This window comes from Solanum lycopersicum, chromosome 8 (genome assembly GCF_036512215.1).
Source record: "Solanum lycopersicum chromosome 8, SLM_r2.1".
Taxonomy (NCBI): Eukaryota; Viridiplantae; Streptophyta; class Magnoliopsida; order Solanales; family Solanaceae; genus Solanum; species Solanum lycopersicum.
The window spans coordinates 36,119,803-36,191,891 of NC_090807.1; the positions used below are offsets into that span (position 1 = coordinate 36,119,803).

Sequence of the window (72,089 nt, forward strand, 5' to 3'; positions counted from 1 at the left end):
GATACAAGTAATGAACCGTCGTCTTCACGACGGTCCGTCCTGCACAACCCTTCTAGTTGTAAGAGACCCTGTTCCTGAGGGTCTCTCATTTTTTTCTAAGTGTCCTCCAACATACACATGTGACGGACCGTCGTCTTCATGATAGTCCGTCCTGCACAACCGTTCTGGTTGTCAGAGACCTTGTTTCTTAGGGTCTCTCTCCATTTTTTTTAGTATCCGCAAACGGACAAGTACGATGGACTGTCATACCCACGACGGTCCATCCTGCATGATCGTTATGACGGTCAGAGACCCCTCTCCTAAGGGTCTCCTTTTTTTTTCATGTGTCCTCCGACGGACATCTACGACGGACCGTCGTACCTGTGATGGTCCATTCTGCACATATCGTCATACTTGTCAGAGACTCTCCTTCAGGGTTCTCCATATATACATAGTCTAAGAAAGACACGATGGACCCCATGACGGTCCGTCATAGTCACGATGAGCCGTCACCAGGCCCGTCGATTGTCACTATTACTATAGAAATGTCATATTATTTTAATTTTTGTGTGTGATTTTGCTTGTCTTGTTTTCCACTACTCATACTAATATTTATTCTTTACAGGTACTATCTACTATGGCACCCAAGAAAGATCGAATCTATGCATGCGGGCGATCGAAGTCTATCGCCCCGTCTATACGCATAGTCATTGGCTCTTATGATGAGCGTGACCCTGAGTACGTACCCCAAGGAACTTCCACCCCTTCCCGTGCTTCACGTGCCACCAGAGCCACACCCACAAAGGTGGAGTCCGGCGTAGTCACTGCCTCCCAGTCTGATGAGGAGCGCACACTGACCAGCACACCTTCTGGGTCAGCCACCAACGAAGAAGAAACGTCTTGTTCCTTAGAAAATTCATGGTCAGAGGAAGCCTCCGGCTCTGCTGAGGTTCCCTCCACCGCTGCAGCGTCGGCCTCGTCTCATAAGGCTGACTGTTCAGACTCCACAACAGGATCACCAGCTCATGCCCTAACCCTGGCTACTGACCAGCCCAACCGGTGGTCTGTCAATGGGCAATTTCAAGTCTACTCCTACACCATGTTCCTGAACGACAAAGGAGTTATGACTCGAACACTCACACTGGAGCGGCGGTTCCTTACAAGGAGTCTCCCAACGATGCCTGAGATCCACAATCTCTTCACCAGGCATCGACTGGATTGGAAAGCACGTCCATTGGGACGTTACAGTGAACAAATGGTCCGAGAGTTCTACGGATCCTACGTAGCGACTCTCCGATCACAGATTGATATGCGGGCTGCCCCGCCAAACATGCCCCACTGGAGCAGGTCCGATTAAAAGGCTTTAAGGTCGACATTTCCCTGCCTGTCATCCGCTGGTTTCTATACGGCGAGGGTATTGATGCTACTCAAACCCCTCTCACTGCTGAGTTTGACTACCGATGGAAGCTTGTTAAGGATGGCCAGTTCCTCGCGATCCATCGATGAGAGAGACCACCAAGACGTGGATGTCCCTGCACTTGTCAGTTGATGGAGAGGGTGCCGACTGGGTGATCGGTCCAAAGGGGGCCATCAAGAAGGCCAACCTAACTTTCACGGCAAAGTTCTTGCGGCTGATTGTCCGCCATTGCCTTTCCCCCACAGCCGCTGATTATATTGTTACCTGGGATCAAGAAGTATTGATGGCGGCGATGATAGCCGGGTTTGAGGTGGATTTTGTGTCGCTTCTACAGACAGTCGTGCACTAGAGGGCTTTCAAGGTCACAAGTACTTACCCTTTTCCGTGCATAATCTTTTCTCTTTGTAGGTCCGCAGGTGTGCCTATATGGCACGTTGATTAGCTCAAGACCCCTATGGGCACTGTTGATGTCGGCCTCATCAGAGATGAGGCCAATGAGTTGGCGCCACGCAGAGGGCCCCGTCAAAGCTGCCCCAACTTGCTGATGATCTTGCTGATATGGTAGCCCAGGCCCGCATGGCTACACAGGCGGCGTCCACTAACACTACCTTGGTCGAGTCTATCCCGGGTAGTAGAACTGCCCCGAGCTCCTCTTGCACAGCCCCTTTACCTGGGCTGGTCCCGCTTGCTAGGGTCCAAAAATTAGAGGCGCAAATGGCTACACTTCTGCATCATATCCAGCCGTGGATACAGAGGTCTATTACCGAGGAAGAAGAGCGCCTGGAGCGGAAAATGGTCTAGTATACAGAGTGGAAGATCACTGAGGTTCACCAGTGCTTGGATGCCTTTGAGTTGCGGGTGCTAGCCTGGCCAGCCCCTCTTGTTGATGTGTAGACTCTTCAAGCTGCAGTCGACAGTCTTCACGCAGATATCGACCCTATCTTAGAGGATAGGGTGCCGGATTCAGAGGCCCCTTCTGTCGAGCCTACTGAAGACACAGTGTTGGCAGCCCTATTTGCCACCTCAAAGATTCCACCACCTCCCCCTCGGGAGCATGCAAAGAGGTGTAGGGGTCGAGCAGAGAACAAGGCACTAGCACGGATAAAGGAGCACCGTGAGATGAAGGCTGCAAAGAGAGCCTCACTTGCTGAGGAGGCGGCGCACCAGATGAAAGTAGGAGAGTTAGCGGCTGGGGTGTCTAGCTCCAAAACTGTGAAGATAGCAGGAGGCACTGTTGATAGTGCGATTGTTGCTGAGGACACCACTGAGGGTGTCCAGATTGCAGAGGACGTGGGTTCCGGGGAACCAGACCCACCAGCTTGCATATCGAGGGTACTTTGCGCCACAGGTTTGCTTCACCTACCACTCTAGTATTTAAATTTTTTATGCATTGGAGACAATTGCATTTTTTTTGTTGGGGTGGGGTAAATGGAAAGTGAGTGCTTGGGTGAAGTCTGAGTAGCCCAATTAACTATCCTTTTTTGTGGTTTGTCTTGCTTGTGTTCTTTTTCCCCAAAAGACTGATTACTTTTTCAGTTGAACCAGCATGTTTATATCTTTTGCACATAGTTTAATTCTGGAGCATGATGGCTAAAATGATATCCTGATAAACTAGAAAATGATGCACGACAAGACATAGTAACTGAGAAATGTGTGGCTCTAAGCATGACATAGAGGTACACCATTGCATTACCCTGAGTCTAAAATTGGAACTAGTTTTCTGATAATCTGGTAGAGTGATGAGATGTCAAATAAGTGTGAGGAAGATTTGAATAGTCCACTATTTGTACTGAGCTAGAACTTGCCTTGTTAGTCCTGCTAAAAGTAAGTTGTAATAGACAATTAGGAAAGTATCATAGGCCCTTATTCAATATAGCCCATTTTAGCCTAAATAAAAGAAAACAAAATGAAATTTGTCCTTCTTTGATCCAAATGATCTTAGCTTAAAATAGACCTTTCTTTTTAACCCCAATTGATCTTTTCTGGGAACAATGTGTTTGCCCTGGTCCCTCCTTGGACATGTGCACCTCAGCTTATGCCAAAAGCATAAGTTCAGGGTGGCTAATGCAGTAAACAACCTTCGTTATGGCCCTGACCCAACTTTGGGTATTGTATACCTTGACTCATGGCAAAGTCATGAGTTAAGGGTGGCTATTATGAGGAATGCTCTGGAAAGTGGGGTTGAAAGAACAAAGAGAAAGAAAGAATAAAAGTAAAGTTATTCAAGAATTAGTTGAAAGATAAGTAAATAAAAAGAAAAATATAAAATAAATACAAGCAAGAAAACAAGAGAGTCACGTACACAAATGAAGAAAGAAGAGAAAATAGCAAGGTGAAAGAATATGAGAAACTGGGCGAGATAAAATGATAGAAAATGGAATGTTTAGCTGATATGTCAAGGAGGGCAAAAAGTCACTAAAGTATACCCAAATATACCCCACCTGACCCTGAGCATATGTTACAAGCTAAGAAAGTCCTATCGTGATTCTAAGGGTTTTATAGAGAACTTAAGGCAGTGAAAATAAGGGCAAGCTTAAGGCAATAGGTATGAATGAGTGTGACTTTGTTCTAAGAGTGAGTGTTGAAAAGTAATCCTTATTACTCAAACTAAAATCATTGTGTGAAAAATGGGATTTTGTTTCAAAGTGAGGACACTGGTTTCAATACTAGAAATATTATCATCTCGGTGAGAAATTGAAGTTGATAGATGTTAGTGCATGGTGAGTCTATGTTATGTTTCGATCCCACATAATTCAAGCCTAATAGTGATAGCATGCATAGATATGATAAGATTAATCGGGATTGATAGCCAAATGATTGCAAAGGATAAAACATGGATATTATTGTACAAAGATTTTGTATTGAGTCAGAGTGCGTCGCTTGAGGACGAACAATGAATTTAAGTTGAGGGTGTTGATATACCGTGGTCTCACGGTATTATTAATATTTTTTCCCTAAAATTTAGTGTGTCCAAAAGCCTTTTTGTGCTAATTTTTATATAAGTTTCTCTTTATTTGCAGGAAATCTGTTTAAAGATGAATGCGGAGATTTTGAGCAAAGAAATGCAGAAGAGACCACCTACAGAGCTTGTGACGGTCCGTCGTGCTTGTGACGGTCCGTAGGTGGCAGCGTAGTGTAGCTGTTGAAGGAAGATAGGGAAGTCTTACCAAGTGTGGGGTTATGGAGTCCATGACGGTCCGCCGTGTCTATAACGGTCCGTCCTGCAGGTTCGTCATGAAGTTCAGAGAAGTAATCTGAGTACCCATATTCCAAGAGTTTAAGTGTTTTGGAACGAAGACCCTCGACGGACCGTTGTGCCTATGACCGTTGTCCCATACTTGCTATCACACTTGCACAAGTATAGGACGACGGAGTCCATGACGGTCCATCGTGACCACGACGATCCGTCGCGAGGTCTGTTGACCCAGCCACGTATTGACAGATTTCCAGAAAATAGAGTCCTTGTTTAATTAAATTTTTATTTTCTATAAATTGTTCGAAAAACCTCATTTTTGAGGTTAGACTCCGTATTATTAGACACCTTATTAGTACACACTGTATTGTGAGACTTTGGATTTTCATTAGACTTTTTGTGAGATTTTTTGTTACTTTGAGATTCTTGCAAGTGATTTTATGTGATTAGTCAAGCAAACTTTCGGATTTTACTCTTTCTCATTGAAGTAAGTACATGAATTCGTAGATAATATATTTGAATATTGTGATTATGACTACGGGTAACTAAACTCCATAATTAGGGTTGTGGGAACCATTGGCAAATAATGAGGTTAAACTTAACTAAAATAATAAATCTAGAATAGTGTCTTGCAAGTGTTAATAATTCTTTCGCTTAGAAGTCTTTTTAACGGATGGCCAACGTTAGAACTCGCCCTAATTCTACTTGTCGTACCAAGGAGGTAGATAATTGGAAAAGAATTACCAACATAGATTTAGTGTATACTATCTAATAGGCTAGTATTGATTGGTACGAGGTAATAACTTAGTCAAATATCGAATACTATGCTTAATATGAGGTAAAGATAAGGGTTAGGATAGCAACACACATAGCCGGACCAAGGTGCGGAGTGAGATTTTCTAGTTGCCGGACCAAGGATTTAGAAATACATAACTTATCACTTTGCAAGCAAGATACTAGGAAAGAATTGTTATAGTTAGAATTATCAAATTATGAACCTGTGGGGAACACGTAAACCCTAGTTACTTTGATTAATTGATTAAACTCCAACATTCAAAGCTGTTAAGTTTCTCTTTCAATTTTGTTAGTTATTTTCATTCATTTAGAAATAGAAACCCCCCTTTATTGTTTTTGCTTTCCAAGGAAGTAATTGACCGAACAATAGTAATAATAGGTTGAAGTTAAGTCTAAACTATTTTCCTCGTGGGAAAGATCCCAACCTCACTAGTTGGGTTATTCACTTGACACGACCTCTTTACTTCTTATTTGAGAAGTAATTTTGAGCGTATCAGACATCTTAATGACCAGTAAATTGTTTAATGAACTAATGCATTATATACATATAGTATATATAATGAATAGAGTCGCATGAAAGGGAGGGTCTTGGATACTACACATAATTTTAGTATCTCCTTATAAATAAAGTTTTGAAATATAGAAATAGGTAATTAAATATTACGTGCATCAAATAATTTAAGTACCATTAAGATTAGGTCAATTGAAAGAACTAATACTTAACCCTAGCTTTAAATTTAATAAATGAGAAACTCAGAATATTAATTAATCTTAAGATTAGGAACTTGAATATAAATTTGTGCTTGATGACTTGTGGGATCTAAGCTAGAAATTTAGCAATCTAAATGTCTATGAACTCGTATTTAAAAATATGGTATATTTGATAGATTGGAAAGTCTTAGAAACTTTAAGGAAAGGAAATGTATTGGAGAAGTATCTCGCTTGGCTTTGTTTCTTCGCTGGAGGTAGGTTATGATTTATGCTATTTCATAGTAAACTATTAATAGTGACTAATATGCATTTGATGATATTGTGAAGTTTTCTATCTACTTGATTGTGTGATTGTGTGGCTTGGTCGTGTGTTTTGTGATTGATCTGAAATCCCGAGGCCTTTGAACTGATAATCATAAACCATCTGTATTTGAAGTAATGCCTTGTATAAAGAAGGCTCAATAAAATATTATTAACGCATGAAAAAGTGGTGATATTAAATAATAAATTAATGATATTATTGGATCGGAGTGTCATGTTCCGACACGCTATTCTTGGATCGGAGTGTCACGTTCCGACACGATATTTTTGGATCGGAGTGTCACGTTTCGACACGGTATTCTTCAATCGGAGTGTCATGTTCCGACACGATAATATTAAAGGAAAAATATGTTGAATTAATGGAAGATACTCAATCTCAAAGAACTCAACTCCCAAAATGGTTTGGTTTGGAGGAATGAGTTCTCATGTGTGATCTTGATACTATTAACTTAATACGTGCTTACTTTATTGTTATTGAAACTTGTTCATGTTGTTTGTTTCTTATCACATGTTAAGTACTATAGTAGAGTTCATACTATTATTATTTTTATATTAGTAACTATTTTGGGTTGACCGATGATACTTACTTAGTACATGTTGCCTCGTACTGAGCCCTACTTGTTTTCTTCTTTGTTTCCTTTTACGAAATGCAGCGAGTGTACATATGTCTTTTGATTTCCATCAGCTCTAGTCAGCCTCCCGTATATCAAGTTCCAGGGTGAGCTATCCATTAAAGATCGTGTTGGATTCTCTCGGTCATGACATGATGTTCTATACTTTCGGACAAATACAATTTTATTCTTTTATTTTGGTGTATTTCATATTCTTAGACTTAGTGTTGGAAATTAGATGTCCTTGATGTGATGACTTTCAAATTTTGGGATATGATATTTAGTAACATTTGAGTTCCCGCGTTATGCTTGTATTTTGTAACTAAGGTTAAATTGGTTGGTCTGCCCATTTATGAGGTTAAGTGTGGATGTCACTCAGGACTCGTTTTGGGTCGTGACACTTTCTAAGTTTAAAAAGATTACTTTAACATAATTCCAGCATAAAAGTCTGCTCTAATCTAACGACCATTTTTGCTCGTTTTGAGCACTAGACTTTTTATGTAAGAAAATACTTTTTGATAGATTCAAATGGGTGTTTTGAACTATTCATAATTATAATTATTAAATTAGTTGGGTAATTTTTAGTAATTTATTTAGTTGGTGGTTAAAGAGGTTGATAGTGAAATAAATAGTGGGTCACTATCTCAACTCTTGTAATTAGTTATATAATAATTATGAGGAAATATTCTAAAAAGGGAAAATGAGGGCTTATCGGTGAAAACCTTACTTGTAGTAGTCAAAAAGCAATTATCTCATCAAGTAATAAAAATTTTACTTGTATATAGGGTATATCGCACGGTCATGAAGGAATATTGGATGGGCGGGATCAGGTGAAATCGTCCTCCAATCTTTCTAGTAATAATAATTGTATTAAATTCTTTTTTTTTATTGAATGGTTATAGGCGTTAGGTATTTACTGCTAGTTGAAAATATTTTTTGGATAAGTAAGTGAGGAAGAATATGGTATTAATTATGAAGTGTATTATATATATTATATTATGCATACATGAGCAGTTTTCCTTCACATTGAAATTGATATTCTTAATTTAGAAGTATTGTCACTAGTAGTGGCTTTAACTTTGATCATTCACTATTATTATATTTATTATTATATCATCATTATTAGAGTGCATGGTGACCTTGTAGTTGAATTTAGTTTACTGATTGGATGGACTTTTAGGTGAGACTTAGGAAATTAATAATTTAAGATAGTGGTTAAGGATATTAAGAATTGGAATATAAAAGGGTGGGTATATTGTTGAAGTATTCACTGCCACTACCAATGGCTTTAACTTTTAAAAATTGCAATGTTTTTATTATATTATAAACTATATTTTGATATATTGAGATAGGTAATTAAATATAAGGTGTAGTATATTATATGAATTACATTAAAGTTATGCTAATTAGAGGAAATAGAACTTACCCTTAAGTTTAATCTTTAGGAAATTGATTATAGAATTAGGTGAATTGATGGGTATAGGCTAGACACAAAATAATCGGAGTGTGTATGGTCTTGTTAACTTACACCTTATGTATATATATACTTAATATATTGGAAGGGTTCGGAGGCAATAAGGAAAGGAAAGACATTGGAGAAGTAGTTGCTTGACTTCTGTTCTTCGGTTGAGGTAGGTTATGGTTTATTTCTATTTGATAGATAAACTCGAAGTAGCGATTGATATGTATTGAGTAATATTGTAAAGTCTCCTATATAGTTGATGGTGTGGTTGTATGTTTTGATTGTGTGGTTTGTGATTGGCCTAATATTATGAGACTGTTGAATATCTAATCTTGAACCCTCTCTATTAAAATGACGCCTTGAATAAAGAAGGCTTGATGAAATGAAATAATAAGACAATTGGATCGGAGTGTCACGTTCCGACACGGTATTATGGGATCAGAGTGTAATGTTTCGACACAATAGTATGGGATCGGAGTTTCATGTTCCGACACGGTATATGGGATCAGAGTGTCACATCTCGACACAATAACATTAAAGGAATGGAATCTTGAAGTAACATAATATATTTAATCTCAAGTAACCAATTTTCCAAATGAGTATGGTGTGGATGCATGGTTAAAGATCCAAAAAAAATAAGAATAAATAGTTACTTAAGGTGATTTAATTATTAATTAAAAATTTGAAATTTTAAGGGCATAATGGTATTTTCACGTATTAATTGATATAAAACCATATTTATATTAATTCAATTTAAATTATATATGACTAATTCTTTAATTTAGTCTCCTAACCCTATTAGTTCTCTCTCTCTCTGACGTTCTCCATCTTTGTCGTGTTATTCTGCCAAATATCAACAATTCTTCATGCTTGAAGAACTAACATGAAATTTTAAGAAAAACAAAGCTACAAAAAACATTAAGGCGAATAGAAGTTGTTCGTTTAGGGGTGTGGACGTTGAGGTAACTTTGCCTGATTTATGGAGAGTTTTGGGTAGCAAATTCTTCATTTGAGCATCAATAAAGGTATGGGTTTCTCTCATGGAATTCTTTCTCCAAGAGTACTTTCTTTCGAACGTTTCTTAAATTCTTGAAATTAAGGTTGTTCCCCTTTGTATGTCCCTGTCCTTAGCTCCCTAACGAATTTGTAGGATGGGTATGTTGTGCTGCTAGATTTTTGCATGAATGATGTGTTCAAATTAAATATGAATGTGTTTATGTGTGGGAAAGCATGATAATGATCATCAAAATATGACCGGAATAGTTGATGTATGGGTGTGCATAGGGCAGCGTTTAAGGCACTATTTTTGGGTGTATAAGTTGTGTATTTATCATGTATTTTATGTGTGTAATAGGTGTACAATGTTATGTTCATTTTGATGAAGTATAGTGAATTGAATGAACCATGACATATCCCTAAGATCTAATGTAAAATTTGATGAAAAAGTGCAGAAAAATCGTGTAATAAATTTTCAGAACTTAGAAATAGGCTTTTAAAGAATCTGGAAATTTTTGGACGTCAAAGAAAAAAAAAGAGGCCTGCAGGGATCGAACCCAGGACTTCCCTGCAGCATTCCTTAACAAAAAAAAGGATGCTGGGCGCGGGGATCGAACCCATGACGCCCGTTTGAAAAAAAATTGAATAAAAAGGATGCGGGGGGCGGTGATCGAACCCACGACCCCAGTTCGCGAAAAAAAAAGGAATAAAAAGGGATGCTGGGGGCGGGTATCGATCCTACGACCCCAGTACGCTAGAAAAAGAAGGATGCGAGGCGTGGGGATCGAACCTACGACCTCTAAGCTAAAGGGGGGGGGTAAAATATTAAGGTAATAATGGTGAGGATGTGGGGGTTCGAACTCACAACGTCCATATTCAAGCGAATTTAATTTAAAAAAAAAATTAAAATAAAATTATAATTAAAGTAGAAAATTAATTCTTTCATGTAAATATTGAGATTTAAATCAAAATAGAAAATTATTCTTTCATGTAAATGATTGAAATTTAATTTTGAATTCTAATTAAATTAGAAATTTTAATATGTCATAAAAATGTTGAGATTTAATTTAGAGTTCTAAAGTTATGAATATTACAAATAAAATCAATATAAATGATATCCAAATAATTCAAGATTTGGGTTCCCGTGCCCAAACCTCTATATTGATACATAAGTCATATGTGAGTAAAATATTCAATAATAATGCCATCTACTTAGATCAAAAATCAAGATCTTGGTATATATACAAGTTACATAAGTCTTGTAATACATAATCTTAGGAAAATAAGAATCACTTAACAAATGAAGCGCCATGGCTTGTATGTATAGACACATAAGGTTAACATACGTTCATAAATAAGTGAACCTAAGATATACGTAATGAAAGGAAGAAATGAACATTCACATAATCAGAGCTGTGTAACTACGAAATATAAAGGTGTTAATTATGAAGAATGTGGTGACAATCATGATGTGTGGCTAATCTATATGATGAGAGCAATCTCAAATGAGCCTAAGTAAATGTTACCAATACGTACTCACCAATGAGAGTATAAGATAATGAAGAGACCAGTTTCTATGAACACTCTAATGAAAATATTGAGTTTAAAAGACTTAATACTAATGATGAGATGAGAAATTATCTATTGAGATATTATGTCCTCATACTAGAAGCCAACTTCCATGATGTATGATTTGAATGTAATGGAACTTTATACTGAGCACCAATAGGCTAGCTATGAGAGGTGATGCCTTCTTTCGGGAAGGGCAGAGGTTCATGTAACTCTCATGAGATGAGATTGTCCAGCTTTCCGGGTATGGGTCTCCATACATTTCCTAGTCTTTCAACCTATATTGCCACTATAGGGATCTGGCAGGGTTAAATTCCCATATACGCTAGCATGTTATTGTGTCACTTGCCGGTGATTCCATCTCTTTTTGGTGTGGGGGAGACACTTGATTTCATGATGCTTAAATGATCTATGTCGGTTAAAGTTAAAGTTCCCAATGAATGAATGAGGTTAGCCTCAAAAGAATCATATAAAGAAATGAATGATACCGAAGGTGTTAGGATAGGATAATCAAGAGTCGAGCTAGACTCTGTGTAGTTGGTGTACACACTTTCCTATGAATGAACTGAATTGAGGTGCGTATGAATGAATGAAGCAGACTGTGTGTTTTCTAAAGATGGCTCCCTAGTTGAGGTCCCATATGTTGAGCCCTCATTTTGGAAAGTCTTAAGGCCAAGTCCATGATAACAAGGTCTCATGGCATATGCATGAATAATATGAAAGAAACTACGTGTTATATGTTATATGTTATATGTTATATGAAGATGTTATGTGTTGTGTGTAGTACGATAATAATAATGATTCATGTCACTCTCATGGCATAACTTTTCCAATATAAAATTGGCAAGTTCACTAACATGACTTCAAAAAAATCATGTCGTTAGGAATGAGCTATTCTCTCTCATGCATGTCACTGGTGTGTGCTTGCATATACCCATACTTAGTACAAGTGTGAACTAATTCCATACAAACATCTACTTTTAGGTGCAGGCACAGGTGGATGGTAGATCTACAGGTTCGTTGTTGCAGCTATCCGGACTTCAGCATTCATCCGGAGTTCGGTAGGTCCTCATGCTTTTGAGGATGCTACTGTTTTACATTCTAGCGTAGTTTAGAATTGATCTAGTGGAGCATGTTCCACGAGCGTTTCTTTCGTAATTTTGTTTAGACGTTGTATTGGTGTTATTTTTGCCGATATACAATTAATACTTAATGAATGATTTCTTTCAATTGCTTATGTCTTAATTGTTAGATGGTTGATTATGAACGATTACGAAATATAAAGAATGTTTGGTAAGTATGATCAAAGAATTAAAAAATTCAAATTTTCCGTTAAAATTAATCTATGTAAAGTAAGAATGATGTAAGTAGGCGTGTTTGCGACCTCTGAGAGGTCAATGACGCCGGTCTCATCTAGGTTCTAGATTCCAGTCATGACAAAGTTGGTATCAGAGCAATAGGTTTAATTCCGAGCATAATGAGTTCACATCAACCATATTGAGTAGTTTCTAAGTCATGGTAGTGAAGTGCACCACTATCCTAGATTAGACACTGCATGATGCGTAAGAAAAATTTCCCTTCTTCTGATCTTATCGTGCTTTTCCTAATGTTTGAATTGTTGGTGTTATGAGCATGTCTAACATCAATCCTTGTTTTTTTGAGAGAATGAACATTTGGAGAACTAAGGGTCTTAGGACGGGAGCAGCAGCAGCTAGGGGTAATCAAAATCCACCCCAGGCTCCTGCTGAAGGAGTGGCCAAGCCAGTTAACACAGCTAGAATGACTGATACTGAGGTGAGGGCATCTGTAGCCCTGATGGCACAAGCCATCACGATGCAGGCTTAGGCTATAACTGCCCAAGTCAAAAAAAAGAATGTTCAGAGGGAGAACCCACCGATTCGCAGCATGACAGACAGACTGCGAGATTTCACGAGGATGAATCATCCTCTGTTCACAGGGGCTAAGACTTCAGAGGATCCTCACGAGTTTATAGACGAGGTGCATAAGATCCCGGTGACCATGGGGGACACTGATATTGAGAAGGCTGAGCTGGCTTCCTACCAACTCAAGGATGTTGTACAGACTTGGTGGAAGATGTGGCAAGATAGCCGTGTCCGAGGTGGAGAGCATTCTCATGAGAGCTGCTCAAGACAGCATTTATGGAAAGATTTTTCCCCAAAGAGATGAGGAGGACAAGGTTGAGGAGTTCATCAACCTTAAACAAGGATCTATGACGGTCAGGGAGTATTCCCTGAAGTTTGTGATACTATCAAGGAATGCCAGTTCTCTTGTGTCTAATAGCAGAGAGGAGATGAGTAGATTCTTGACAGGAATTGTTGAGGATCACGAAGAGGAGTGTAGGGAAGCTATGTTGCATGACAATATGGACCTTTCCAGACTTATGGTCCATGTCCAGCAAGTGGAGGAAAGCAAAAAGAGAAACAAACTATGGTAGGGAACAAGTCAAGGCAAGCTGATGCTAATTTTTGAAGGAAGAGTGTTACTGAAGTCAGGGATAAGCCCAGGTTTAAGAAGGGAATCTTCCACCAAGGGGAGTCAAGTTCATCAAAGGATCGCGATGATAGAAATTCTGAGTGTAGAGTTGAGACAAACAATGAAGTAGATACACCTCAGGAGAGACCACCTTGCAGGAAGTGTGGCTAACTACATGGAGGAGAGTGTATGAGGGGCACTAATGCTTGTTATAGTTGTGGCAAACCGAGTCACATGGTGAAGGGTTGTCCGATTAGGAGAATTAAAGAACAAAGGAAGAGGAGAGTTCAGTCTAATGGTCCAAGAAAGAGGCTCCAAGGAGGCAACGATTCTTCGCACTCAAGTCTAGGGGTGCAGAGGAAGACAGTTCTGGTGAAGTAACGGGTGAGTAGCCTTAATTAGTCTTTAATGTATTATACTGTGTGTGGTGTGTATGCACTAGTATGAGGTTAGAATTCATACTCGTAAGGCTATAGTTCCTTATCTCTTTGTGTTTTGTTGCTATTGGGTAAGTGTTCATAGCGATTAAGTTATGACCTGATTGGCATTACGATGTGTAATGGTAGTGTCATTCGGGGACATATGTTCCTAAGGGGGGATTATGTAACGATGCAAAAAATTAAGAATAAATAGGTACTAAAGGTCATTTAATTATTAATTAAAAATTTGAAATTTTAAGGGCATAATGGTCTTTTCGCGTATTAATTGAAATAAAACCAGATTTGTATTAATTCAATTTTAAATTATAATTGAGTAATTCTTGAATTTAGTCTCCTAAGCCTATTAGTTGTCTCGATCTCACACACATTCTCCATCTTTCTCATGTTATTCTGCCAAATATCAACAGTTCTTCATGCTTGAAGGACTCACATGAAATTTTAAGAAAAACAAAGCAACCAAAAACATTAAAGCGAAGAGAAGTTGTTCGTTGAGTGGTGTGGATGTTGAGGTAACTTGGACTGATTTTTGGAGAGTTTTGGGTAGAGAATTCTTCGGTTGAGCATCAATAAAGGTATGGGTTTCTCTCATGGAATTCTTTCTCCAAGAGTACTTTCTTTTGAACGTTTCTTACACCCTTGAAACTAAGGTTGTTCCCCTTTGTATGTCCTTGTCCTTAGCTCCCTAACGAATTTCTAGGATGGGTATGTTGTGCTGCTAGATTTTTTCATGAATGATCTGTTTAAATTAAAAAACAATTTGTTTATGTGCGGGAAATCACGATAATGATCATCAAAATATGACCGGAAAAGATGATGTATGGGTGTGTATAGGGCAGTTTTTTAGGCACTGTTTTGGGGTGTATAAGTTGTGTATTTATCATGTATTTTGTGTGTGTAATGGGTGTACAATGTAATGTTCATTTTGACGAAGTATAGTGAATTGAATGAACCATGAAATCTTCCTAAGAACTAATGTGAAATTTGATTAAAATGTGCAGAAAAATCGTGAAATAAGTTTCCAGAACATAGAAATAGGCTTTAAAAGAATATGGAAATTTTTGGACGTAATAGAAAAAAAAAAGGTTTTGAGGCCTGCAGGGATCGAACCCAGGACCTTTCTGCAGCATGCCTTAACAAAAAAAAAGGGATGCTGGGGCGGGAATCGAACCAATGACTCCCGTTCGCAAAAAAGGGAATAAAAAGGATGTTGGGGGCGCGGATCGAAACCACGACCCCAGCTCGCGAAAAAGACAAAAAAGTAATAAAAGGAGATGCTAGGGGCGGGAATCGATTCCACGACCCCAGTACACAGGAAAAAAAAGAAGGATGTGAGGCGTTGGGATCGAACCCACGACCTCAGAGCTGAAGTGGGTGTAAAATATTAAGGGAATATAGGTGAGGTTGTGGGGGTTTGAACCCACCACCTCACAACCTCCATCTCAAGCGAAAATAACTGAAAAATAAGGGGGGCTGTGGCGGTTCGAACCCACAACCTCCCTATTCAAGTGAATTTAATTAAAAATAAATAAATTAAAATTCTAATAAAAGTGGTAAATTAATTTTTTCATGTAAATATTGATATTTAAACCAAAATTGAAAATATTTCTTTCATGTAAATGATTGAAATTGAATTTAAATTCTAATTAAAATAGAAAATGTACTATGTCATGAAAATGTTGAGATTTAATTTAGAGTTCTAAAGTTATGAATATTTGAAATAAAATCAATGAAAAATATAAATGATATCCAAATAGTTCAAGATTTGGGTTCCCGTGCCCAAACCTCCATATTGATACAGAAGTCATACGTGAGTAAAATATTCAAGAATAATGCCATCTACTTAGATCAAAAATCAAGATCTTGGTATATATACAAGATACATAAGTCTTGTAATACATAATATTAGGAAAATTAGAATCACTTAACGAACTATAAATGAAGCCACATGTCTTGTATGTATATACACATAAGGTTAACATATGTTCAAAAATAAGTGAACCTAAGATATACGTAATGAAATGAAGAAATGAACATTCACATAATCAGAGCTGAGTAACTACGAAAAATAAAGGTGCTAATAATGAAGAATGCGGTGACAATCATGATGTGAGGCTAATGTATATGATGAGAGAAATCTCAAATTAGCCTAAGTAAATGTTACCAATACGTACTCACAAATGAGAGTGTAAGATAATGAAGAGACCAGTCTCTATGAACACTCTAATGAAAATATTGAGTTTAAAACACTTAATACTAATGATGAGATGAGAAATCATCTATGGAGCTATGATGTCCTCATACTAGAAGCCAACTTCCATGATGTATGAGTTGAATGTAATGAAACTTTATACAGAGCACCGATAGGCTAGCTATGAGCGGTAATTCCTTCTTTCGGGATAGGCTAAGGTTCAGGTAACTCTCATGAGATGAGACTGTCCTGGTTGCCGGGTATGAGTCTCTATACATATCCTGGTCTTTTAACCTATATTGTCTCTATAAGGGTCTGGCGGGGTTAAATTCCAATATACGCTAGCATGTTATTGAGTCACTTTGGCCGGTGATTCCACCTCTTTTCGGTGTGGGGGAGACACTAGATTTCATGATGCTCACATGATCTATGTCGGTTAAAGTTAAAGTTCCCAATGAATGAATGAGGTAAACCTCAAATGAATCATAAAAAGAAATGAATGATACCCAAGGTGTTAGGATAAGATAATCAAGATGCGAGCTAGATTAAGGTAATGACATTAGGTTATTCCTGATCATTGCACAGCAAACCCAATGAAAGTCTTAAACTACCTCCTAGGTATAGCTGGTGTTCATACTGGCCTATGAATTAACTAAAATGAGGTGCGTATGAATGAATGAAGAAGACTCTGTGTTTGCTAAAGAAGGCTCCCTAGTTGAGGTCCCATATGTTGAGCCCTCATTTTGGGAAGTCTTAAGGTCAAGTCCATGATAACAAGGTCTTATGACATATGCATGAATAATATGAAAGAAACTGCGTGTTATATGTAATGTGCTATATGAAGATGTTATGTGTTGTGTGTAGTACGATAATGATAATGATGCATGTCACTCTCATGGAATAACTTTTCCAATATCAAATTGGCAAGTTCACTGACTTGACTTCCAAAAATCGTGTCTTAAGGAAAGAGCTATTCTCTCTCATGCATGTCCCTGGTGTGTGCTTGCATATACCCATACTTAGTACAAGTGTGTTCTTATTCCATACAAACATGTACTTTTAGGTGCAGGCACAGGTGGATGGCAGAGCTACAGGTTCGTTGTTGCAGCTTCTGACGTCAGCAGTCATCCGGGGTTTAGTAGGTCCTCATGCTTTCGAGGATGCTATAGTTTTACATTCTAGCTTAGTTTAGAGTTGAGCTAGTGGGGCATGTTCCACTAGCGTTTCATTCCTATTTTGGTTCAGACGTTGTATTGGTGTTAGTTTTGCTGATATACAATTAATACTTAATGAATTATTTCTTTTAGTTGCTTATCCCTTAATTGTTAGATGGTTGATGATAAAAGATTACGAAATATAAAGAATGTTTTGCAAGTATAATTAAAGAATCAAAAATTTCAAATTTTCTGCTAAAAGTAATATATATAAAGTAAGAATGACGTAAGTAGGCTTGTTTGAGACCTCTGGGGGTTAACGACGCCGGTCTCGTCTGGGGTCTAGATTCAAGTCGTGACAGCATGAGTCCTCATAGGAGTGCTTGATGTTGTGATTGATGGTGTACCTATTATGGTGTTGTTGTCAATGGTTCATGTGTTTGTTGCTTACCACCTGTTAAGTATTGTAGTTGATTTTATATTATTACTCAATATATATTGGTCTATATTTTGAGTTGGCCGATGATACCTACCAGTACATGTTCATTGTATTGACCCCTACTTGTATTTTCTTCTTTGTTTTTTTTTGTGGAGTGCATCAAGTGTACCATTGACTTCGACTCGCCCTCAGCTCTAGCCAGTCTCCAGCACATCAGAGTTCAGTTTGAGCTATTAATTCAAGCTTGTGCTAGATTCTCTCATTCACGTCTTGATATCTTTGGATTTCAGACATGGACCATCTTTTTGCTTATTTTGGTTTCTTAAACACTCTTAGACTTGGTAATTTGAAAATAGGTGTCCTTGACGTGATGACTATCATGTTTTGGGATGGAAAATATTAAACTTTAGAAACGTATTTAAATTGGTTGCTTAGTATCTTTTGGAGCATCCGCATTATTTATATTATTTATAGTTGAACTATTTATATTTTTTGGGTTTAGATTTGTTGGTTCGCTCAACTAAGAGGTTAAGTATGGGTGCCACTCACGACTCGTTTTGGGTCGTGACAAAATTGGTATCAGAGCATTAGGTTCGTTGGTCTCATCACACAAGGAAAATTCTAGTAGAGTCTTGAGGAACGGTATGGGGACGCCTTTACTTTTCTTCTAGAGCCATAAGACTTTAGGAAAACTCCATTCTTCTTTCTTTCGTGCTATTACTTGGATCCAATTTTTATCTGGGTGATACAAATTGGATATGACCTTCTCACTCTATTCAAAAATTGTTAGAAATAGAGAAACAACTGGGCCAACACCTACATCGGCAAGACAAGGTGCATTTGAGCCAATCATTGGGTTGTAACTCGAGGAGGAGCAATGGCAAAAGTCCGTGGTAGGGATCGCAGGAGGACGCCCACTACAGGTAGTAGACAAACCCCTGGTCCATCTACGAATAGAGCAGTGACTCCTCCACTGAATGATGAAGTAGTGAGAGAGGGTGAAGAAGGGAAAAATGAACAGGTTCAGGATAAGGAAGTACCACCCCATCCTACCCCAAAGATGATTAGTCAGGTTCTTACTTATCTTAGAGGGTTACCTTATCAGGGCCAAACACCTCCTGTGTTTTTTGCACCAACACCTCAGGTTCAAGGAGTACAACATGCAGCTGTTGTGGCTCCCCACATGGATGAATCATTAGTAGTAGGCATGTTTACTAGATTGACTACAGGGTCTATAATGACAAGTGATCAACATGAACTTTTCATTATGTTATTAAAGTTGAAACCTCCAGTCTTTTAGGGTGCTGAATCTGAAGATGCATATGATTTTCTGGTTGATTGTCATGAGCGGCTACATAAGATGGACATAGTAGAACGATTCGGTGTTGAGTTTGTGACCTACCTGTTTCATGGGGATACCAAATTGTGGTGGTGGTCGTATGTTGAGTATCAACCAACAAGGGCATCCCTATGACTTGGGCATCATTTTCTAAATTATTTATGGAGAAGTATATACCTCAGACTTTGAGGGATAGGAGGAGAGATGAGTTACTGAGCCTAGAGACGGAAGGATGTATGTTGCTGCTTATGAAAAAAATTGTGCACTATCCAGGTATGCCACTCAGCTTTGCTTTAGTCCACAAAAGCGGATTTGCCACTTTGTGAAAGGATTGAGGTCAGATTTGTAGATTCTAGCCTTACAGGTAGCTGCTGCAGCAAAATCCTTTCAGGAAGTGGTTGATTTTGTGATAGAGGTAGAGGGGGTGAAGCCAGACAACTTCACCACAACATCGACACTTAAGAAGTTTCGTAAGGGAGGTGATTTTAGTAGTTTTTACTCTAGAGGGAAGAGTTCAGGAGGGCTTGTCCTATTCAGTCTTCATTGCAGGCTTCACCTGGGGGTCCGTCGTAGACCATTCAAGTTTTTTTGAGTTTAGAGGTTATCACCATACTTCGTCATTTTCATAGACACCTATACTTGACTCCACGACTTGTTATGGATGTGGAGAGGCTGGACATCTAAGGAAATATTGTCCAAAATAGAGTTACAGATCCCTAGTAGTTAGAGGTATAGGTGGTCATGGTAGAGGCCGCCATTCAAGAGGACGTGGTGGACAAGGTAATGGTGGTCACCAGTTAAGTCGGGGTGAAGGGAAAGTTGGAAGCGCTGCAGCGCAGCTTGGTATGGACAATGCACAGACAGTTGATAGGGCCCATTATTATGCTTTCCAAGGGAGGTCTGAAGCAGAGACATCTCATGTTGTTATCACAGGTACTTTTTTGGTCTGTTATTGCATGGCTTTTGTATTGTTTGATCCTGGATCCACATTTTCATATGTATGTTCCTCATTTTCTACTAGTCTTGATTTATATTGTGATTTTCTTGACATGCCTATTTGTGTCTCTACTCTTGTGAGTGAGTTTGTGATAGTTGAGAAAGTGTATAGTTATTGCCTTGTGACTTTTGTGGGGAGCAATACTTATGTAGATTTGATTATTCTAGAAATGGTTGATTTTGATGTAAATCTGGGTATGACTTGGCTTTCTCCATATTTTGCAATCTTAGATTGTAATGCTAAAACTGTGACATTGGCCAAGCCTAGGACATATCCGCTAGTGTGTGAGGGTGACTATATTTCAACTCCAGTCCTTATTTTCTCTTGTCTTCGTGCTAAGAAGATGGATAGTAAAGGTTGTTTAGCTTTCTTGGCACATCTCTTGTCTTCGATTGAGTCGTTTTCAACAGTCTGTGAGTTTCAGGATATGTTTCCTGCAGACCTTCCTGGTATGCCACTGGATAGGGATATTGATTTTTGTATTGATCTAGAACCATCTACTCGCCCATTTCCATTCCCCCTTATAGAATGGCTCCAGCTGAGTTAAGGGAGTTAAAGACCCAACTTCAGGAGTTGTTAGGTAAAGGTTATATTAGACCGAGTGCATTCCCTTGGGGTGCTCCTGTTTTATTTGTGAAGAAGAAAGATGGAAATTTTCGGATGTGCATAGACTACAAGCAGCTCAACAAGTAACTATTAAGAACATGTATCCCATTATTCGCATTGATGATATGTTCGATCAGTTACAAGGTGCTTGTATCTTCTCTAAAATTGATTAGAGATCCGCTTATCATCAATTGAAAATATGAGCAGCAGATGTGTCAAAGACTGCTTTTTGAACCACGTATGGGCATTATGAATTCTTAGTAATGTCTTTTGGGCTTAAGAATGCCCCTGTTGTTTTTATGGGCCTGATGAACGGGATTTTTAAGCCATATCTGGACCTCTTTGTTATTGAATTTATTGATGATATACTGATATACTGAAAGAGCAGGAAAGAACATAAGAAGCATTTGAGAACTGTATTGGAGTTGTTAAGGGAGAAAAAGATTTATGCCAAATTCTCCAAGTGTGAGTTTTGGCTCAATTTAGTGTCGTTCTTGGCGCACGTGGTTTCAAAGGATAGAGTGATGGTGGATCCTTCTAAGATTGAAGTAGTGAAGAGTTGGGTAAGACCTACTAATGTTTCAGAGGTAAGGATATTTGTTGGTTTAGCTATCTACTACCATCGATTCGTCAAGGAATTTTCTTCTGTTGCTTCGCAGTTGACAAATTTGACTAAGCAGAATGTTCCATTTGTATGGTGGGATGAATGTGAAGAAAGTTTCCTGAAACTCAAGACCTTGTTGACTATTGCACCAATTCATACCTTGCCAGTGGAAGGTAAGAATTTTATTGTTTATTGTGATGCATCTTATTCTGGATTGGGTACAGTGCTAATGCAGGAGAGGAATGTAATTTCTTATGCTTCGAGGTAATTGAAAGTGCATGAATGTAACTATTCGACCCGTGATTTGGAGTTGGCTGCAGTTGTATTTGCATTAAAGCAATGGAGACATATCTATATGAGGTCAAGTGTGAAGTCTATATAGATCATTGTAGTTTACAATATGTCTTCACTCAGAAAGATTTGAATTTAAGGAAGAGGAAGTGGATGGAACTATTGAAAGACTATGATATTACTATTTTGTGTCACCCTGGAAAAGCTAATGTTGTGGCAGATGCTTTCAATAGAAAAGCAAGGAGCATGGGTAGTTTAGCCACTTACAGGTTTCTAGACGCCCATTGGCTAGAGAAGTTCAAACTCTGGCTAATGACTTTATGAGGCTGGAAGTACTAGACCAAAGGAGGATTTTTGGCCTGTGTAGAGGCAAGAATATCGTTTCTTGACAAGATTAAAGGAAATCAGTTTGCTGATGAGAAGCTGAGCCGAGTTTGAGACATGGTATTGCGAGGATAGGCTAAAGAGGCAGTAATTGATGAACAAGGCATCTTGAGGATTAAGGTAAGGGTATGTGTGCCCCGTGTGGATGATTTGATTCACACTATTCTTACACAGGCTCATAGTTCAAGGTATTCCATACATCCTGGTGCTACCAAGATGTATTGTGATCTAAAGCAACATTTTTGGTGGAGTTGAATGAAGCGTACCCAATGCCCGAGTTGTCACTAGGTAAAATATGACCACCAGAGGCCTGGAGGGACACTTCAGAGAATGCCCATTCTTGAATGGAAGTGGGAGAGAATTGCAATGGATTTCGTAGTTAGTCTTCTAAAGACATTGGGTAAGTATGATTCTATTTGGGTAATTGTTGAAAGGTTAACTAAGTCTCCTCACTTCATTCCGGTCAAGATGATTTACAATGAAGAGAAGTTAGCCAAACTATTTATCTCAGAAATTATTCGATTACATGGAGTTCCACTTTCCATTATATCAGATAGAGGTACACAATTTACTTCTAAGTTTTGGAGGACCCTAGATTTTGAATTAGGTACTAGATTGGATCTTAGTACTGCATTTCACACGCAGATCGATGGGCATTCTGAGCGAACAATTTAAGTGCTGGAGGATATGCTTGGTGCGTACGTGATTGATTTTGGTGGTCATTGGGATAAATTCTTACCTTTAGCAGAGTTTTCGTACAACATTAGCTATAACTCAAGTATTGATATGGCCCCATTTGAGGCATTGTACGGGAGGAGATGCAGGTCTCCCAATTGTTGGTTTGATGCATTTGAGGTTAGACCTTGGGGTACTGATCTTCTAGGGGAATCATTAGAGAAAGTGAAATTTATTCAAGAAAAGCTTTTACCAGCTTAGAGTAGGAAGAAGAAATATGCAGATCGAAAGATTATGGACTTTGATTTTATGGAGGGTGAACTAGTCTTGTTGGAGGTTTCACCTATGAAGGGTGTAATGCAGTTCGGTAAGCAAGGTAAGCTTAGTACGAGGTATCGGTCCATTTGAAGTTCTGAAGCGCGTAAGCGAGGTGGCCTATGAATTTGCAGTGCCTCCAGGGTTGTCAGGAGTTCATCCGGTATTTAATGTGTCTATGCTGAAAAATTACCATGCTGATGAAAATAATATTATTCGTTGGGATTCAGTTCTTCTTGATAAGAATCTGTCTTATGAGGAGGACCCTATTGCTATTCTAGATAGGGGGGGTCTGCAAATTGAGATCAAAAGAGATTGTTTCTATCAAAGTTCAGTGGAAGAGTCGGCCAGTAGAAGAGTCCATTTCGAGAGTGAGGCTAATATGAATGAAAGATATCCAAATCTTTTTACCGATTCAGGTACTCTTTCTCCCCCTCACCTTTCTTTTGATCATTCGAGGACGAACGATGGGTAAATTGGTATCTATTGTAATGACCATTTTTGGTCGTTTTGAGCACTAGAACTTTTTATGTTAGAAAATACTTCCCGATAGATTTAAATGGGTGTTTTGAACTATTCATGATCATAATTATGAAATTAGTTGTGTAATTTTAATAATTTATTTTGTTGGTGGTTAAAGAGGTTGATAGTGAAATAAATAGTGGGTCACTTTCACCACTATTATAATTAGTTATATAATAATATGGAGGAAATATTCTAAAAAGGGGAAATAAGGGTTTAGTGGTTAAAACCTTACCTGCAATAGTCAAGAAGCAATTATCTCATCAGGTAATCAAAATTTTACTTGGATATTGGGTATATCGCATGGTAGTAAAGGAATATTGGAGGGAGGCATCAAGTGAAATTGTCCTTCAATCTTTCTAGTACTAATAATTGTAATAATTTCTATTTGTTTGAATGGTTATAGTCGTTAGGTATTAACTGCTAGTTGAAAATTTTTATGTATAAGAAAGTGAGGAAGAATATGGTATTAATTATGAAGTGTATTATATATATTATATTATGTATACGTGAGCAGTTTTCCTCCACATTGGAATTGATATTCTTAATTTAGAAGTATCGTCACTAGTAATGGCTCTAACTTTGATCATTCACTATTATTATATTTTTTATTATATCATTATTATGATAGGACATGTTGACCTTGTAGATGAATTTAATTTACTGATTGGATGGAATTTTAGGTGAAACTGAGGAAATTAATAATTTAAGATAGTGGTTAAGGATATTAAGAATTGGAATATAAAAGGGTGAGTATATTGTTGAAGTGTTCGCTGCCACTGGTTCCTTCACCAGTGGCTCTAACTTTTAAAAACTGCAATGTTGTTATTATATTATAAACTTTATTTTGATATATTGAGATAGGTAATTAAATATAAGATTATTATATTATATGAATTACATTAAAGTTATGCTAATGTGAGGAAATGAAACTTACCGTTAAGTTTAAACTTTAGGAAATTGATTATAGATTCTGGTAAATTGATGGGTATAGGCTAGACACAGAATAATCGGAGTGTTTAGGTCTTGTTAACTTACACCTTATGTATACATATACTTGATAGATTGGAAGGGTTCGGAGGCAATAAGGAAAGAAAAGGCATTGGAGAAGTAGTTGCTTGACTTCGGTTCTTCGGTGGAGGTAGGTTATGGTTTATTTCTATTTGATAGATAAACTCTAAAATAGCGATTGATATGTATTGAGTGATATTGTAAAATCTCCTATGTACTTGATGGTGTGGTTGTATATTTTGATTGTGTGGTTTGTTTCACGACCCAAATTTGCGAGTCGTGATGGCACCTATATTCCCACCCAATAGGTTAGCCAACCCAACATATTAACAAAACTCAACCAACAAATGGGTAAAAAAAATACATCACCCCAAGAATTTGTGTCTTAAGTACAAAAGTTTCTAAAATCTGATTCAAGTCTGAAACTAAATGTCAAATCTAACATAAGGTATATTCTGTCTGAATACTAATAAATACAATAAATAAAACATAGAGGGAGGTGTGGGCCACAGAACAACCACGCAGCTCACCATAACTCCAAGAACTTCAAGCTCGGACTCAATTTGCTCCTACTCGGAATCGAATCGGCACCACAAAGAGTGCAACAAGTGTAGTATGAGTACGAAACCACCTGTACCCAGTATGTCTCATTGACCGACAACGAAGAAGTAGTGACAGGCGTTTATATAAAAAAAATTCTTAAATTATATATATATATATATATATATTACACTCACTATTTAAGTTTCATCAATAAAGGTAATCAAACATCAAGTACTTTCCAAACAACAAAGAAAACACATAATCATCAAAATGAATGATATGATGAAATGCAATGCAATGTGATACCATGTAATGAATTGTCTCAGAATACCTAGTACTCACTCAATCGTATATACATGATACTCCTTGGAAATACATCGAGAGCTCATGACCCATCGGGGACTCGCGAGGTCCATATACCCACACGAACAATCTCCACGAGTCTATGCGGCCGATCTCAACGCACTATCATAATATCAAACATTTTTCGCACGGACGGTCTCCACGTGCCCAAATTACAATCTTAACATCTCACCATCCCCAACACGAACGATCTCCACGTGCCCAACTTATACTCAATCTCAAGTCAATGCATGTACACAATATTATATCAATAAAGGGGATGATGATGCACATGAATCAGTCAAATATCAACATACTATATAACCACCTCGATTATCACAACTATACGGGTGTAATAAATAAAACACAATCACACATGGATTTCAAGTCAATTATATATAACTTAATGCCCTTTGCTTTGGCATTCTCAAATTACATTCCACATTATATAGTAGTAAAATTCCTTTTTACAACCCCTGTAATTGTACCAATGCCCGTAACACCATTGATACTAGACCCCCATCTTTCGCCCTTACCCCTTTGTCTATTTCATTTTTTTTATCTTTACTTAGGAAAACTTCCTTCAACGAGACTAAAAGTCTTAACATACCTTAAGAGCCGAACCTCGTGCCACGAATCTTCGAGATAGTTCCTTCCCTTTTAGCAAAGTTTGTGAATGCTCACGATCTACCAATCATGCAATATTCGTAGGTGAGCGAGTTTGTGGGCATTCAAATTATTATAAGTATATCATAGACCCTAAAACTCACTCATATCTCGAATCAAACCCCAAATTTTGATATAATTTATATGCCAAAATTTTTCATATTTGTCGAATATCAAGCCAAGAATTTAACCTTAATCACAAATACTCTAGAATTTAATATTAAACCATATAATATATAACCAATAATTAATTACCTATCAAAATAAATTAAAAATAGCATTTTAATATATGAATAAAACATGAACCAAATTCCACCCATTGGCAGAACATTGGAACGTTCCTCCCCCCCCCCCTTTTTTTTTACATTCTGCACATTGCCAATTCAAACATCTTTATCCCAATGCCAATCATTGGCATATGATTGCCCAATGATTGGCATCCACTCTTATCTCCCACCACTCTAATAATTCAAACATAAAAAAAAACTTCCGCTGTTAAATTTCCAAATTAATATTCTATTATTATTAAACAATTTTTTTGAAGAAATCCATCAGTAAACAAGTGCCAATTTCCTAAAATATTTATCAAATTCCAATCATTGACAATCATTGACAATGATTGTCCAATGATTGGCTCAATCTTATTCCTACCATTCTGAAACTAACAAAATATATAATAAATATTTTTTGACAAAATCCCAGAAAACATTAATCATCAGTTATTCAACTATTCGACTTCGATCGATTTTCCCTTTTATTTTTTTTAACAAATACTAACCCAATTGGTAACAATATTATATAATTTAGTAACCCTCACTAACTTACCCATTATTTAATATCACCCATTATCAATATAACACAAAATAATAACACAATCACAAGCATTCCGACAGTATATTACTATATACAGAATTGAAGAGAACGAATATCTCATATCTTTACCTGAATAATGGCTATGATTTTTCTCCCTCTCGCTGACCGCCTGTGGTAAGGTTTCGCCTCCACCACTTTTCATTTTCTTTTTCTTCTAAATAAGAAATTATTAACCGTGAAACTCCACTAACCTATTATCTATATTAATTTTTAATAAAACTTTTATCAACTAAATATTCTTAGTTTCGAATAGTTTAAATATACCCCTTTAAATTTTCAAAAGGAGTAAAACTAGTCCTAGTTATCAAAATGACCTAGCAGGTCGTTACATCACCTACCACTTAAACAAAAGTTCGTCCTCCAACGGAAAAAGAAAAGAGCTAACCTGAACGCTCAAATAGATGAGGATATTTACTCCTCATGTCTGACTCTGTCTCCCATGTAGCCTCCTCTACTGGATGATGCTTCCACTGAACCTTTACCGAAGCAATCTCCTTGGACCTTAGCTTCCGAATTTGCCTATCAGAAATGGTGAACGGATCTTCCTCAAAAGTCAAATTCTGATCAAGTAACACAGAATCCCATTGAATCACATGATCACCACCCTGATGATACTTCTTAAGCATTGGAATATGAAATACAGGATGGACACTTGACAAATCAGGTGGCAAAGCCAACTGATACGCCACCTCACCAATACGCTCAACAATCTCGTAAGGACCAATATACCTTGGGCTCAACTTTCCCTTCTTTCCGAACCTCATCATACCCTTCATGGGTGAAACCTTAAATGAAATCCTCTCTCCAACCATAAACTCTAAATCACGAATCTTTCGATCTGCATAACTCTTTTGGCTACTCTGAGTCATGATAAGTCTATCTTGGATCAACTTTACCTTGTCCAAGGAATTCCACAACAAATTTGTACTACATAGTCTAACCTTAAATGCATCAAACAAGCCAATTGGAGATCGACATCTCCTACCATACATAGCCTCAAATGATGCCATCTCAATGCTCAAGTGATAACTATTATTGTAAGCAAAGTCCGCTAAAGGCAAGAACTGATCCAACTGACCACCAAAGTCAATCACACACGCCCGCAACATGTCCTCAAGAACCTGAATAGTCCGCTCAGACTGACCATCAGTCTGAGGGTGAAAGGCTGTACTAAGATCCACCCGAGTGCCCAATCCTTTCTACATAGACCGCCATAAATGAGATGTGAATTTGATGCCACGATCTGATATAATAGATATAGGACTCCACGCAATCGAACTACCTCCCGAATATAAATCTTGGCTAACCTTTCTGAGTTATAGGTAGTTTGAACGGGTACAAAGTGTGCAGACTTAGTTAGTCGATCCACAATGACCCATATAACATCGAACTTACCCAAGGTGCATGGCAATCCTACCACAAAGTGCATAGCAATACGCTCCCACTTCCACTTAGGAATAGGCATCCTTTGTGCCACACGTCCACGCTTTTGGTGTTCATACTTCACTTGCTGACAATTTAAACAACGGGATACAAAATCTACTATGTCCCTCTTCATACGATGCAACCAATAATGTTGTTTCAAGTCATGATACATCTTAGTAGCCCCCGGATGAATCGAGTACCTCAAACTATGGGCCTCTTCCATGATTAATCTAGTCAAATCACCTGTACGAGGAACACAGATACGACCTTTAATCCTCAAAACTCCCTCACTATCAAGAATTGCAGCCTTGGCTTCTCCTTTTAACACCTTGTCTCTAATCTTACCTAAATCAGCATCATCAAACTGTTGAGCTCGAATCTGTTCCAACAAGGATGATCTAGCCTCCATATAAGCCAACACCTTACGAGGTTCTGAAATATCAAGTCTCACAAAGCTATTGGCCAAGGATTGTACATCCCTAGATAAAGGACGCTCGTCGACCTATAACATGGCTATACTACCCATACTTACCGCCTTTCGACTCAAGGCATCTGCTACAACATTTGTGTTGCCTAGATGATAAAGAATAGTCATGTCGTAGTCCTTGAGCAACTCCAACCATCTCCGTTGTCTCAAATTCAGATCTCTCTGATTGAATATATATTGGAGGCTACGATGATCTGTGAAAACCTCACAATGCACAACATAAAGATAATACCTCCAAATTTTCTATGAAAACACAACAACCGCCAACTCTAAATCATGAATAGGATAATTCTTCTCATGAACCTTCAACTGTCTCGAAGCATAAGCTATCACTTTTCCCTTCTACATTAATACACAAGCAAGACCAATCCAAGAAGCATCACAATATACAACAAAACCCTCTCCCTCCACAGGTAGGGTCAAAATCAGAGCAGTAGTTAATAAAGTCTTGAGCTTTTGGAAACTAACCTCACACTCGTCAGACCACTGAAAAGTCACCTCCTTTAGTGTCAATCTAGTTAATGGAGATTCAATGGATAAGAAACCTTCAACAAATCATCGATAATAACATGCAAGGCCTAAGAAACTCCAAATCTCAGTAACTGAAGCAGGTCTGACCCAATCTCTAACTACCTCAATCTTCTTAGGATCTACCATGATACCCTCCTAGGACAATACATGTCCTAAGAATGCTACCGAACTAAGCTAAAACTCATACTTTGAAAACCATGCATAGAGATTCTTCTCCTTTAAAATCCGAAGAACAATCCTCAAATGATTCTCATGTTCCTCCTTAGTGCGTGAGTATATCAATATCTCATCTACGAAGACAATAACAAAAGGAATATAAATACGGTCTGAACACTCCATTCATTAACTCCATAAAAGTTGTTGGGGCATTAGTCAATCCGAAAGACATCACCAAGAACTCTTAATGGACATAACATGTTCGAAAATCCATCTTAGGGATATCCTCTATCCTAACCTTCAGCTGATGATAGCCAGATCTCAAGTCAATTTTGGAGAAAACTGAAGCACCCTGCAACTGATCAAATAAATCATCAATATGAGGTATCAGATACTTATTTCTGATGGTTACCTTGTTCAACTGCCGATAGTCAATGCACATACGCATAGATCCATCTTTATTCTTCACAAATAATATTGGAGCACCCTAAGGAGATACACTTGGTCGAATAAAACATTTGCTCAACAAATCCTGCAACTTCTCTTTCAACTCTTTCAATTCAGCAGGTGAGATACAATAAGGAGGAATGGAAATAGGCCGAGTGACTGGATCCACATCAATACAAATATCAATATCACGATCTGGTGGAAGACCTGACAAATTGGTTGGAAATACTTCTGAAAATTCACTCACTACTGGAATAGACTCAAGCATAGGAGTCTCAATACTAGTATCTCAAATGTGGGCCTAGTAAGCTAAACATCCTCTCTGTACCAACTGACGAGCCTTAAGGAATGATATCACACCCTTAGAAGGATGACTAAGAGAACCTCTCCATTCTACTATAGGAATTCCAGGCATAGGTAGAGTTATAGTCTTGGCATTGCATTTTAAGATTGCGTGGTAAGAGGATAACAAATCCATACCAAGAATTACATCGTAATCTATCATATCTAAGACCTTTAACGCTGCATGAGTGTGAAACCGCATCAAGGTAACAATACATAATCGATACACCCGATCTACAACTACAGAATCCCCAACAGGAGTAGAAACATGTATCGGCAAATCAAGAGACACACATAATATATCCTGCCTAGGAGCAAAATATGTGGAAACATAAGAATAAGTAGAGCCTGGATCAAATAATACAGTAGCAGGTCGATCACAAACCGGCATAATACCTGTGATAACAGCATCTGAAGCCTCAACCTCTGGCCTACCGAAAAAAGCATAACAGTGAAAACGACCTCCATCAGATTGTGAACTTCCACGACCACCACCTCGACCAGAAGGAGAACCACCTTTACCTGAATGAGAACCACCTCAACCATTCTGTGCACCACCTCTAGGTGGAGGTTGTGCAGCCCTGGAAGTCGAAGCCTGAGGACCCTGAGGTAAGCCACCACGTCTGGTCCTAGGGCAGTCTCTCACAAAGTGTCCCATATCACCACACTCAGGAGAGGAACCTGAATGACCAGAATGCACTCCACGAACTACAGGTCTAGAAGATAAACTCTGCGAAGTATGCACCGAGCTCGAATAGTTATGCCCAGCGTAACCAGCCTCAGTTGGTGGTATAGCATCCTGAATGGGTCTGTTGGGCTGAGGGTGAAAACCTCTTCCAATGTAACCCCGACTCCTAGGCGGAGCACCACCATAATCACCTGAATAACGAGTCCTCTTGCCCTCTTGTTGCTCAAATCCCTCACGCCAAATCATCTCCAACTCCTTAGCAGCATCTACCACTTTTTGGAATGGATCACCAGAAGCAGCAACCTGACAAACTCCTAGGCGGATCGGAATAATCAGCCCTTTAACAAACCTTCTCACTCTCTCAGTCTCTGTGGGAATTATCATCGAAGCATGCGTAGCCAAGGCATGAAATTTACCCTCATACTCTGCAACTGACATACAATTTTCCTGCAAACCCTCAAACTCGGCCCTCTTGCGCTCCCTCTCACTGTGTGGAACAAATTTGGATAGAAATACCTGAGTAAACTAAGTCCAGGATAGTGGATGGGATCCAGCTGGCCTACTAATATAATCCTTCCACCACTACTTAGTAGAGCCACTCATCTGAAACACTGTGTAGTCAACTTTATAAGACTCCACTAATCCAAGATTATGCAACCTCTCATGACAACTAACTATAAATTCATATGCATTCTTAGCTAAGTCACCAGAATAAGTAAGAGGATTCATTAGTATGAACCTCCCAAAAATCTTTTGCTCATCAATAGTCATGGAAGGCATGTTCACCATATGTGATGTCATATCTTGAAACTCCATACTATCCAAACGAGGAGCTACATCGACAGCTGGCTGAGTCCTGGGAGTCTGAGAATCAGGAGCAACTATCAGATCTGGAGTTTGTCCTCCAACACGGGTCTGTGAACAATCAGAAGTGACAGGCAAAGCTCCTGCCTGGGCCATCCCCTCTAGGATTCCTAACCTACGAGCCAAGGTATGTATAAGCACTGGGGGACAATAGTACTGGGTGGAGCCTAAGCTCGCCCATCCCCCTCGACACGATCTTGCACATCCCCATGAATAACCTCTGCATTAGGAGGTATAGTCCTATTACGACCCTGAGTAGCTACTGGTACTTCACCATCCACATGTGCTGCAATACGGTCCCTACCCCGACCTCGAGCTCGTCCCCTACCTCTACCTCGGATAGTGTTCCCAGAAGTAGGTGCAGGAATAGGATCCTGACCACCACTTGCCGATGTACGATTCCTCGCCATCAGAGAGAGAATGAGATATCAAGATTAGAATTTCTACAAGGTCAAGTGTGCACGATAATGAATAAAAGAACAGAATATTTCCTAAATGTCCTATAGCCTCTTGAAGAAGGGTATGGACGTCTTCATACCGATCCGCAAGACTCTACTAGACATTGCTCTTGTACTCTTGAGAACGCTAAACCTAGGGCTCTGATACCAAATTTGTCACGAACCAAATTTGCGAGTCATGATGGCACCTATGTTCCCACCCAATAGGTAAGACAACCCAACATATTAACAAACACAACCAATAGGTGTGCCACATGATGAGAATAGGCAATAACCGACATAGACCATGATATCAAGACATGGCATCCAGAGTTCTATGCTACTCCAATGAGGTTGTTCTACTTGCCAATGGTAGAACTTGGACACATCCCATATAGGCCCACGGTTAGGGAATATGAAGGGATTCTTTGTATTCTATTCTCATACTTTAACTATAACTACTTCCTTTACAATACTCACTCGGGTCTAGCTTTCTTTCTCATAAAGTAATTCATACATTAGGTTCACATAAAAGGGTTCCATAACAAGTTCATAACCCAATCACATTTACCCTACCAAGGAAAGGTGCACTAGGGATACCTCATAATGGCAACAAAAAGCTCATTATGACTTTCCTAAGGATTAATATAATGTCGTTCCAGCCAACTAACATTATCTCCATCATTCCTTTACTGTGAAGAATACCATTACGGCTTACAACTTCAACAATTTTAACCTTACCCTTAAGTCAAGGTTTTCACATAAAAGACTTTCATAACATCATATAAGGTCACATGTCATCCATAAATTCAAGACTAAGAGTTCTAGAACCCTAAATCAAGACCTCACATATTCATAAACATATATACATCAAGCAAGAGATACAAGTCAACCAAGATAAGGCATTACATACTTCACTCTTAACTCATAATGCAAGTCTTTCTAGAAGCACCTAGAAATAACCCTAACAACTTCAAGTCATCTTATATACTATCATAACATCATCAATGTAATAAACATATACTCATATAGCCAAGTAAGAATAAGACTTAACCCTAACGCTATACTCATAATGTCAAGTCATAGTCTAACATGATCACTAGGACACGAAGAATACATAAATGAATACATATAGAACTTCACATGTAGATAGATATTGTCATGCTTCACATAATCAAACTACACAAAATGTCATAATATATCAAGTAGTTGCAAACAAGGACAAGATCATCATATTGTATAAAGTAATGCCAATAATGCCACATCAATCGCAAGTCAAACTCATAACACAGCCACCATCAGTGGACAATACCAATCACAATAGAATTCAAGTATAAACAACATCAAAAATAAGTGAAATAGGGAAGCATACCACCACATCATCCTCAACACTTCAATTCAAAGTCAACTTACTCAATTTGGTAACACAAGACCCTTACCCAAGGCCATAACCAACAATTCAATATGAAAGCTACAATAATCAATGAACTAGGTCAATTTAATGTAACTTCACAAATCTAACACAACATATACATCAATATCAAGTAACCCAAAAATTAGTCAAAATCTAGAGATCATCCAATTCATGGTTTTCATAGGTAATTTAGATTTAAATCATCAATACAATATCAATTCGATCATAATTCAATTTTAAGAAATCATTTATGTAAGAACCCACAGTAGAATCATGAAATTAGTCAATTCAACTTTACAAAACATCTTGAGAGTTGGGCTCCTTGATGAAACAAGTTTCAAGGATCAAAAGAATACCCCAAGGATGATAGTTCTTCACTTTAATGAAGAATTTCCACTGAAAATATCAGCTCCAACTTGTTCGTTTATTTTCACTACAATGGAGACTTTAAGAGAATTCTAAGGGATTTTGGTGTTTTGATTTGGATCAATGAAATATTTTAAATGTTAAACACTTATATACTTGTTAAAATACCCAATATACCCTTAATAAACCGCCAATATATCCATTTGAAGTGGGGCTAATTTACAATACACCATTTGACTTGGCAGCAGACCTGCGCGCAGAGACAACTCTCACTGATGACCTCATTGAGGGGGCCCACTGACGGGACGTGTTGGCAACCGTCGATGGGTCCTGATACTTTTCAAGGCTCCCTCACTTCCCTAATTCTAAGTAACTACACACGAAACCCATCAACGGGGCGTCGATAGGCCCAATCCATCGATTGCTCCGGTTTGGGGCCTGTCTAGGACAGCCTTGCCACCAAGTTGGGTCCTTCGTCAAGGACCCTTGGATGGTCCTTCAGGATATTTTCTCGGATGTATAGAGTATTTTCTTCCTTATATGATTCCGAACTTTGTCCTAAGAGTTGATTCGTTCAAAGACAGGAAAGAAAGTTTCGAAAGTAGAGACATAAACTGGGACATGATTACTACTGGCTTGAAAGCGGCGTGACTCACTATGATTTGAATCCGACTTCGTTGTGACCCTCTTTTCCAACACAAATACAATCGTATATGATTTTAAAACCTCCCACATAAATTTCATCAAAAACGAACACGTAAAACTCAACGAAACGTGCGTAGACACACAAGGTCATTTCAAGGCATATTTTTCGAACGTCATGGACATTTGACCTTTTTAACTTATCAAAACTCAAAAAGCTACTTATACATGCTATAATAACTCAATTAATGACCTTAAAACAACTTGAAACACAATAAACACAGAGAGAATCACATATGAGGCACATAGGTGACTTATTCGTCGAACGTCTTAGTCGTCCCTTGACGTTTGACTTCCAACACACCTAATACTTTATATACTGCCTTTATACAATATATAAGACATATTTAGGACCTGAGACCATTAAGACCAATGTGTTAGTCTCTAGTTAACCTAGGTTATTTTCAGGGTCTTACAATCTCCCCCACTTGGACAACATTCGCCCTCAAATGATACTTGCCACTCTTTGAACACTTTCAAGATTAGAGACTCAACTAATAGTACATAACAAAACCATACCACACATAAACAAGAATAAAACATCAACTTAACATATCCAAGAGATTCACAACACAACAAGGAACTAGAAAACAATTCTATGACACATTATGCTACAAAACTCACATGCTTCGTTCCAAATAATAAAAACTCATTTTATATTCAATATCTTACTTATATATATCAGTTATAACCACATTATAACAATTTTAGACCAAATAATCAAATAGTCATTTTTCTCAAAATATTTAAAATTGTTTCCATATGGTACAATGATTATATGCAATTTCAAAAATCCAAATTTTAGGCAATTCATGATAGAAACATGGTAATGCACAAGATAACATCATATAAACACATCTTAATACCTAATCAACGCTTCATAAGACACACAATGTAAGAATCTAATGAAACTCAATTTAAACCAAACTCCTAAAAACCATGCACAAGCAACAATTTCTAGGACTTGTATCCCATCTACAAACCATACTCCCCCACTTAGAAGGATCTCATATCAAAACAAAAGAGAAAGAACTTACCAACATCATCATCACTCTCCTTCTCATCCGGCTTCTCGAATATAGAAAGGAGTGTATAAAAATGCCTCTTTATTGAAGCATCATCCTTTGGAACACTAGGAGCAACTTGTTTACCCTTTCTTCCTCTGGAAGCAATCATAGGACAATCTCTCACCTTGTGCCCATCATTACCAAAACTAAATCAACTCTCGGTACCAAAAAGTCACTCACCATAATGTTTCTTACCAAAATTTTCGTAAGTAGGCTTGCCATTCTTGGAACCACCTCCTTTCTCAACCTTGAACTTAGCACTCCTAAATTCTCCTTAGAGATCGAACCTTCTTCTTAAACCTAGTTTGCTCTTTATCATTAGCAACACTCCTTTTCAAATTTCTAGTCATCCTCCTATGTTTAGACTCTTCAATAGATTGTGCATACACCATAAGTCTAGCTAGGGTCATGTCATCATGCAACATAGCGGTAGGACATTCTCCCACCACTAAGTCGCCTACCCCCGTCATAAAATGACTCATTTTAGCTCTTGGATTTGACACAAGATAAGGGGGATACCTAGACAATGTTGAGATTTTCAGAGAGTACTCCTCAACACTCATAGTGCCTTGTTTGAGATTGATAAACTCCTGCACCTTAACTTCTCTCCTCTCTAGGGAAAAGTAATTACCAAGAAAAGATTCCTTAAAAGTCTTTTCATTCAGTAGGACCCACCTCCTTTATCCTATTATCCTTTGATTGAGTGTACCAAATTTGAGAAACATCCCTCAAGTGGTACGAAACAAACTTCACCTTCTCTCTTTATGTAACCCCCATAGCACTCAACACCTTGTACACTGAATAAAGAAACTCTTGGGGATCCTCATTTACCTTACAACCAATAAGGATAGGAGGATTCATCTTCACAAAATCACTCAATCTAGAGGTCATAGTGCTCTACACAACCCTAGGCATCATATTCAAATTAGCTTGCATATTCACGTCTCAGGCTATAACAATAAAAGCCTCTCTAATCTCCCTATTAGACATCTCTGGAACCTCAATACCTCCTTCCACATTAGGAACATGATCACCTTGCGGAGGCACTTGAGCACCTTGGGCTCCTTCCTAACTTTTAGGAACATGGTTAATTTGCTCAACTTGAGGAGGAATCTCCTCATTCACCCTCTCGTCTTCCAACCTTCTAGAGGCCATCCTTATAGTATTCATCTCCTAGAAAACACAAGGTAACACATTAAGAAGGATACACATAACATTTACTCTACCACACAACACAGGAGTAGAAAAGAAGGGAAACTCTACCGTCCTATAGCCTCTCGCCAATAGATGTATCGCAACTCACACCGATGGTCAAGACTCTACTAGACGTGACTTGATGAGACTTTTTGATTCCTAATACTACTTTCACCAACCTGGCTCTTGTATGAAGCTTGTAATATCCCAAGACCACACCCTAGAATTTAGGGTACAATGTAGGATTGTAACCGGCGTACTCGACCTCTCGGAGGTCTTATTCATGCCTTTTCATATCATTCATCGCATAAACATAGTGAAAAGTACTACGAAATTAAAACTTTTCAAAAAAGATTATATAGTCTTCAAAATCATGTCACGACAAAAAAATAACGAGTCATGATGGCAACTATGTTCCAACAAAAAGGTAGGACAACTAACATATTCAAAAAAACTTAACTAATTAATGAGTGAAAAAAATAATTAGATAAATCTCCAACACAAAGTTCCTTATAAGTACGAAGGCGAAAAACTGAAAATAAAATGTACTATCCAAGATATTCTGTCTGAATACTGAATAACAGAATAAGCAAAAGATAGAGGGAGGTGTGGGCCACGGAAAAACCAAACAGCTTACCACAACTCCAATACACTCCAAACTCAAACTCAAACTTCTCCTCGAGATGTGCTCCTACTCGGAATCGAATCTGCACCACAAAGAGTGCAACAAGTGTAGTATGAGTTGAAACCACGTGTACCTTGTATGTCCCATTGAACAACAACGAAGAAGTGGTGACGGAAATTTATTTAAAAAAATAAATTCTCAAATTATAAAAGTGTATATATTACACTGACTATTCATATTTCATCAATAAAGGTAATCAAACATCAAGTACTTTCCAACCACCAAAAAGAACACATAATCATCAAGAAAGAATGATGTGATGAAATGCAATACAATATGATACCATGAAATGATATGTCTTATAATATCCAGTACTCTCTCAACCGTATATACATGATACTCCTCGAATATACATCGAGAGTTCATGACCCATGAGGGACTCGCGAGGTCCATATACCGACATAGACTATCTCCACGTGTCTATGCGGACGATCTCAACGAATATCATTATATCAAACTATTTCCCCACGGACAGTCTCCACATGCCCAAATTACAATCTTAACATCTCATATTCCCCAGCATGGACGATGTCCACTTGCCCAACTTGTACTAAATTTCATGTCAATGCATGTACACAATATTATTTCATATAAGGGGATGATTATTCATCTCAATCAATCAATATAACTTTAATACATAACAACCTCAATTATCCCAACTATACAGGTGAAGTAAAGAAAACACAATCACACAAGGATTTCAAGTCAATAACATATTAGCTAATGCCCATATACTTTGGCATTCTCAATTTAAAAATCATATTCTATAGTAGTAACTTTCCCTTTTATAACACTTGTACTCGTACCAATGCCCGTCACACCATTGATATGTGACCCCCATCTTTCACCCTTACTCCTTTGTATAATTTTTTTTTCTTAATTAAGAAAACATCCTTCAACAAGTCTAAAAAGTCTAAAGATACCTCAAGTGCCAAACTTGTGCCACAAATCCTCAAGATAGTTCCTTCCCTTTTCGCAAAGTTTTGAAACACTCATAATCTACCATGATTCAATATTCGTATGTAAGTTAGTTTGTAGATATTCAAATTTATTGTCAGTACATCATAAACCTCAAAAATCACCCATATCTCTAATCAAATCTTGAATCTTGATATAATTTATATGCAAAAATTATTAAAATTGTCGAATTTCAAGTTCAGAAATGAATCTTAATCTCTCAAAATTTATTGTAATTCAATATTAGATAATATATTATGCGCCTAATAGTTAATTTCCTATCTTAATATATCGAAAACTAGTAGCTTAGTTTGATAAATAAATAAATTAACAACCCACTCACAATTCTACGGATACAGAGAGCAACTGCAACTTCCCTTTCTTTTTAATTCATTTTTGAAATGCCTGTAAGTTAAAGTATACCTATCAAATGCCAATCATTGGCATGATTGCCCAATGATTGGCTAAATCATTCTAAAACCCAAAATAAAAAATGAAGTTGCAGACCAAAATCCCAGAACCTCATTAATTTCTCCTATTGGCTCTATTCCAAATGAAGATTCCAAATCACGAAGGAACAAAATCACATAAATTCCTCCTACCGTCTCTATTCCAATTTAATAAATATTTTATACCGTTTCTAGTGATAACGAATTACTGTAGCCTTAAAGTTTTTTATATATCAAACGATGATTTCTAAATTGGAGATATCATTTTTTATACCGAAGAACAAACATCAATTACATTCACACCTTATAAAGAAATCTATAGTTTTTTTATCCCATAATCTATCCACAAAAAATAATAATACAGAAAGATCTTCCAACAAATAAAACTATAATTACCTGAACGAGTTTGGCTAGTCTTTATTGTAACACTCGTCTTCAAATCACAAATTCTTTTTTTTATTGATCTTATTTTGTTTTCCCCTCAATGTTATAATACGAACAATACTACTCCTGTTCTTTTTTATTATTTTACCCTAACTACATGGATTATAAGAGAGTAGTGGGTATAACCCACTTCTGATAATTCCCCTTTTATTAAAATTAATATATAATTTATTTATACTCCGATTAATAATCAATTTTTTCTTAAGCAAAGATAAACTTTTACGAGAAAAGTCAAAATAGTCCTAGTTTTTAAAATGATCTAGCGGATCGTTACATCACCTATCACATAAATTAATGATCGTCCTTGAACGGAAAAATATTAAGATCTAACCTGAACAATCAAAAATCTGAGGATATTTAGTCCTCATTTATGACTCGGTCTCCCATGTAGCCTCCTCCACTAGACGATGCTTTTATTGAACCTTCACTTAAGCAATCTCTTTTGCTCAAATTTCGAATTTGGCTATCCAAAATTGTAACCGGCTCCTCCTTAAAAGATAAATTCTTATCAAGTAACATTGAATCCCACTGAATGACATAAGCACCACCCATGATGATACTTCTTCAGCATCGAAATATGAAATACCGAATGCACACCTAACAAACCAGGTGGCAAAGCAAACTGATACGCTACCTCACGATACGCTCCACAATCTCGAAAGGACCAATATACATTGGGCTCAACTTGCCTTTCCTTCAAAATTTCATCACACCCTTCATGGGTGAAACCTTCAATAGAACCCTCTCTCCAATCATAAACTCCAAATCACGAACCTTTCTATCTGCTTAACTCTTTTTCCTGCTCTGAGCCATGAAATGTCTATATTGGATCAACTTGACCTTGTCCATGGACTTCCTCGACAAATCTGTACCCCACGGTCTTACCTGAATTGCGTTAAACAAACAAATTGGAGATTGATATCTCCTACCATACAAAGCCTCAAATAGTGCCATGTCAAAGCTCGAATTATAATTATTATTGTAAGTAAACTCCGCTAATGGAAAGAACTGATCCCAGTGACCACCAAAGTCAATCACACACGCCCGCAACATGTCCTCAATAACTTTGGTAGTCTGTTCAGACTGACCATCAGTCAGAGGGTGAAAAGTTGTACTGAGATCCACAAGAATGCCCAACTCCTTCTATATAGACCGCTAGAAATGAGATGTAAATTGGGTGCCACGATCTAAAATAATAGATATAGGAACCCCGTGCAAATGAACTATATCCGAATATAGATCTTGGCTAACTTCTATGAGTTATAGGTAGTTTGAACTGGTACAAAGTGTGGAGACTTAGTTAGTCAATCCACAATGACTCATATCACATCGAACTTAGCCAAAGTGTGTGGCAATCCTACCATAAAGTTCATAGAAATACGCTCCATCTTCGACTCAGGTATAGTCATCCTTTGTGTCACACCTACATGCTTTTGGTGTTCATGTTTCACATGCTGACAATTCAAACAACGGAATACCATATCTACTATGTCCCTCTTCATATGAGACCACTAATAATGTTGCTTCAAATCACGATACATCTTAGTATCCCCCAGATGAATAGAGTACCTCGAGCTATGGGACTCATCCATGATTAATCTAGTCAAATTACCTTTCATCTTCAAAACTCCCTCACTATCAATAATTGAAACCTTGGCTTCTCCTTTTAACAGCTTGTCCCTAATCTTACATAAGTCACCATCATCAAACTGTTGAGCTCGAATCTGCTCTAACAAGGATGACCTAGCCTCCATATAAGCCAACACCTTATAATATTCGGTAATATCAAGTCTCACAAAGCTATTCGCAGAGGATTTGAAATCCCTAGCTGAAGGACGTTCGCCAACTTGTAACATGGCTAAACTACTCAGACTTACCGCCTTTTGACTCATTGCATATGCTACAACATTTGCCCTGCCTTGATTATAAAGAATAGTCATGTCGTAGTCGTTGAGCAATTCCAAGGATCTCCGCTGCCTCAAATTGAGATCCCTTGATTATAAAGAATATATATTGGACACTACGATGAGCCGTGAACACCTCATAATGCACACCATAAAAGTAATGCCTCCAAATCATCAATTCAAACACAACAACTACCAACTCTAATTCATGAATAGGGTAGTTTTTCTCATGAACCTTTAACTTCTTCAAAGCATAAGCTATCACCTTTCCCTTTTGCATCAATACTCAACCAAGACCAATTCGAGAAGTATCACAATATAAAAAAAACCCTCTCCCTCCACGGGTAAGGTCAAAATCAAAGCACTAGTCAATAAAGTCTTGAATTTTGGAAACTAATCTCACACTCGTCATACCACTTAAAAGTCACCTCCTTCTGTGTCAATCTACTTAATGGAGATGCAATGGAAGAGAAACCCTCTACAAATCGTCGATAAGAACCTGCAAGGCCTAAGAAACTCTGAATCTCAGTAACTGAATCAGGTCTGACCCAATCCTGAACTTCCTCAATCTTCTTAGGATCCACCATAATACCCTCCTTGGATACTACATTTCCTAAGAATACTACCGATCTAAGCCAAAATTCACACTTTGAAAATAGTTCATAAAGCTTCTTTTCCTTTGGAATCCCAAGCACAATCCTCAAATGATGATCATGTTCCTTCTTAGTGCGTGAGTATATAAAGATATCATCTATGAAGACAATAACAAAGAAATCCAAATGCTGTCTGAAAATTCCATTCATCAAGTCCGTAAAAGCTGCAGGGACATTAGTCAATCCAAAAGACATCACCAAAAACTCGTAATGGCCATAACATGTTCGAAAGCTGTCTTAGGGATATCCTCCACCCTAACTTTCAATTGATTATAGCCAGACCTCAAATAAATCTTGGAAAAAGCTGAAGCACCCTGCAACTGATCAAAAAAGTCACTCATACGAGGCATCAGGTACTTATTTTAATGGTTACCTTGTTCAACTGTCGATAGTAAATACACATATACATAGATCCATCTTTCTTCTTCACAAATAACATTGGAGCACCACAAAGACATATACTTTGTCTAATAAAATGCTTGCTCAACAAACTTGCAACTGCTCCTTGAACTCCTTCAATTCAGCCGATGCCATACGATAAGGAGGAATGGAAAAGGTTGAGTGTCTGGATCCACATCAATACAAAAATCAATATCACAATCTAGTGGGAGACCTGGAAAATCAGTCGGGAATACCTCTAAAAATTCACTCACCACTGTAATATACTCAAACATAGGAGTCTCAACACTAGTATCTAGAATGTGTGCCAAGCAAGCAGAACATCCTCTCTGTACCCAACTGACAAGCCTTAAGAAATTATATCACACCCTTAGGAGGGTGACTAAGAGAACCTCTCCACTCTACTATAGGAATATTAGGCATATATAAAGTGATTGTCTTGGCATGGCAATTTAATATTACGTGGTAAGAAGATAACCAATCCATACCAAGAATCATATCAAAATCCCTATAACAATGTAACAATACATAATCGATACACTCGATCTACAATTACAAAATCTCCAACAGGAGTAGAAACATGTATCGACAAATCAAGAGACTCACATAATATATCCAGACTAGGAGCAAAATATGTGGACACATAAGAATAATAGAGCGTGGATCAAATAATATAGTAGCTGATCGATGACAAACTTGAATACTACCTGTGATAACAGCATCTGAAGCCTCAGCCTCTGGCCTACCCGGAAAAGCATAACAGTGAGAACGACCTTACTCAATTTTGAACCTCCACGACCACCACCTCAACTAGAATAAGAACCACCTTTACCTGAGTAAGAACTAACTCTACCACTCTGTGCACCACCCCTAGCTGGAGGTTGTGTAGCCCTAAAAGTCGAAGCCTGAGAAACTTGATGTAAGTCACCATGTCTGGTCCTAGGGAAGTCTATTATATAATATCACCACACTCAAAACAACCCCTACGAGATGTAAGGTGATGAGAGGAACCTGAATGACCAGAGTGCCCTCCACGAACTACAGGTCTAAAAGATTAACCTTCTGAAGTATGCACTGAGCTTGAAGAGTTTGCCCAGCGTAACCAACCTCAGACTCTAGTATAGCAGTATGAATGGGTTTGATGGACTGAGGGTGATAACCTCTGCTCATGTAACCTCGACTCTTAGGAGGAGCACCACCATAATTACCTGAATAACGAGTCCTCTTGCCCTCACACTTCTCAAATCCTTCACGCCAAATCATCTCCAACTCCTTAGCAACATCTACCGCTTTCTGAAATGGAACACCAGAAGCAGCAAACTGAGAAACTCCTAGACGAATAATAATAATTAGCCCCTTAAGAAACTTTCTCACTCTCTAAGCCTCTGTTGGATGTATCTTCAAATCATGCCTAGCCAAGGCATGGATATATGCTCATACTCTTTAACTGACATACCACCTTGATACAAACCCTCAAAGTCGACATTCTGGTGCTCCCTCTCACTACCTGAAACAAAATTGGATAGAAATACTTGAGTGAACTAAGTCCAGGATAGTGGAGAGGATCCAGGTGGACTTTTACTAATATAATCCTTCCACCACTACTTGGTAGAGCCAGTAATCTGAAACGTTGTGTAGTCAACTCCATGACACTCCACTAATTCAAGATTATGCAACTGCTCATGACACATAACTATAAATTCATATGCATCCTAAGTTAAATCACCAGTATAAGTAGGAGGATTCATTTGTGTGAACCTCCCAAACATCTTTTGCTCATCAATGGTCATAGAAGGTCTGTTCTCTAAATGTGAGGAAATATTTGGAAACTCCATAATATCTAAACGAGGATCTATTGCAGTAGTTGGTTGAGTCCTAGGAGTGTGAGAATCTGGAGCAACTATCAAATCTGGAGTCTGACCTCCAACACGGGTCTGTAAGCTATCAGCAGTGGAAGGCAAAATTCCTTCCTGATCCATCTCCTCTAGGAGTCCTAACGTACGATCCAAGGTATCTTGATGCACTAGGGTGGCAATAGTACTGGTGGATCCTGAGCTGGCCCATCCCCCTCGACACGATCTTGCACATTTCCATGAATAACATCTGCATGAGGAGGTATGGTCCTATCACGGCCCTGGGTAGCTATTTGTACTTGACCTTCCACAGGTGTTGCAATACGGCCCCTACCCCAACCTTGATCTCGTCCCCTGTCTCTATCTCAGATAGTGTTTCCAGAAGCAGGCGCAGTAATAGGATTTTGACCACCAATTTTCGGTGTACGAGTCCTCCCCATCTAAAAGAATGAGATATTATGATTAGAATTTCAACAAGGTCAAGTGTGCACGATAGTCACGAAAGAATAAAATATTTCCTAAATGTCCTATAGCCTCTCGAAGATTGGTATGGACGTCTTCATACCTATCCACAAGACTCTACTTGACATTGCACTTGTACTCATGAGATCGATGAACCTACGACTCAAATACCAAATCGTCACGACCCAAAAATCATGAGTCGTGATGACACATATGTTCCAAACCAATAGGTAAGCAAACCAACATATTTTCACAAACATAACAAACTAATAAGTGAAAACACAACAATTAGCAAAATCTCCATTACTAAGTTCCTTATAAGTACGAATGTGGAAAACTAAAAAAAATGTACCACGCAACAATTGGTATCATAAGTACAAGAGCTTCTAAAATACGATGCAAGTCTGAAACTAAAATGACAAATATAGCATAAGGGATATCCTGTCTGAATACTGAATAATAAAATAAGTAAAAGATACAGGGAGGTATAGGCCACGGAACATCCAAGCAGCTCACCACAACTCCAAGACACTCAAAACTCGGACAGAAACTGCTCCTCGAGATATGCTCCTACGCGTAACCGAATCTGCACCACCTCAATTATCACAACTATACGGGTGAAGTAAGGAAAAATAGCAATAAAGATGTCAATGGACTAGTATTTACAAATATGGTATACTTGATTGATTGGTAAAGCTCAGAGGCTTTGTGGAAAGAAAAAATATTGAAAAAATAACTTGCATGACTTTGGTTCTTCGGTGGAGGTAGTCTATGGTTTATGCCATTTGATTGTAAACTCTTAATAGTGATTGATATGTATTGAATTATATTGTGAAGTTCTCTATGTACTTGATTGTGTGATGGTGAGATTGTGTGATTTGGTTGTGTGGTTTGTGATTGGTCTTAAATCTTGAGACCGTGAAATTTATAATCTTGAACATTTTATCAAAATGATGTCTTGAATAAAGAAGGCTCGATGAAATATTATCAATGAATTGAAAGTGGTGATAATAAATGATAAATTAACGGGGCAATAGTGTTGCGATTGTCAATAAAAATAGGCATCACTACCTTAAGCTAACTCAGAAGGACCTGCTCCACTAGACCCTTTCATGGTGGTGTCTCTTAGAAAAATTTGTCATGCTTTCTCAACCATGGCATCCTCCAGAGCAGCCAAATCAACAAAGACCTCATCATCATCATGAACCCCAATCTGCTCCTCATCGGTCTCTACCTCCAAACCTCACCTATTGCGACATCCCTATGTACTTCTCCAGTAGTAGTCAGAGAAAACTGTAAATTCACAAGATTATCTATATAGTCCACAACGTCGAATGGGGAAGTAATATTTTTAGACTTTAGATAGTCTACATCCTTCCAAAGATCAGCTATATCAACTTTTAAATTTGTCAACTCAAAGGAATATCCATGTAGAATCTCACACGTTGCGAATCTCGTAGCTAAATCATCCACCGGATCCTATGGAGGGGTAAATGCAGCAACGATGGCACTCAAAATCATCCATGATATGGATCTCTCCAGTGTAGTCGCATTCATGTAAGATGAGTGGGTCAGTTTCCCCATATTCTATAGCATTACCTGTGTAATCTAGACTGGATAGAAGGAAGTAGTGGGGGTATATGTACTTGATGGTCCCGGGGATAGAATAGGCACAGATTCCTCAATAGGTATAAATTTTACATCCAGCTTCAAGGATGTGTCCACCAGATATACCCTCCGCCTATCATTCTCCTATCTGGTTTACTCAGCCTCAATGTGCCAAATGTTAGTGTAGGAAGAGGGAGTAACTTTATGTCACTAGTCAGCTCCTTAAGGACACCTTCACAGTAACACCACTCAATAATTAGGATCGGGAATGACAGGGAGGCCAATCTTTACTTGGCCCTATTGGCCATCTCCTGCTCTATAATAAGGATCAAGTTGAGCCTCCTCCTTCATAAATTTACACCAAGAAAGTTGCCTTCGTATGTCGGAGGATATATTTGTTCTATGAAGGAATAAGTGAGTTTTTTATGAACCAAACTAATAACGGGCAACTATATTCAAATCCTTTTTTTGATATCGACTTCTGTAAATCCCTTAAATGAGTTGAGGTGCATAGATCCTAACATGTAACTATAAGCTTGTTAACATTTTAATTAATTTTTTTGAAGTATGCATGAGTGATTTGAACTCATTTGGAAGTAAAGCATCAAGGGACAACCAAGACGTTTGACGACTAGTCACCAAAGAGGTCTTATGTGTTTTCATGTGCTTATGTGTGTTTCATTGTCTTATGAATTCCTATTAGGAGTAATAATGATGTTTATTGGCATTATGTTGAGTCTCATGAAGTTTGGAGGTCAAACGTCAAAGACGTTCGAAAGTTATCCCTTGAGACGTTCATGTATGTCTTTAGTGTGCCTTGAATGTTATGATGTGTTTTACGTTTTTGTTTTGGGTTAAACTCATTTGTAATGTCCTTTAATTGATAAAGTTTATATTTACATAGGGAACATGCTGGTACAACTCCCCAAGGGACCCGCAAGAAACCCTGAAGAAGGACCCAAAAGCTGTCAAGATACCACCAATCGACGAAGCCAAGGGACAGTCTGTCAGTCAACCAATGCTCTGTTGATGGTGAGGATTCGATGGACACTTAGCCTGGTGAAGTCTTAAAACAGTTTCCAAGCTCCAAACCCAAACGATGGCTGCAGTAGTGTCCGTCGATCGACTTATTGGGCGTCGTTGTGCCTGTTGATTGGTTCCTTGAACTGCAGCCTGTACACTATTTCATAAAAAAGTGAATGGGAAATTCACCCCACATGCTAGACTCACCCTATAAGGTTTATTTTTTTATTTTTAGATTTATTTAAGTTATTAAAATGTGATAGTCCGATTCCTAATTAAATTCACACAAATTGGACTTCCCTCCCAAAAATATTCTCTCTAGAACTTCCAATGAAGGTGACGCTCAAGAACAGCTTGGAGCTTGGATTTCCATGGGTTCTTCACCAAGTTTAAGACGTACTCTTCTACATTATGGTATGGTTATCCTTCATCTCTAGTTAATCTTTAATCTAGAGAGTTCTTCTCATTTATTTTAAAGAGAAAATATGATCAAACTTCTCCTTCTTCAATCTAGCCATGGGTTTTTTATTAAAAAAAATTTAAAGTCTTCCTAATGATGAATTGAATTTAACATTTTTATTGTAACGTAAATTTCAATCGAATTGTATGATGAACCTATGTACCCTTCAACTCTCAAATTACCCTATGTAAGGCATTGTGATCGTGACATTGTATTGATTGAATTATGATTATAGCATGTTGAGTTTCTTATATATACTTCCTAGTACATGTACTTATGATGATTTATGTGTTATTGGTCTAATGAGGATTGATGGATGAAGACATGATCCCTACTTCCCATTGAATTTTAATGCATTGCCCTCAATGTAATCTTTATTTTATGGTACGTGTAGTAGGATATCGTTTAAGATATGATTTATTTAACTATTGCCTTACGCTGATATTCTTGATGAATTGTGGGGGTGAGTTATTCATGATCAGATTAAAGGAGACTTGATAAGGATTGATCTAGATTCTCTAACCTATAGATTGATAATGCTATATACATGATGTAATCTCAATTATAGGGTAGATGAAGAATGAGATAGACTTGATTGTTTGTCTTTAGTTACTTCCCTAGATTGATATTCTTGATGAAATATGATTTATGATTTATGCAAGTAAAATTGGTTAATGATCTATGTCCGTCTACTTTCTAGTATATTTTTTCTAGTATATATTGGTGATGTATTGTCCTAGTTTGTAGCATGGTCTTGTAGTGGCTTATGTGTGGTTTCCCTTATGATTAAATAAGATTTATATACTTCCCTTTATATCAATTGTTGATGAAAAAGGAGTATTTACCAAGGATTCTCAAAGGGTGAGAAATTGGTAAGAATGCCTATTCTTTTACTTTCGTATAGTATTAGTAATTTATGAAGCCTTGTGTGGCATTGTGTGGTATGGTCAACTTATGATGGTGGTGTTTACCTAATTGTAAATATATATGTGATGTGATCATGTCCTTGAAGGCAATTATACTGTGAATGTCTGTTGGTGATGATTACCCTATGTGAAACCTATGCCTATTTTCATATTCTAGTTATGATCTAGGTTGTATATATAATGTTATGAGCATGTAATGGTTATGTTAACTTTATGTATATGTACTGCCTATGTTGAAGTCCTATAATTTCCTATGGGAAGTAAAGTTAATAGATGTTCATAAAGAGTAGAGCTTAATGTAGGAATGTTGTAAGTCTTGAATAAATAAATCTTATGCTATGCTATATATTCTATAATGTTATGTAATGTATCATTTACTAGGATGACTTGATAGGTGTACTAGTATGGACAACGGTATCGGACTTCGTCTAGGCATTGTGCATGTGTACCTTGATAGGATAGTTTCCTGGTTAGTCTTCTAAGTACATAAATCTGAATGCATGAGTATGTTATAAACATGTCTTACATGCTATAATGTAAAGTATATGGTATAATGAAGTATGATTATACCTAATGTTGAAATGTGTTTGTATGAAAGGATTGATATAGTTACACTTGTATTGTAATGCATGAATGAAATAAAGTATGAATTTATATGTGGCCTTAATATGCTATATGAATAGATTTATCACATATAACAATGCACACACACACACATTTATGAATATTTTGTCAATAGAGGTGCCTTGAAAGGTGTGATCAAGTGTACCTAAGATAGATAGGTGTTTTACATATGTTATGTCCATGTGAAAGGGTTTCTAAGAGTATTTAGGTTGATGAACTATCATCTATAACCTATGAGATAAGCATATGAGAAGTCAATCTCATAAGGCCTATGTTTTATAAAATAATGTAATAAAGGCTTTTCAATAAAGGGAACTTAGCTTAGCACCGAGTGAACTTGAAGAGGAGGGTTTCCCTTCCCATTGTAGGAAGGTAGGTAACCATAGACCTCACAAAATTGTTATCCTCATAGCCTAAAAGGCATAGAGTGATGTTTCCATAGTAGATAACTACAATACCACATTTGTCATAAAGAGAGTTTCCACATATACCTCAAAGTTCCATAACTATGCTTGCCACATAGGATCTAGAAAGTGATTTCACTTAGTATGCTAGAATGTGTTAAGGTTTTACCTTGTCTTGTTAAGAACACCCTCCATTGGTGTAAGGTTCCACAACACTAAATTTCATGTAGCACCCATGGTCTTAGTGTCAATTAAGGCTATATTTTTTCAAAAGTAAAATGGACAATGGAAGTAAGGTAAAGTAAAGGATCCTAACTAGGATAGCCATGTAAAGTACTTAGGATAGGTGGATATAATGAACCCACCTAGACATTGCACAAGTAGCTATCTAAGGGAGTCCTAGGAAGGTACTCTAATGTATGTGCATATGTTTATGGTTCTCTTACATGACTTTATAGTATTTGTCTTTTTTTTTATGAAATCCATGTTATGAGCCTATATGAAGTGGTCTTGTTGTATATGCATAATGTGGGTCTTAGTAACTACGTGATAAATATCTTGTTGGCATAAATGAAGGTGTTTATATTGCCTTTTGATGTATGAAATAATGTGTTAAGGTTTGTAGTCTCATGATAGTTTTACTAAGTATGTGTGAGGTTATGGGGTTTCACATGTACATGTCACTAGTAGACTTAGATATTGATTATGAGTGAGCTCTCATAATGTTCTATGTGAAATAAAATTAGTATATGTGCAAAGTGATTAGAGTTCACTGTAATGTGCCTAAGGTATTGCCTTAAATGTATAATACTTCTATGATGATATGTGATGACTTGTGTAGAATGTGTGTATGATATCCTTGTGGGGTTAAGGGGATGCATTGCACAAAGTATTACTAGAGAGTTACTTGGAAGGTTAAGGTATTATGAAAAAAAGAATTCATTGTAAAGAGAAAATAAGCTCACTATAATGTGAAGATGCTTACTATAAAATGGTCCTAAATTGCCTTAAATGCATGGTATGATTTTATGTTATGTTTGACCATGAAATATGCCTATATGAAGTATGTAAACGATGTAATTCTTATTGGATAAATGTTTTATGAAGATTTCAGAAAAAAGCATGAAGAATGATTCAAGTAAAATGTCTCTTTTAAATGCATGTTTTTGCATGGTTGCCAAACTTATTGCATTCTTGTACTAAATCCATTCTTCTCTACCTTCTTACACAAAGTGTACGTTATGTATGCCTAAAGGATGTCTTTAATGGTGAGGATCTTGATATGTGATTCTCAAGCTCAGGAAAGGAATCCTCAAGTCCAAAGATGTCCTAACGTGTAGCATACTGTAAAGTCAATTTAATATTGTACTTATGTATTATTTTATAAAGGTCATGTCCTTATTGTACTCTAATGATGTTGAGTCTAGGATGGCAAACAAACTTAAGTTTTAGATATGTATTATAACTTTTATTTATTTATTTATATATATATATATATATATATATATATATATGAAGGGATGTTTCTAGCATATCATGTGCTATGAGAAGTTCAAATTTTCTAATAAATTACTATGACAATGTGATTAATAATGACTATGGTCTTGTACAAGACCTTCTAGAGGTCAAGTACGCCGTGTTACTTCTAGGGGGTGCTGCCCATATATGACAAATGTGGTATCAGAGTATGAATTTATAGAAGTTCTTTTAGGTTCCAAAATTGTCATATTGCCACATCTTGTAGAGTCTCATATCATTGGTTGTGAATCGTGACACGTCTGTGATGCAAGAGGCTATAAGATGATAAAGTTTCCCTTCTTCATCATTCTCATGTCGTGCCATAGAACTTAACCCTATAAGATCTCTTTCTTATATTTTTTTGTTAGGTGGTCTTTTACATGTGACTGTATGAGGTGGTATATCTATACTTTATGGAGAAAAGGTGAGTTTTGATGCTTATGTTGATTTTATGGTTTCATGAGTATGCATAAAGGTGAATTTTGCAATGTTATGTTGATATGATGCCCTTTTTGGCTATGTATTAGATTTATGTAAAAAAGCATGTTATGATTGAAAAGAGTATGTCATGATATAGTTGAATCATGTTAGAAGTTGTTATAGTTGAATTGAGTTTCCTTTTAGAATAATGAATGACCTTATGAGTATGCATGACGATAGTCTTATAATATGGTTTAGACTTTAAATACTTTGAAGAATGTGGTAAATGGTGAAGATTCATGTTTCCTAAGTATATGTTTTTAAAAGTAAGATTATTGCCCTTACATATGTGAAATGGTTCAAATGTTGCCCATTGTTTATATGTGTGAACCTTCATAGTATTCTTGTATGGATTGGAGTCCTTTGTATAGGCTTGATTCTAGAAGTAAGGGTGGAATGATTATCTTTGTTGGGTGTTGATGTGGGTTTGATTGACCTAGAAGTCACCTTACTATAAGGTTGAATGAAAAGGAAGAGTCCCTATATTTGAGTCTCCTCTATTGTTTCCCTTAATAGTGTATGTCCTTTGTTTCTATTGTACTTTTGAAAAACTTGTGTGGTTGGGTATTATGATCTAACTTCATGATTGGGGAAAATCGACCTATATGATAAGGTTTAGAATGACACTTGATATCCCTTAGATGTGTTACTGTAATTCCTTCTAATGTTGTAATCACTTGTAAGTGATAAAAGATGAAGTTTGTCAAGAAAGATGAAGGTTGTCAAGCTAAGATCCTCTTGAGGATGGGTTAAGTTTATCTTAATTGGGTTTACCGTATGTGAGGGGGTGGTGATGGAGTAGTAAGGTTGTAGACATTCAACCTTGTCCTTCTATTCTTACTTGAGCATCAATCTAATGAATTCTTATTAATCTAGCTTATGGTAGAAGATTTGCATAAAGTATGAATTGCATGACCTTCATATTTTTGGTATGTATGGATTGACATTACCTTAAGGATATTTTGAAGATTCTAAAGTACTTGAAAAAGAATTTTGATCAAATGCATGTTTTATCATATTGCTTGTGCATCTTAATATGCTAGTTGTGCATTTGACTTCATGAGCTAAGGTAAGAAACATGGTTGAAGTCACTTTTGATGTGCAAGGTTTAGCCTTATAATGAGAAATTGAACCTTTTTAAAATGAAATGTTGAGTCTCTTGAAAATTATGTGACTTAAATGGTTTGAAAAGTAAGATTGTAAGCTCACTTTTGGAAAGTGAAGACATGTTTAGTTAAGTGTCCTTGTGTGTGCCTATAAATTGTGTTATTTTCCCAAATTAATGCAACTTTATGAAAGCTAGTGAGATGATAGAAATTGGAATTTTGTGAAATGGCTTCCTATTGTTGTGATGTGCTTGGTGTTACTTACCGTTTTGACTACACTAGGAAGAATGTTTGAGCATGCTCTGGTTTAAAAGTTGAGAAATTCTCATTTTTTCACTGGATAGACGTTTGTGCATTCCTTGCCTATGAACTCATGATACATGTAGGTGTGTTAAGGAGAAGGAAATTTCTCCATGGACACAACTAAGAATGGTAAGGTTGAGTATGTCCCTAATAGGAAAATGTCTAATTAAGAAAGACCCTTGTTGATTTGCTTAACTCAAGACTAAGTGTATGGAAGAAAGGGTTCTTATTGTTTCTTGAGTATTGTTGAATCTTCCTATGTGTGATCATATATGATCAAATCTAAATAAAATGAAAGTCAATGACCATGTTATGATTAGGAGAAGGATGTTCCTCCTATAAACATGATAAGAGCCTATGTGTTTGATGCATTAAAGAGTGAGTGAATAAAGGTTTTGCTTGCTTGTGTTGCATTGAGTGATAGATTGATTTAAGTTTGTGTTACTTCTAAGTCTTTTGCATTGAATTCATGTGATTATTTTATGAATATTGTGATCAGTCCATATGCTTCATTTAAGTCCTTGTTATGATTGAAAGTGTTCTAATTGTCATTCGAGGATGAATGTTCCCAAGTGGCGGATATTGTAAGACCCCTAAAATGAGTTAAGATTTATACAGCCTAAAATGTGACTATAATATTTTAAACATTTTAATTAAATGTTTTAAACTATGCATGAGTGATTTGAAGTCATTTAGAAGTCGAACGTCAAGGGACGACCAAGATATCCGACGACTAGTCACCAAAGGGGCCTTATGTGTTTTTATGTGCTTATGTGTATGTCATTGTCTTATAGACTTCTTATATGATTAATAATTATGTTTATATGCATTATTTTGAGTCTAATGGAGTTTTTAGGTCAAACGTCCAACACATTTGAAAGTTAGCCCTTGAGACATTTAGGTAGTCTTGAGTGTGCCTTTCATGTTTGGATGTGTTTTACACATTTCTTTTTGGTGAAACTGATGTGGAAGGTCCTTGAATTGTAATAGTTTATATTTAAATTGGAAAATTCTTGGTACGATTCCCCAAGGGCCCAGCAAGAATCCCTCAAGGACAAACCAAAGGTTGTCTAGACAATGCCATGGCAATGTCAATCGATGAAGCCAAGGGATAGTCCATCAGTCCACCAAAGCCCCGTCGATGGTAATGAATCGATGGAAAATTATACTGGTGAAGGTTAAAGTTGTTTCCAAACCCCAGACCCAAACGATAGCCTACAGTAGGTTGCAGACCTATTGGGCGTTGTTTGTGCATGTTAGTGCTTGCAACTGCAACCTGCACATTGTTTCATTAAAGGAGTGAATGAGAAACTCACCCCACGTTCTAACCTGATCCTACATGGTTTATTTCGTTAATTTTTTGTGTATTCAAGTGATAAAAATGTGACAACGTTATTCCCAATTAAATCCACACAAATTAGACTTCCTTCGAAAAATATTCTATCTAGAACCTCCATTGAAGGTGAAGATCAAGAACAACTTGGATCCTGTATTTCAATGGGTTATTCACAAAGTTTTAGAGGTATTCTTGTACATTAAGGTATGGAGATCATTCATCTCTATTTAATCTTCCATCTAGAGAGTTCTTCTCAATGTTTTCAAAGAGAAAATATGATCAAACTTCTCCTTCTTCAATCTAGCCATGGGTTGTTTCTCAAAACATTTTTAAAGGATTCCTAATGATGAATTGAATTTAACATGTTGATTGTAACGTAAATTCCCATCCAATTTCATGATTAACCCATGCCCTCTTCAACTCTCAAAAAGCCTATGTATGGGCATTGTGATCGTGACGTTGTATTGATTGAATTATCATTCTAGCACATTGAATTTCTTGTATCTAATTCCTATTACGTGTGTTTATAATTGTCTATGTGTAATTGGTCTACTGAGGATTGATGTATAAAGACTTGAACCCTACTTCCACATTGAATGTGAATGCATGGCCCTCACTATGATCTCGATTGTATGGCACTTGTAGTAGGATTTCGTTTAGGTTATGATTTGTTTAATACTTTTTAGGTTGATCTTACTTTTGAATTGTGGGGATGAGATATTCATGATCAAAGTAAAGGAGTCTTGGTAGGGATTTATTTAGGTTCTCTAGCCTATAGATTGATAATGCCTATATACATGATGTGATCTCAATTCTAGGGTAGATAAAGCGTGAGATAGACTTGATTGTTTGTATTTAGATACTTTCCTAGATGTATATTTTCTATTAACTATGATTTATGATAATGAAAGTGAAATTGGTTAATGATATATGTCTACTTTGTAGTATATTGGTGATGTATTGTGGTAGTTTGTAGCATGGTCTTGTAGTGGCTTATGCATTGCTTCACTTATGATTAAAGCACATTTATCTACTTCCCTTTATATCAATTGTTGATGAAAAAAGTATTTATCAAGGATGCTCGAAGGGTGAGTAATTGGTAAGAATACCTATTTCTTTTACTTTCGTATAGTATTGGTAATTTATGAAGCCTTGTGTTGCATTGTGTGGTATGGTCCACATATGGTGGCAGTGTTTACCTTATTTTAAATATATATGTGAAGTGATCATGGCCATGAAGTAAGTTATACTATGAACTTGTGTTGGTGATAATCACCCTATGTGAAGCCTATGCCTTGTTTCTTATTCTAGCTATGATCTAGGTTGTATGGCTAATGTTATACGCATGTAAATTGTTATGTTAACTTATATATATGTGGTTCCTATGAAGAGGTCCTATAATGTCCTATGGGAATTAATGTTAATAGAGGTGCATAAGAGCTTATTGTACGAATGTAGTATGTCCTTAATAAATGAGTCTTATTTTCTGCTATCTATTCTATAATGTTATGTAATGTATCATTTACTAGGATGACTTGAGAGGTGTACTAGTATGGACAAGAGTATGGGAATTTGTCTATGCATTGCACATGCGTACCTTGATAGGATAGTTCCCAGGTTGGTCTTCTAAGTATATAAATATGAATGCATGAGTATTTTATTAACAAGTCTTAGATTCTATAATGTAAAGTATATGGTATGACGAAGTATGATTATACCTAATGTCGAAATGTGTTTGTATGAAAGGATTGATATAGTTACACTTGTACAGTAATGCATGAATAAAATAAAGTATGAATATATGTGTGGCCTTAATGTGTTATATGAATGGATTGATCACATATAACAATGCGCGCACACACACACATGTATGAAGATCTAGTCAATCGAGGAGCCTTGAAAGGTGTGATCAAGTGTACCCTAAACTAGATAGGTGTTTTACATATTCTATGTCCATGTAAAAGGGTTTGTCACATGATTTAGGTTGATGAATACTCACCTATGACCTATGAGCTAAGAATATGAGGATTCAAACTCCTAAGGCCTATGTTTTATGAATTAATGTCATAAAGGCTTTACAATAAGGGGAACTTAGCTTAGAACCTAGTGAACTTTAAATGAGTGGTGTCCCTTCCCATTGCAGAAAGGTAGGTCACCATAGACCTCATGAGGTGGTTAGCCTCATAGCCCAAAAGGCATAGAGTGATGTTTCCATACTGGATAACTATAATGCCCCCTTTTTCATATAGAGGCTTTCCACATATACCTCCAAGTTCCATAAATTTGCTTGCCACATAGGATCTAGCAAGTGATTTCACTTAGCATGCTAGCATGTGTTAATGTTTTGCGTTGGCTAGGTAAGAACACCTTCCATTGGTGGCTCTAAAACACCAATTTCATGTAACGCCCATAGTCTTAGTGTCGGTTAAGGCTATAGTTTCCCTAATGTAAAATGGACAATGGAAGTAAAGTGAAGTAAAGGTTCCTAACTAGTATAACCTAAGGGAAGGTACTTATGATAGGTCGAAATAATGAACCCACCTATCCATTGCACAAGTAGCTATTTGAGGGAGTGCTAGGAAGGTGGTCTAATGTATGTATACTTTTATGGTTCTCTTGCATGACTTTGTAGTATATGTATCATTGTTCTGCTGAAATACATGGTATGAGACTATACGAAGTAGTCTTGTTGTATATGCATAATGTTGTTTTTAGTCACTACGTGATAAAAGTCTTGTTGGCATAAATGAAGCTATTTATATATCCTTGTTCATGTATGAAATAAAGTGTTAAGGCTTGTGATCTAATGATAGGTTTACTAAGTATGTGTAACGTTATGGGGTTTCATATGTACATGGGACTACTAGACTTAGATTGGGATTATGAGAAAGGTCTCATAATGTTCTATGTTAAATTAAATTAATACATGTTTAAAGTGAATAGATTTCACTTTAAATCTCTGTCACGACCCAAACCGGGTTGCGACTGGCACCCACACTTACCCTCCTATGTGAGCGAACCAGCCAATCTAACCTTAACATTTCAATATATTATCAACAGAAAGTAATGCGGAAGACTTAAACTCATTAAATAAAGACCAATTCATTAACTTCTAAAATTCAACATCTATTATTCCCCCAAAATCTGGAAGCCATCATCACAAGAACATCTATAATCAAATTACTAAACTAAGAGTATTCTAAGAAGCTAAAAAATACATAAAAAGCTAGTCCATGCCGGAAGTTCAAGGCATCAAGACTTGAAGAAGAAGATCCAGTCCAAGCTAGAAGCATTAGCTCACCCTAAATTTCCGATGTAGTAAGACTGGCTTGAGTTACTGTTGAGTCGAAGATGACGGCACGTTTACTGCACTCCGCAAATAAACAAGAAGAAAACAATAAAAGTAGGGGTCAGTACAAAACACGGGTACTGAGTAGACATCATCGGCCAACTCAAAATAGAAAACAGTATGTATTAAGCAATATCATAAAATCAACTAATATACTTAGCATGCAGCATTTACAGTTACCATAACCCTTGGTTACAACACCAAGAACATCAATGAGGACTCACACCTCCTCATCATACTTATTTGGGAATTTAGTTCATTAGATTGGATATATTAACATCTTTCAAGATTCATTATCTTTATTCCCCTAGTGTCGGTACGTGACACTCCGCTCCTCAATATACTATCCTGGTGTCGGAACGTGACACTCCGATCCTCATTCTATCCTGGTGTGGGAATGTGACACCCGATCCATATTCTATCCTGCTACCGGAACGTGGCACCCGATCCATATACTATCCTGGTGTCGGAACGTGACACTCCGATCCTCATATACTATCCTGGTACCTGAACGTGGCACCCGATCCATATTCTATCCTGGTGTCGGAACGTGACACCCGATCCATATTCTATCCTGGTGTCGGAACGTGACACCCGATCCATATTCTATCCTGGTACCGGAATGTGGCACCCGATCCCCTAATCTCACCACTTTTGTTCATCAAGCCTTCTTTTATACCAAGGCATCATCATTAATAAAGTAGATTAGGGTTTTTTTTCATGATTTGGGATTCAATAGCTTCATCATGCTTATTTATTCACAATTACATAATCACATCATTCATGCAAGCATACAATTAAACATATAGAAGGTTTTACAATACTACTAACACATATCATTCGCTATTAAGAGTTTACTACAAATAGCATGAAAACCATAACCTACCTCCACTGAAGATTCGTGATCAAGCAAGCAATTTCCCAAGCTTTGTGTTTTTCCTCTCGTTCGATCCTCTCTCTCGTTCTCTTGTTCTTTCTATTTTCTTTATTCAAACCCTCTTTCTTTTACCCTAATTAGTATATAATTAAGAATAAAAGATGGCAATAATAACCCACTAATTAACTTAAGGTTACCTCTTTTAACCCCCAAGTAATTAGACTTAGTAACATTAACCCGCTAACTTTATATTTAAGGCAAGAATAGTCAAAAACGTCCCTTAAAAACGTATCAAGAAATCTGACCCAGACTGGGATTGCACAACCTGTGACGGCCTGTCGTGCCTGCGACGGTCCGTCCTGCAGGTCGTCGCAAGGGTCAGAGACTCAATTTCCACTGAATAATCTGTGATGGTCCGTCACGCCTGTGACGGTCTGTCCTGCCAGTCCGTTACGAAGTTCAAAGAGTCAATTTTCAGTACCCAATTTCAGATTTTCTAAGTGTTTTGAAATGAGACCCTGCGACGGTCCGTCGTGCCCATAACGGTCCGTCATTGGGTTCGTCGCCTCAGCCTTTTTTTTCCAGAAATAAAATTTGCTGCTCAAAATGACTAAACAGGTCGTTACAATAGATACTAATTTACCCATCGTTCGTCCCCGAACGATCACAAGAAGGAAAACAAGGGCGAAAAGGAGTACCTGAATCTGTAAACAGATGTGGGTATTTTTCTTGCATATCCGCCTCCTTCTCCCAAGTGGCTTCTTCAACCGGTCGATTCTTCCATTGCACCTTGATGGATGCAATCTCTCTTGACCTCAACTTGCGAACTTCTCTATCCAAAATAGCAACAGGCTCCTCCTCATAAGACAAGTTCTCATCAAGCAAAACTGAATCCCAACGGATAATGTAGTTTCCATCCCCATGGTATCTTTTCAACATCGACACATGGAATACCGGATGTACTCCGGACAGCCCTGGAGGCAAGGCTAACTCATAAGCCACCTCTCCTACTCGCTTAAGTACTTCAAATGGTCCAATGTACCTTGGACTTAGTTTATCCCTTTTTCCAAACCGCATCACCCCTTTCATGGGTGAAACCTTCAACAAGACTTGTTCACCTTCCACGAACTCTAGGTCTCTAACCTTTCGATCTGCATATTCTTTTTGTCTACTTTACGCCGCTAGAAGCTTTTCTTGAATAGACTTCACTTTCTCTATCGAATCCCTCAAAAGGTCAGTACCCCAAGGTCTAACCTCGAATGCATCAAACCAACCAATGGGAGACCTACATCTCCTACCATACATTGCTTCAAACGGAGCCATATCAATGCTTGAGTGATAGCTATTATTGTATGAAAACTCCGCTAAGGGTAGGAAGCTATCCCAATGACCACCAAACTCTATCACACATGCACGAAGCATATCCTCCAACACTTGAATCGTTCGCTCAGACTGACCATCGGTCTGAGGATGGAACGCAGTACTAAGGTCCAACCTAGTACCCAATTCCGCATGCAATGTTTTCCAAAACATAGAAGTAAACTTCGTACCTCTATCTGATATGATGGATAGTGGAACCCCATGCAATCGCACCACTTCCGAGATGTAAACTTTGGCTAACTTCTCTGCATTGTAAGTCACCTTGACCAGAATAAAGTGAGCAGACTTAGTTAACCTATCAACAATTACCCAAATAGAATCAAACTTTCCCAATGTCTTGGGAAGACCAACCACAAAGTCCATTGCAATTCTCTCCCACTTCCATTCAGGAATGGGCATTCTCTGAAGTGTTCCTCCGGGCCTCTAGTGTTCATACTTTACTTGTTGACAGTTTGGACACTTGGCAATAAAGTCAACAATATCATGCTTCATTCTGCTCCACCAAAAGTGTTGCTTTAGGTCACGATACATCTTGGTTGCACCCGGATGTATAGAATACCTTGAACTATGAGCCTCTATCAGAATAGTGTTGATCAAATCATCGACGCGGGGTACGCATACCCTTCCCTTGATCCTCAAAACACCTTCCTCATCAATTTGTGCTTCCTTAGCCTCTCCTCGCAATACCTTATCTTTAATTCTGCGAAGTTTCTCATCATCAGACTGTCTTCCCTTAATCTTGTCAAGAAAGGAAGATCTTGCCTCCACAGAAGCCAACAATCCTCCCTTCTCGTTTACTTCTAATCTCATCAAGTCATTAGCTAGAGTCTGAACCTCTCTAGCCAGTGGGCGTCTAGAAGCTTGCAAGTGAGCTAGACTTCCCATGTTTCCCGCCTTTCTACTTAGAGCATCCGCTACAACATTCGCCTTCCCCTGATGATACAAAATAGTGATGTCGTAGTCCTTCAGTAGTTCCATCCATCTCCTCTACCTCAAGTTCAAATCTTTCTGAGTAAAGACATACTGAAGGCTACGATGATCCGTGTAGACCTCACACTTAACCCCATATAAATAGTGTCTCCATTGCTTTAATGCAAACACCACCGCAGCCAATTCCAAATCGTAGGTCGGATAGTTACGTTCATGCACCTTTAATTGCCTTGAAGCATAAGCAATCACACTCTTCTCTTGCATTAGTACTGCACCCAAACCAGAATAGGATGCATCACAATAAACAATGAAGTTCTTACCCTCTACTGGCAAGGTAAGAATAGGTGCGGTAGTCAACAAAGTCTTGAGCTTCTGAAAGCTTTCCTCACACTCATCCGACCATACAAATGGAACATTTTGCTTAGTAAAGTTCGTCAGTTGGGAAGCAATAGAAGAGAATCCCTTGACAAATCGACGGTAGTAGCTAGCTAACCCAACAAAGCTCCTTATTTCTGACACATTAGTAGGTCTTACCCAATTCTTCACTGTCTCAATCTTAGAAGGATCCACCATCCATCCTTAGAAACCACGTGTCCCAAGAAGGACACTGCATCTAGCCAAAACTCACACTTAGAGAACTTGGTATAAAGCTTTTTCTCCCTCAACATTTTCAATACCATTCTCAAATGCTCTTCATGTTCCTTCTTGCTCTTTGAGTATACCAATATATCGTCAATAAATACGATCACGAAGAGATCCAAATATGGCTTAAAAATCCCGTTCATCAAGCTCATGAATGCAGCAGGGGCATTCGTAAGACCAAAGGACATCACTACAAATTCGTAATGCCCATACCTCGTTCGAAAAGCAGTCTTTGGCACATCGGTTGCCCGTATTTTCAATTGATGATAACCGGATCTCCAGTCAATCTTAGAGAAGACACAAGCACCTTGTAACTGATCGAACAAGTAATCGATGCGGGGAAGAGGAAACTTGTTCTTTATGGTTACTTTGTTTAGTTGTCTGTTGTCTATACACATTCGAAAACTCCCATCCTTCTTCTTTACAAACAAAAATGGAGCACCCCATGGAGATGCACTTGGTCTAATAAAGCCTTTGTTTAACAACTCTTGAAGTTGTGCCTTTAACTCTCTTAACTCTGCGGGAGCCATTCTATAAGGGGGTATAGAAATGGGGCGAGTACCCGGTTCAAGATCGATACAGAAGTCAATATCCCTATCTGGTGGCATACCAGGAAGGTCTGCAGGGAACACATCCAAAAACTCGCGGACTACCGAAACCGACTCAATCGAAGGTACTTAGGTAGTGTCATCCTTGAGATGTGCCAAGAAAGCTAAACACCCTTTACTAACCATTTTCTTAGCATGAAGAAAGGAGATGATACTCACCGGATTGGAAGTGTAGCCACCCTCCCACACTAACGGATCTTTCCCAGGCTTGGCTAACGTCACCGTTTTAGCATTACAATCCAAGATCGCAAATTGCGGAGAAAGCCAAGTCATACCCAGAATTACATCAAAATCATCCATTTCTAAGATAACCAAATCTACATAAGTGTTTCTCCCCACAAAGTTCACCAAACAAGACCTATATACCTTTTCAACTACCACAGACTCACCCACCGGAGTAGAAACACGAATAGGCATATCAAGAAATTCACAATATAAATTTAGACCATTAGCAAATGAGGAAGATACATAAGAAAACGTGGATCCAGGATCAAAAAATACAGAAGCCATGCAATCACAAACCAGAAGATTACCTGTGATGACAGCATCAGATGCCTCCGCTTCAGACCGCCCAGGGAAAGCGTAACAATGGGCCCTATCGTTTGTCTGTCCATTGCCCCTACCATGTTGTGATGTAGTGGCTCCAGTTTGCCCATCACCTCGGCCGTTTTGGTGACCACCATTTCCTCGACCACCACGTCCTCTAGAATAACGGCCTCTGCCATGACCACCTCTACCTCTAACATTTGGAGGTCTATAACTCTGTTTTGGACAATATCTCTTAATATGTCCAATCTCCCCACATCCATAGCACTCTCTGGGTTCATGCATAGGTCTCTCATAGAAGTGTTGACCGGTCGGAGGTGGACCCCCAACTACAGTCTGTAGTGAAGACTGAATTGGTCGGACTGAGTAACTTTCCGAACCCTATCCTCTAGTGTAAGCACCATTAAACTCACCTCCCTTTCGAAACCTTTTTGATGTCGATGTCGGGGTGAAGTCATCTGGCTTCACTCCTTCCACTTCTATCACAAAGTCTACCACCTCTTGGAAGGATTTTGCCGTTGCCGCTATCTGTAAGGCCGAAATCCGCAATTCTGACCTCAACCCCTTCACAAACCAGTGAATTCGCTCTTGTGGACTGAAACGCAGTTGGGTGGAATACCGGGATAACACACGAAACTTAGCCTCATATGCATTGACCGACATCCTACCTTGCTCTAGGCTCAAGAACTCATCTCTTTTCCTATCCCTCAAAGTTCAGGGGATATACTTCTCCATAAACAAGATAGAGAATGAGGCCCAAGTCATAGGTGGTGCCTCTGTTGGTTGACACTCAATATGTGACTGCCACCACATATTGGCGTTCCCCTGAAACTGATAAGTCACAAACTCCACACCAAACCGTTCTACTATACCCATCTTGTTTAGTAGCTCGTGACAGTGAACCAGAAAATCATAAGCATCCTCTGATTCAGCACCCTTGAAGACCGGAGGTTTCAATTTCAAGAACTTACTGAAAAGTTCATGCTGATCATTTATCATTATAGGCCTAGTAGTCAGACGTGGAAATGTGCCTATGTCCAATGAGGCATCCATACGAGGAGCCCTAGTGGCTGCATGTTGTACTTATGAAACCGGAGTTGTTGGCGCAGAAAACACTGGAGGTGCCAGACCTTGATCAGACAACCCACTAAGATAGGCGAGAACCTGATTGATCATCTCCGGGGTAGGTTGGGGTGGCAATCCCTTATTCTGCACTTGTTCAGTTTCCCCATCCTCCCCTTCTCTTATTACCTCCTCAGTCGGTGGAGGAGTCACTGCCCTAGTATCAGATGGACTAGGTGTTAGTCCTCTTCCCCTAGAGGACGTCCTCCCACGACCTCTACCACGGCCCCCTGCCGCTATTCTTCCTCGAGCCACAGCCCTAGTGGCTGGCTTAGTTGTTTCTTGTCTGGCCGGTGTTGGTGTTGGCGTAGTCGTTGCTCTAGTTCTAACCATCTGCGAAAGAGAGTGAAGATGGTCAGATACCAATTCGTATCGCCTAGATACCAATTGGACTCAAGTAGTAGCACGAAAGAAAGAATGATAGAGTGAAATTTTCCTAAAGTCTTATAGTCTCTCAAGGAAAAGTAAAGGCGTCCCCCTACCATTCCTTAAGACTCTACTAGACCTGTTCTTATGTGATGAGACCAACGAACCTAATGCTCTGATACCAAGTTTGTCACGACCAAAACCCGGTTGCGACTGACACCCATACTTACCCTCCTATGTGAGCGAACCAACCAATCTAACCTTAACATTTCAATATAATATCAACAGAAAGTAATGCGGAAGACTTAAACTCATTAAATAAAGCCAATTCATTAACTTCTAAAATTCAACATATATTATTCCCCCAAAATCTGGAAGTCATCATCACAAGAACATCTATAATCAAATTACTAAACTAAGAGTATTCTAAGAAGCTAAAAAATACATAAGAAGCTAGTCCATGCCGGAAGATCAAGGCATCAAGACTTGAAGAAGAAGATCCAGTCCAAGCTAGAAGCATTAGCTCACCCTGAATTTCCGATGTAGTAAGACTGGCTTGAGTTACTGTTGAGTCGAAGATGACGGCACGTTTACTGCACTCCACAAATAAACAAGAAGAAAACAATAAAAGTATGGGTCAGTACAAAACACGGGTACTGAGTAGATATCATCGGCCAACTCAAAATAGAAAACAGTATGTATTAAGCAATATCATAAAATCAACTAATATACTTAGCATGCAGCATTTACAGTTACCATAACCCTTGGTTACAACACCAATCACATCAATGAGGACTCACAGCTCCTCATCATACTCATTTGGGAATTTAGTTCATTAGATTGGATATGTTAACATCTTTCAAGATTCATTATCTTTATTCCCCTCGTGTCGGTACGTGACACTCCGCTCCTCAATATACTATCCTGGTGTCGGAACGTGACACTCCGATCCTCATTCTATCCTAGTGTCGGAACGTGACACCCGATCCATATTCTATCCTGCTACCAGAACGTGGCACCCGATCCATGTACTATCCTGGTGTCGGAACGTGACACCCGATCCATATTCTATCCTGCTACCGGAACGTGGCACCCGATCCATATACTATCCTGGTGTCGGAACGTGACACTCCGACCCTCATATACTATCCTGGTACCGGAACGTGGCACCCGATCCATATTTTATCCTGGTGTCGGGATGTGACACCCGATCCATATTCTATCCTAGTGTCGGAACGTGACACCCGATCCATATTCTATCCTGGTACCGGAATGTGGCACCCGATCCCCTAATCTCACAACTTTCGTTCATCAAGCCTTCTTTTATGCCAAGGCATCATCATTAACAAAGTAGATTAGGGTTTCTTTTCAAGATTTGGGATTCAATAGCTTCATCATGCTTATTTATTCACAATTACATAATCACATCATTCATGCAAGCATACAATTAAACATATAGAAGGTTTTACAATACTACTAACACATATCATTCGCTATTAAGAGTTTACTACGAATAGCATGAAAACCATAACCTACCTCCACCGAAGATTCGTGATCAAGCAAGCAATTTCCCAAGCTTTGTGTTTTTCCTCTCGTTCGATCCTCTCTCTCGTTCTCTTGTTCTTTCTATTTTCTTTATTCAAACACTCTTTCTTTTACCCTAATTAGTATATAATTAAGAATAAAATATGGCAATAATAACCCACTAATTAACTTAAGGTTACCTCTTTTAACCCCCAAGTAATTAGACTTAGTAACATTAACCCACTAACTTTATAATTAAGGCAAGAATAGTCAAAAATGTCCCTTAAAACGTATTAAGAAATCCGACCCAGACTGGGATTGCGCAACCTGCGACGGCCCGTCGTGCCTGCGACAGTCCGTCCTGCAGGTCGTCGCAAGGGTCAGAGACTCAATTTCCACTTAATAATCTGTGATGGTCCATCCTGCCAGTCCGTTACGAAGTTCAGAGAGTCGATTTTCAGTACCCAATTTCAGATTTTCTAAGTGTTTTGAAACGAGACCCTGCGACGGTCCGTCGTGCCCATGACGGTCCGTCGTTGGACTCATCGCCTCAGCCTGTTTTTCTAGAAATAAAATCTGCTGCTCGAAACGACTAAACAGGTCGTTACAATCTCTCGGAGGTCTTGACTTAAATGTGTCTATAATGTGTTATACTTCTACTATGATATGTGATGACTTGTGTAGAATGTGTGTATGAGTTCCTCGTACTTTTCTGGTTATGCATTTCACCAAAGTATCACTATAGGGTTACTTGAAAGGTTAAGGAATTAAAAATAATAGCATTCACTGTAAAGAGAAATTAAGCTCACTATAATATGAAAGTGCTAACTGTAAAATGGACCTAAATTTCCCTAAATGAATGGTATGATTTTATATTATATTTGACCTTTAAATATGCCTATATGAAGTATGTATATGATGTAATTCTTATTGGATAAAGGTTTTATAAAGATTTCACAAAAGGCATAATTTGCATGGTTGCCATTCTTAGGGCATTCTTGTACTAACTCCATTCTTCTCTAACTTTTTACAAAAAATGTAGTTTATGGGTGGTTAAGGTATGCTTATATTGGGGAGGAGCTTGATATCTGATTCCCAAGATCAAGGAAAGGAATTCTTAAGTCTAAAGATGTCCTAATGTTTAGCTTATTGTAAAGTCAATTTAATATTGTACTTATGCATTATGTTATAAGGGACATGTCCCTACTATACTCGAATTATCTTGAGTTTAGGATGGCAAATATACTTAAGGTCTAAATCTGTAATATGACTTATATTTTGTATGTATATATATATATATATATATATATATATATATATATATGAAGGGATGTTTCTAGCATATGATGTGCTATAAAAAGTTTTAAATTTTCCGCTAAATTTACTATGACAATGCGATGAATGATGACTATGGTCTTGTATAAGACTTCAAGTAGCTCAAGTACGCCCTATCACCTCTAGGTGGTGCTCCTTGGATGTGACAACTTCCGCCTTAATACACCTCGGAGTGGTACCATAATTAAGGGGGGAAATACAACGCTTTAGATCCTCCATAGTCTGTATCGTAGGCAAACCCTCATATGCGAGTGGAGTCCTTCGAGGCCTTCGAACATAGTATTGATGTGTCTGTCACTGCAGCTCATTTTTACACCCCTACGAATGATAGACTTATTACTAGTTGGAGCTCTATGTCCTTCTTCTCGCTCTTCAGCACAAGTTCACCATCTAGTGCATAGAACTCACGGACCCAAGAAGGGAAACATGGGCCTTGAGTCCTTGTAAGACATGGAAATTGTACCACTGCATATGTGTTCCTCCCACTACATTACTTTTGATCTACACCCTTTGTAGAAAGCAACTTCTCCTCAAGAATTTTCCATAGCCCATAATATTTCCATCAATTGAGGAGCCTGTGAGGAGGATATGGTGGTTGTATTGGAGCTACATTTGGTGTCAAAGTTGGCACTGTCTCTGCTGGTGTAGAAGCTTAAGGTACTCTAGTTGGGTTAAGGCGATATCTCGCACCAATATCATCTTTTCAGGACTATAAGGATTGTTCATTCTCATGATGAGATAAAGTATCCTGATATATTGTAGATATGGGCCTCCTGTGTACCAACAGTAAAAATAGATATGCTAAGTAATGCTTAATTTGTCTAGAATGCCTACTATTCGACGGGTTCACATAGGTTGATGCGCGTAGAACCAGACCTCTGAATCCTTACAACACCAAACCCAAGTAACTTTGGGAGTTATTTGAGAAAGTAAAGGTTGGTTCCATACATATAGGGCTCCCGAATATGAAGATTTACCCGGATGAGTCTTTACCGGACTTAAACAGGGGAAATCTTAAGTTTGGATGGTCTAGGGATAAAATGATTTTTTTCCAGGATAAGGTTTGTATCATAATTATACTAAATATAAAATTAAGTATTTAATTAATAAGGTGGAGGGGCATTTTGGGGAGAGACGGCCGAAAATTGGCTCTTAGAGTGAAGTTTTACTCCACCTGGGTTCGAACCTAGGTAGAAGCAATGATTTAAATTCTTTTTATTTATGCTGGTAAATTAATGTAATTAATTCATATTTATTATTTATTGGCTGATTTAAAAAAAGGAAATAATATTTTATTTTTTTTAATTAACTAAACCATATTTGACTAAGTCCTAAAATAGACTCCTAAGCATAAGGTAACTCTCTCCTTTCACGTCTATCTCACTTTTACATTCAATATCTCTTCTCCCATTCATGCTTCTCTATGTCAAATAACATTCAAGAATATAATATTTACCAAGATTCTTCACACTTGAAGAACTCACACGAAAATATAAAAAACAAACGTTAATCAATTACGTAGGGAAAGAGAAGGTTTTTCGTCGAGTGAGGTGTTGACCTTTCGATGTTGGACGTGTCTTTGGAGAAGTTTTTTTGGGGAATAAAGTAGAGCTTTGAAATTCAAAAAGTTATGGGTTATATTCTCTCTTGGTCCCTTTCCCAAAAGACCCCTTAAGGTTGAGTATATTCTAATCCGAAAACTACGATTGTTCCCCGTTGCATGTCCCTGTCACTATCTCCCGTTTATTCATAGGTTTGGTATGTTTGCTGGCAGATATTAGGCATGTAGTGATGAATACGTTCATAAATGTGTGTTTTGAATCGTATGAATGACACTCTATGTTTTCCGAATATATGACTTTCGTGCGTTTGGGTGTATTGTCGTGATTATTGGTCACGGATTAGGACATGAAATGGCATGTTAGTTATTTGTATTTTATGTACAAATGAAGTGTAATGTGGATGAATTGAGTGAGAAACTCTTGGCCAAACGAATCCATGAAAATGCACCTAAAACATTATAAATGAACCATGAAGTATTCCTAAGAACTAATGTGTAACTTGATGAAAAAGATGCTGAAAAATTACAAAATTTCTAGCCAAAACAACTGAGTGAAAATAAGTGTTGTGGTTGGGAAGCAGTAAAATATAATTTTCAAAAAGATTATTTTTAAAAAAAAAATCTCCAAAAGTACTATTTTTAAAAATATTTTTTGAAAAAAGTACAGTTTTAAAAAGCTTGGTCAAAGATCAAAAATATTTTAAGAATTTATATTGATTAAACACAAACTGTTTCTCACAAAAAGTATTTCGTAAAAAAACAAAATTTGATTGTAAATGTATTTAAACAATCATCAGAGTTTTGTCGAATTTTTAAAAGGTACTAGTTTTTCTGCTACTTTCAAAAAACACTTATTTTGAACTTCATTTTCTAAAAATTTACTCTCTTTTGAAAAAAAACCTAAAGTATACTTCATTAAATTTTATAAAGTTGTAAATTTTCCGCAAACTAAGTATACTTCATTAAGTTTTATAAAGTTGTAAATTTTCCGCAAATTTAACTGTATGATTATGATGAAAGCTAAGAAGAGGCTTGTCTGCGACCTCTTAGAAGTTAACGACACCGATCTCATCTAGGTCTATATTCCGGGTGTGACAAACTTGGTATCAGAGCATGAGGTTAAATTACCTAGGTACTAAGGCTCAAAACAGCCACGTTGCGTAGTTTCTAACTTATGGTTGTGAAGTGCACCACAACCACGACTTAGAGACTTAAAGATGATAGGAATCTTCCCTTCTTCGAATCTTTATCGTGTTGTGTAGAGCTTTGACATTTTCTGTCATTATAGCATCTAACTTCCCTCTTGTGTGTGCGAAAAATGAACACAAGAAGAAACACATGCAGGAGAGTTGAAAAAGTAGCTGTTGGGGAAAACCAAGCTCCTCCTCAAGCCCCAGCTATTGGAGTGCAAGAGCCTGTCAATCCAGCTGTGTTGATAGATGGAGAAGTGAGAGCAGCAGTGGTTCAGATATCCCAAGCCAACACTGGTCAGACACAGTCTATAACAGCCCAGGCCACTAGAGAGGGTTCTCCCAGGGAGAAACCACATGCTAACACCATGGCTAGTAGACTGAGAGATTTCACCAGGATAAATCCTCCAGTCTACATAGGGTCAAGAACCAATGAGGATCCCTAGGAGTTTGTGGATGAGGTCCACAAGATTCATCGTACTATGGGTGTTAATGAAGAGGAGAAATCTGAGTTGGCTGCATACCAACTCAAGGATGTGGCTCATGTATGGTGCAAGATGTGGGTTGATGGCCGAGCACCAGAAGAAGTCCCCATCACTTGGGACATTTCATGACTGCATTCCTGGAGAGCTTCTTTCCCATAGAGAAGAGAGAGGCTAAGGTTGAGGAGTTCATCAACCTACATCAGGGATGTATGTCAGTCAAGAAATACTCCTTGAAGTTTGTTAAGCTTTCCAAATATGCTTCTTCCCGTGTGTCCAATAGCAGGGATGAGATGATTAGGTTTGTGATTGGTGTATCGGAGGATCTGGAGGAGGAATGTCAGGATGCCATGTTGCATGATAATTTGGACCTTGGTAGGTTGATGGTACATGCATAGCATCTGGAGGAGAGTCGTCAGAGGAAGAAAGGCCGAGAAGGCAAGAAGCCTAGGCCCTAAGTCAAGCTAGTTCTAACACTGGTAGGAGTTCGTTTGGAGTCCTGGACAGGCCCAAGTTCAAGAAGGGCAATGATATAAATGCCTAGCGTAACAGAGAGTTGTGCGGTAAGCGTGGACGTTTGCGTGGAGGTTAGTGTATGGTAGGTTCTAATGCCTGCTATAGGTGCGGCAAGAGTGGACATATGATTAGGGACTACCCACAGGTGAAGTATCAGGCCAAGGCAGATACTCAGCCTCGACCGAATCCTATTGTTGCAGCCGAGTCTCCTAAGAGGAAAGGTTTTATGCTTTGTAAGGTAGAAAGGAGCAGGAGAAGTACGTTGATGTGGTCAATGGTAACTTTCTTGTCTTTTATATTTCTGTGTATGCATTGTTAGATCCAGGATCCACCTTGTCTTTTGTTACTCCTTTAGTAGCTAGTAAATTTGACTTGCTTCCTATGATCTTGCATGAACATTGTCTAGTTAGTACTCCCATAGGGGACATCATTAGAGATGAAAGAGTATAGAGATTTCACAATAATTGTTCTTGATAGAGTCACTTATGCTGACCTAATATAATTAATCATGCTTGACTTTGATATAATATTGGATATGGATTGGCTCCATAAGTGTTATGCTACCATAGACTGTCGAAATAGGGTAGTAAGGTTTTAGTTTCCTAATCAGTTAGAGCTGGAATGGGAAAGGCGTGGTTGAAATCCAACAGGCCAAATAATTTCCATCTTGAAGCCAATAAAATGTTATCTAAGGGGTATCTATATCACTTACTCAGAGTCAATGACTTAGAACATGAAGATCCTTACATAGACTCTGTGTCCATAGTGAATGAGTTTCAAGATGTATCATGACCTCAAAGAAATCTATTGGTGGGAAGGTATGAAGCAATATATTTCTAAGTTTGTGGAGGAGTGCCCCAATTGCCAACAGGTTAAGGCCGAACACCTTAAGCCTGTGGGTATTACCCAATCGATTGAGATTCCAACATTGAAGTGGGAGGCTATTAATATGGATTTTATGGTTGGTCAGCCCAGGACCAGGAGATTCTATGATTCCATTTGGGTCATTGT

The 72,089-nt window shown here is 37.9% G+C and overlaps 2 protein-coding genes and 1 long non-coding RNA gene across 3 annotated transcripts; 2 read left to right on the plus strand and 1 right to left on the minus strand.

Moving 5' to 3' along the window:
• The first annotated feature begins 21,234 nt into the window (after positions 1-21,234).
• On the plus strand, positions 21,235-22,925 carry LOC138337927 (uncharacterized). The gene is made up of 5 exons (XM_069288369.1): positions 21,235-21,407; positions 21,539-21,578; positions 21,729-21,874; positions 22,424-22,548; positions 22,666-22,925. The coding sequence occupies exons 1-5, from the start codon at positions 21,235-21,237 to the stop codon at positions 22,923-22,925; spliced, it is 744 nt and encodes a 247-aa protein (XP_069144470.1).
• Positions 22,926-22,958: 33 nt separating this feature from the next.
• On the plus strand, positions 22,959-23,454 carry LOC138337928 (uncharacterized). Its single transcript, XM_069288370.1, has 2 exons — positions 22,959-23,040; positions 23,114-23,454. Exons 1-2 carry the CDS (start codon positions 22,959-22,961, stop codon positions 23,452-23,454), a joined length of 423 nt encoding a protein of 140 aa, XP_069144471.1.
• Positions 23,455-25,948: 2,494 nt separating this feature from the next.
• LOC138337749 (uncharacterized) lies at positions 25,949-39,688 on the minus strand. The gene is made up of 3 exons (XR_011211149.1): positions 39,544-39,688; positions 37,694-37,763; positions 25,949-26,084 (listed from the first exon to the last, which is right to left on the minus strand). It is a non-coding gene; the product is annotated as an uncharacterized lncRNA (long non-coding RNA).
• Positions 39,689-72,089: the final 32,401 nt, after the last annotated feature.

Bases quoted from the DNA above. Each gene is read 5' to 3' on its own strand.
- LOC138337927 (XM_069288369.1), top strand. From the start codon at position 21,235: ATGGTGGATCCTTCTAAGATTGAAGTAGTGAAGAGTTGGGTAAGACCT. The intron at 21,875-22,423 runs GTTTCTAGACGC...AATTGTTGAAAG, and splicing joins GGTAGTTTAGCCACTTACAG to GTTAACTAAGTCTCCTCACT. The intron at 22,549-22,665 runs GTACACAATTTA...GAACAATTTAAG, and splicing joins TTCCATTATATCAGATAGAG to TGCTGGAGGATATGCTTGGT.
- LOC138337928 (XM_069288370.1), top strand. From the start codon at position 22,959: ATGGACTTTGATTTTATGGAGGGTGAACTAGTCTTGTTGGAGGTTTCA. The intron at 23,041-23,113 runs GTAAGCTTAGTA...ATGAATTTGCAG, and splicing joins AATGCAGTTCGGTAAGCAAG to TGCCTCCAGGGTTGTCAGGA.